Source organism: Quercus lobata, unplaced genomic scaffold (assembly GCF_001633185.2).
Source record: "Quercus lobata isolate SW786 unplaced genomic scaffold, ValleyOak3.0 Primary Assembly Scq3eQI_140, whole genome shotgun sequence".
Classification (NCBI taxonomy): domain Eukaryota; kingdom Viridiplantae; phylum Streptophyta; class Magnoliopsida; order Fagales; family Fagaceae; genus Quercus; species Quercus lobata.
Window position 1 is genome coordinate 1 of NW_022154790.1, and position 66,453 is coordinate 66,453.

General features: G+C 34.1%; 4 protein-coding genes, 1 long non-coding RNA gene and 1 pseudogene across 6 annotated transcripts; 3 read left to right on the plus strand and 3 right to left on the minus strand.

Moving 5' to 3' along the window:
• Nucleotides 1–29: 29 nt before the first annotated feature.
• On the minus strand, nt 30–9,397 carry LOC115973382 (DNA repair protein recA homolog 2, mitochondrial-like). Its single transcript, XM_031093644.1, has 8 exons — nt 9,168–9,397; nt 7,793–7,853; nt 7,409–7,626; nt 5,618–5,705; nt 3,111–3,283; nt 2,373–2,519; nt 2,125–2,259; nt 30–512 (listed from the first exon to the last, which is right to left on the minus strand). The coding sequence occupies exons 1-8, from the start codon at nt 9,261–9,263 to the stop codon at nt 198–200; spliced, it is 1,233 nt and encodes a 410-aa protein (XP_030949504.1). The 5' UTR covers nt 9,264–9,397; the 3' UTR covers nt 30–197.
• A 2,228-nt stretch (nt 9,398–11,625) lies between these two features.
• Nucleotides 11,626–16,522, minus strand: LOC115973383. Its single transcript, XR_004087705.1, has 7 exons — nt 16,384–16,522; nt 16,218–16,287; nt 15,121–15,214; nt 14,127–14,211; nt 13,209–13,351; nt 12,955–13,089; nt 11,626–12,011 (listed from the first exon to the last, which is right to left on the minus strand). It is a non-coding gene; the product is annotated as an uncharacterized LOC115973383 (long non-coding RNA).
• Nucleotides 16,523–16,808: 286 nt separating this feature from the next.
• Nucleotides 16,809–20,760, minus strand: LOC115973381 (putative disease resistance protein RGA3). Of its 2 annotated transcripts, none has more exons than XM_031093643.1 (3): nt 17,960–20,760; nt 17,081–17,140; nt 16,809–16,942 (listed from the first exon to the last, which is right to left on the minus strand). In XM_031093643.1, the coding sequence occupies exons 1-3, from the start codon at nt 20,514–20,516 to the stop codon at nt 16,884–16,886; spliced, it is 2,676 nt and encodes an 891-aa protein (XP_030949503.1). In that variant the 5' UTR covers nt 20,517–20,760; the 3' UTR covers nt 16,809–16,883. The 2 variants fall into 2 exon arrangements, 1 of the variants encoding a protein (XP_030949503.1); XR_004087704.1 differs by having other exon boundaries at nt 16,924–16,942; nt 17,945–20,760.
• A 33,587-nt stretch (nt 20,761–54,347) lies between these two features.
• LOC115973385 lies at nt 54,348–54,458 on the plus strand (annotated as a pseudogene).
• A 2,412-nt stretch (nt 54,459–56,870) lies between these two features.
• LOC115973380 lies at nt 56,871–59,729 on the plus strand. Its single transcript, XM_031093642.1, has 4 exons — nt 56,871–57,275; nt 58,416–59,100; nt 59,201–59,285; nt 59,367–59,729. Exons 1-3 carry the CDS (start codon nt 56,871–56,873, stop codon nt 59,248–59,250), a joined length of 1,140 nt encoding a protein of 379 aa, XP_030949502.1. The 3' UTR covers nt 59,251–59,285; nt 59,367–59,729.
• A 4,822-nt stretch (nt 59,730–64,551) lies between these two features.
• On the plus strand, nt 64,552–66,390 carry LOC115973384 (the record flags this gene model as incomplete). Its single annotated transcript, XM_031093645.1, has 1 exon — nt 64,552–66,390. A coding segment is annotated over exon 1 (1,839 nt), but the record flags the coding sequence as incomplete, so codon positions are not given.
• Nucleotides 66,391–66,453: the final 63 nt, after the last annotated feature.

The window sequence follows — 66,453 nt, forward strand, 5'->3', positions numbered from 1 at the left end:
TCTTTCTTCTGAAATAACAGAAGGGAACTGCAGATTAAATCAATTCAATTAGTGTTGTTGTCGAATGCTTAATTCACATCAAGAGCAATACTTGTACCTGAAGAGGAAGACACTGTTGTAATCTCAAGTTCTAGGATCCTACAGGTTAGAAAAGTGGCTGGGTCCTTTGACATCTAACTACTATATCTGAGTAAAACTCATCCATTCAAGGATCTAACGTGATGCTCTTTTCTCTTTTCAAACAACAGTCTCCTTAATATCAAGACTATCTTATTGAGAATTCCATCATTTTCGACTAGAAAGTGCTCAGCTTCATGTTTACCACTGAAAAGTTTCCCATCTATTAGGTAGTTGCTTCCTTCTTTGACAATGACTCCATGTTCACAAGCTAACTCCAATACCTCAGCTTCACAGCAAAAGCCTCTCCCAAATTGTATCCCCAATTCGGCCTTTTTCATTGAAGGCGCCAGATTGTTTTTCACCACTTGGACGCAAACCCCAAGGCCAGTTACCTGGAACGTAAGTTATTATTAAAAATACTAATAAAAAATATAAACAAAAACAAGTAAAATATGATCAAGTAAACACAATAAATCAAAAGAAAAATGCTCACAATAGTAAAAAGAAAGAGCAGAAAAAAAATGAAAATCCCTACATAATCCTAGATGCAATAGGCTGCAACCACCTTTCTTGTCCATGGCTAATTTAATTCCTTTATTCACCCATCAAATTTAGGACCTTCCACCATCAAATTTTAAGCCAAGATAAAATTATTGTTCACAAAACAACAGCTTTCTCAGTATTTTGACACATTTTTCAAGAAAATAGATCTAGGTAGAACATCTACTGCTTATTCATCTGACCAGAATACTTGACTCTACTGCAAGTGTCAATCTGCACAAGCTGCTGACAGTGGAATGTTGCGGTTATATATATCCTTCAATTGATAAATTAATCTTTATTTATTTATTTATTTATTTATTTATTTATTTAACATTTTCCTTTATCTTTCCACTCAACTTAAGATCTGACTTTATGTTGTTACTTTGAAGACAACAAAATTTGAGACAATGACACCATCAATCAAAAACCGACACCATATACTTGAAACACAGATCCATAACTCCAAAAGAGAGTGAGGGGGGGTGCCCTTGTCATTATTTGGTATAATAGAAAGTCTATACAGACACATAAATACAATTTAATGCCAAAGTACCCAATAAAGCCAGTTATTATTAATACTAACTTTCTCTAGAAAGATTAATAGGAAGAGGGAAGCCACCATTTTTATTTATTTATTTAGGTGAACAACAATGTTACAACAACAAAGCCTTAGTCCCAAATCTTTTAGGGTGGGCTATAGATCCACAACAAATTAATTAGGGTCGGCTACATGTATTCTTTTCCTCCATTTTATGCTATTCAAAGTCATAATCATTGTAACTTCCTTAATTGACATGTCTTTTTTTACTACTAATACAACTACTACTAATATTATTTTTTGTCCTCATCTACCATTTTTTGTTCCCTCAACTTAAATTAACTCACTCTTTCTTACCTGTGCATTAATCGCTTTCCTCTGAGTATGATAAAAAAATATGGGGGAAATTACACTTTACCACCCTAAACTATACCCCATATTACACTTTTCATCCTAAACTTTTCAAATGCACATTTTGCACCCTAAACAATAACCCTTGTTACACTTTGCACCCCGACATTAATTTAATGTTAACTTGGATGGAAATTCAAAGTTTAGGGTGCAAAGTGTAATCAAGAGTATAGTATAAGGTGGTAAAATGTAATTTCTCTAAATTAATAGCAAACTTGATGTCAATGTGCAAAGTGAACAAAGATTATAATTTAGGGTGTAAAACGTGCATTCGAAAAGTTTTCAATGAAAAGTATAATCGAGGGTATAGTTTTAAGATGGTAATGTGTAATTTTCCCAAAAATATGAGGTAGAGGAGATGCAGATATTTATTCAAAAAGCTAAATCCAAACTCCTAAAAAGGTTGGTAGCATGAGATTTTGAAAAATATAATCAAATAATATCTGCAAGCAATAACAAAAACACTATTGCTCATTAATGCTTCTTATTATCAAAAGTCACAAAAGATAAACCTTTTCCTCAGCCTTGAGTAATCCTGTCCTTATCATCTTCATTCGTACAGCTGCATAGAATTTCAAGGCATTTCCGCCACAGGTGACCTCATCCACAAGTCCAAAACCTTGCCCTGATTTTGGACTTGATCGAACCTGGAAATAAAAGGTAATACGAGAAGGTAAATGGATTTCATCATCACTACAACTGATAAAATAATAACATATAAACAAAGAGGTTAAAAATGACCAAATATATCGTCTTCAACCTGATTAAGGAAAACAATAAGAGTTTGAGATTGACATAATGAGTAATTGATTTTTCTAAGTGCTTGGGTCATTATCCGGGATTGCATATCTTGAAAGGTGCTACCAATCATATGATCAAGTTCACATTGGGGGACAAGGGCAGCTACCTGAAAAGGCCAACATGCAGGACATTATTAGAGCATGATAATACTGATAAAGAAAATAAAACAATGAGTCCAATTGACTGATCTCTAGTCATCTACAATAACAAAAAAATAACCCAAGGAAAAAGTTTTTTTTTTTTGGAAATATAAAGAGTAGGTTGCAATAATAAGGCTCCAATGACCATAAAACAAAAACTGCATAACCCATATAATTTAGGCTCCAATGACCATAAAACAAAAACTGCATAACCCATATAATTTAGGTTAACTGATGGAGATATTGCCACCTAGAACTATTGGTGTATTTTCTTTAATTGATAAAGATTATGATGATATTAACAATAATAATAACAGCTTCACAAAATGTCCCACATTTTATTTTTCTGTACAAACTAGAATACATCATCCATGAGGAGAACGACTTTACTGAAAACAAACTGGTAAAGACTGGCCAAAGCACCACAGTTGAACAACACCCACCTGTGGGTGTGAGCCAAAAAAAAAAAAAAAACCAAGGCAAGGCACCCCCTTTTACTCCCCCAGAGGAAGATTTATGGATAACACCAGAATCGTGTATGAGAATTAATCACTTACACTATCAACCACAATAATATCTACAGCTCCACTTCTGGTCAGAGTGTTAACCACACATAGCAAATTTTCAGCAGAACTTGGACGGGAGATAAGAAGATTTTCTGTGTTTATACCCATCGATTCTACAAGTGAAGGGTCCATCGCATTTTCTACATCAAGATATGCACAATACCCTGCCAAAAGGACAATTCTATGAGGCAAAGAAAGCATTGATCTTTTAAAAAAAGCAAGATAAAGAACAATAATAAATTGGGTAGAAGGAAGATGTCATATAACAAATGTAATTAATTAAGGCTAAATCTATTAAAGGACAAGTAAACCAACTAGTCCATTTAAAAAATAATAGTAATCCATGCTGCCAAAATAAACAACCAATTACTCAGTGAAGCACTAAGATGTCTGCCTTCCTTACATGTTTGTAATATGCCATCATCAATGATTAAAAAAGAACTGCTTACTTTTTTACTCATGTCAAACTTATGTCAATAAGCAGCACACAACCAAATATGTGATCTCAGATCCTTGCAGGGGTATATATTTTCACACACCAAAAAAAATCTTTTGAAAAAGGGAACTGTTTAGATTTTTTTGTTCGCATTCAAAGGAAACTTAGGAAACAATGAAGCAACTACTTATCAAAAAACAAAAAAACAATGAAGCAACTACCTGGAAGAACTACAATGCATTTATATAGCAAGACAGAAGCACACATTTAAAGCTCAGATATTCTTGACTTACAACCAAAAGCACTCCAGGGCAACAACTGCCATATTAAATCTAATGTACACCCAAAAGTAGAAAAAGGCAATCCTAACATGCTGAGAACTTGGTGTGATCTTACAAATTTGTGCCTATAAACACAGAATTCACTAGTGATCATTTTGTCAAGCTCACTGTCATGACCATCATCACTGACAAGACAGCACCAGTAGATCACCATAAGGTTGTTCATGTTAGCACTGTTCTGGTGATGCTAGCAGTTTTAATATTCACAATTACATGTTGCTATGTACAAAGCATTGATAACAGTCAATTAATAGCTGTAATAGGACCGTTCATAATGAAAATAGTGACTATACAGAGAAACCATACAGAAAGAACAAAGCAATAGGGACTCCTATTCACTACCAAAAAGCATCAAGCAACGTGAAATGGCTTAGTCTTGCATTCTTGAGCAGAAATTTTGGATGCAGTTGTATCTCGCATATGAGGATTAATTGCAAGATGGGCTTCATTTAAGAGATTATCAGGTATGATAAGATATTAGTCATCTAAAATACAGATTAACAGCAATTGAATTATAAATATATTTCTGATCAGTAGCCAGAAAAGTGGGAAATTTCCAAAAAAATAGTTCACCAAAAGGGTGGTCATTTTGAAAAATTAGCCTCGACGGAATTATTTTTTTAATAAATAATAAAGATCTGAATAAATAAAGCCACTTTGTGCAAAGGAGCACAAAATAGTCAAAAATTACAAAGAAAGAAAGTAAAATAAGCAAAAAAGAAAACTTAAATACAAAAGAGAAAGAGAACTAATAAACAATGGGAGGGATTCACTAGATGTTAGGTTCCAAGCCTGTGAGTTGTGACCAATCAAACAGAGAACCACTGAAAGAAGCAAGCAACTGGTCATCCGAACTATCCACATCCTCAAACATCCACCTGTTACGCTCCCTCCATGTACACCACATCAACCACAACAGAACTAAATTCCAAATGTTTGACGAGTGCTTCCCCAACCAATTCCACCAACCAAAAGAAGATCAAGTACCATTTTTGGTAAAACCCACGGATTCCCAAAGGATCGAAAAAACAAAACACCACAACCTATGAGCCTTCTCACAATGAAGCTGTAAATGATCCACAATCCCCTCACAAAAATTGCATATAACACACCAGTCAACAAAAGCGAAACCCCTAATTTTCAAATTGTCACCCGTGACTATCTTATCCCAAGCCACAGCCCAAACAAAAAAAAGGAACTCAATGAGGGGCCTTAACTTTCCAAATACCTTTCCAGGGAAAGACAATGGAGAGGGGACCTTGCAACTCAATATAAAGTAAACAGATATCAAAATCCCCATTCTTCTTCAACTTCCATTTCATGCAATCCCCATTTTCAGCTGAAGGGATATTGGATTCCAAGATATGAAGTAAATTCACCACTAAATCCAACTCCCAATCATTCAGATCCCAAGTAATTATGCTAAACATAAGTGATGAAATAATAATCTACTCATTAAGGTCCAACATCCCTTGATAGAACGATAATTACTTAAATATGCATGAAAGTTTGCAGAAGGATCTATAATTAGCTTTGATTAATGTAATTACTGTAAATAAGAAAAATCAAGGGTTAGGGGATCTATGTAAACTAACTGATTGGATTTCATTCACAATGATGGGTTAAAAATAAGTCTCTTGTTTTCCTTGGCAAACCAAACTAATTCAAGTCATACCTAAAACATCAATCACAAAGTGGAAGATGAAAAAATAAGTACGCACCTCCAAGCTTTTGAGCTTCCTTGATGATATGAAGGGCAAGTGTTGTTTTTCCAGATGCCTCTCGCCCATAAATTTCAACAATTCTTCCCTGCAAAGTATAGAGTAAATCTCTAACCACATTAGTAATGACACTACTCCATTTCTTTGTAGCTAAACATAAACTTTGAGATCAAAATCATTAACATACATTCATCAAGAAGTAACTGATTCATAACATAAGTAGTACGTTTTTAAGCTCTTTTAGTTTTTATATGTTCACAAACTGCAGTTCCAAATTTTCATGAAACAACATTCATCAGTTGAGAATCATAATCATGGCATACAAAGACCCCTCTTTATATATATATATATATATATATATATATATAATTTTATTTTATTTTTGATAAGTAACCCCTCTTTATATAATGAATTAATATATTTTTTTTTGATACTTTAATAATTACAATAGGGGAGGAGGGATTTGAAACCTGGATTTCTTGGAGACACCAGGAGATGCCAACCAATTGAGCTACAAGGCTCTTGGCTATAATGAATTAATAGTAAAGAGACTCAAAATAAAATGGTCAAACATGAATGCAACACTATTTTTTACTCCACATCCCACCTCAAAAAGCTACTAATGAATTCCTAAAATTTGAGCACAATGTTAAGAACCTATATGGAGATGCATAACAGAACTATAGTATGTACCCAAAACCTAAATCTAGAAGCCAAAAGAGTTCATTTCTTGAACATAATGCTAATGACTGACAGAGAATACTGTTTCTTTTTTAGATAAGTAAAATTAAAGGGACTATGATGTATTCCATCATAGTTTCCAACTTGTGTCCTAGATGATATGTTTAAGCATAAGATGAAATCCCAAGTTTGGGCATCAACAACAGAAAACACACTCTTTTTTTGGTGTGTGCGTGTGGGGGGGGGGGGGGTGGGGTGGGGGGTGATTGTTTAGTGGATTTAGCCTAAACCATGTCAAAGCACAATCCAGGTCTAACCATGAAGTGAGATCCCACTAAAAAAAATAGGCTTCACACCAAAGACTATAAAATCTCTCTCTAGTGTTCACTTTGCACAAATAACTAAAATCCATTTTTCTTTTTCTTTTTTTTTGATAATTAACGAAAATTTTATTAAACAAAGAAAAACAGCCAACCCGAGTACTTTGGGAATGTACAATGGGGGCACAAATCAAGAACCAAGATTACAACGATCAAGTAAACAGGAAGGGAAGAACAAGAAAAATGACAAAAGACCACACTCCAATCAAGGAGAGTGTAAAAAAAAAAAGACTTAATCTCTAACATAGAGCATTCACATCCCTAAAATCCATCTTTTTGGTTCATAACAACTATGGAATTAATACTTAAGGGTTTAAAATTCCATTTCGCAGAAAAATTAAACAAAACCACCATTCTTAATTCGATGAGCCTAATACCCAACAACATTAGAGTATGTATAGTCAGATATGTAATAAAAGGTAATTATAACATGTATGCTCTGCGCCAATATTTTTTAATTCATATTGAAAATTAACATAGTGAAGATCTAGGTAGCAGAAACTACAAAGGAATAATTGCTATGGTCAACTAACCTAGCTAACTGTATCAAAAAACAATATTAGGATAGCTGACCGTACAGGGTCATACACGTATGTCCCACACATCTCTTTTGGTATAATGCACCAGGTAACTGCCTGTCTCTAGCATATATGTGGGGTGTACACTTATGCATATGCTCACACAGAATATGTGACGAGAAAAATTTTGCTTTTCGTTTTCAAATAATCACCTTCGGTAATCCTCCAACCCCAAGAGCTATATCAAGCTTCAATGAGCCAGTAGATATCACAGGTGCACGTCGTGAGCTAAAAAACCGTTGTAATGACAACATAGATTCTCTACCAAAATCACTAGCAAGTCTTGAGAGAGCTAGACGTAATGCAGTGTCTTTCTTTGTTGCTTTGATATCATCAAGGAGTTCGTCACATTCAAATTCTGAAACTTCAGCTGAAAAAATGAATATCATTAGAATTTACAAATTAGAGCAGACCAATCATATACATTTACGAATTTCAAGAAGAAAATAATTTTAAAAATGGCATTAGTAGTAGGAAAGTTTTGTCTGAAAAATGACCAAAATATACATAAAATTGCATCATGAGCTGCTCTCTACCTACAGTGGAAAGATGGCAAATGTTCATGGCAATAGAGGTTACCTCGTCTCTTCTTCCACTCTGGAAGGAAAAAGAAAATTGGTTATAGGATAACAAGGAAGGCAATATTGCAATACTCATCTAGAATTTAAATAAAATATATAAAATTGAGAACAGAAGGAATCAAACAATTAATATGTGGAAATGAAGAAATAAAGAATTAATCAATTGACTTGAGAACAAGAAAGACCATGAGAAGGCACACATACATTGACGGTAGTACAGGTGTTGCCTATAGTGGTATTTACCATAACTACAACAACAACACTATAGATCCTGAAAATCTTGAAGGAAGTTAAAGACAGAAAAAGAGCTCTTCAGCAATCATCTTAGTCATAATAAAGATCAACGAGCAGCCTAAAAGGCATAGAAATGCTATCTGACAACTATTAAGGATGTTCCTTCAGTGCATAAAAAGTTAAAAATAAATAAATAAAAGAGAGGGAGAGATTCTTGAGCAGTGTACCTCCTATCAAACTAACATACATGCCATGCACCTCTAGCCCTATAGTCTTTCTCCTTCCCAAACTTCACCAAATGATTCAAGACCTAAAGTGAAAGAGGCTTTGAAAACAAATTAAAGAACCAAACACCTCTACCTCAAGCAATAATTTATGACCAGTGAAAGCCACAAAACAAGGATTCCTCCTCCGTGATGCAGCTCTCTCCTTTTATTAGGATCATATTGCTGGCTGTCAAGTAGGTTTGTGCCACCCTCATCGTCTTTTTCAAACAAAAATCTGAGACACATTGTTGAGATCATTATTTATTTTCTCTCTGACCTACTCAACTCCTCATGTTTATGCAATTCCAAGACCTAGCCTCTTTCCACATATCAATTTCACAAATTCTTCCTATCTTTCTTCTTTCCATTATACCATCACAAGCTCCAGCATTCCAGCAATAAAATCCCTTATTCCCTCTTTAGTTTCAATCAACAACAGCAAAACTCTGGCTTCCCTTCGCAATTTATAGTTTCTCTTCTCTTCCTCTTTGCAATTTATACATGGGCCTTTGTTTCTTCATTCACATATACATTAAGCAAAGAAAAAGCAAAAGCTCTATATATTATTTAAATCTTTTCAATTTCATATTCATAAAAGCATGCATTGGAATCAGTGCAAAATACCCAGAAACAAAAAAGCAGGAAACTTTGCAAAATCTAGGAACCCAGTTCAGAAAAATTAAGATATAACACAAAGGCATTGAAATTTGAAATAAAACAACACCCAAAACTTCTGCAGCTACAGAAACCAAGAAAATCACAATGTCCCAGCAAGTTTACCACAAAAAACCGTGAAATAAAATTGAAGAGAGAGAGAGAGAGAGAGATACCTGGTGGAGAGAGAAGAGTAGAGTGGAAAGGCGAGGTCTTCTGCTGAAGGCATTGAGACAAAGATGGTTCATTAGTGAAGGTGTAAAGATACCCATTTTTGTAAGGAATTCCTGTGAAGATTTCGGCTTCGGGGTTTAAGGTAGAGAAAGTGAGAAACCCATTTCAGTTTTCTGATAATTTCACTGTTTGTGTTTTGTATTTCTGTTTGCCGGCGTCATTGTTGTGATGTTCATGGGTTTTCTTCATGTTCTTCTTCGGTCCTTGCTAGTGTTCATTGGCCCAAGCCCAAGATGAACGGGCCATATGGTTTGATCTATTTCTTATGCCTTTTTTGTCCTAATTATAAATTTATAATCAGCACAAATGCACAAGTATGTTTCAACCCACTAATCTAACCTAACAAATCTGCGTCTTGGGTTGAGTTGGGTTAGATTAGGTTGGATTTTATTAATATTTTTATTCTAAGCTTAGGTCGGGTTGAGTTTGACTTGGCGAAATTATCAACTCAAGTAAACCAACCTAATCCACACTATCAATCATTTAAAAATTATATTTTTTAATTTGTTAGTTTTATTATTTAGGATCAAAGACTTAATTGGAATATTATGCTTAATTATGAACATTGCAATTGTATATTGAACAACTGGTCTAAATAGTTTTTCTTTTTTTCTTTTTTCTTTTTAAAGTGGATCTATATATAATTTTAAAAGGTTGTAAATGTGTATCTCTAATAACTTAGCTATTCTACCAAGAGTCATGTACATCAATTGGCAGTCTAACACCTCATTGTATTTCAAATGAAAACATATAAAGTTCAAATTCCCCTTTGTTGTATCAATCAAACTATCCTAAAATAATAATAAATAAATAAAGGCTAACTATCCCAACATTTCAGCTATTTTGGTATTTACAACAATCACATTGTTGCGACCTAACTTGATGTATCACATGAAATCTAGACAATGGAACATGCTAGACTAAGTCTAATGATATCCTTTGGTGCAATGTTTTTGTCATTATTACTTGTAAGTAAAGGGTAGATTGAAAAATTATTTTTATTTGATAAGAGTATAGCAAAATAGTATCAGTGTTGATAATAGTTCTTGCCTAATTATAGTGGTTGGTACTTGGTGTTCACTTGTTCTCGACTGATATCAATTGCAGGATTATGTTGTCACTGCATCTAATATACTATGGTTTACAGATTGTCAAAAAAAGATGAGATTGTTCGGTTCTATAGGTTAAGTGTTTGTAAATTGACAAATTGTAAATCTTGATAAGTTGTAATGTGCATTTTTCAGTTCAACACGAAGACCTAAGTTTAGCTTAAGGAAAGAGAAGTTGCATTTTTGACACAGCTTAACACCTCTTAACACACTTGTTGATCGATCGAGAATCAAGAGCCTATTTTACACAAAATTGTTATTTATTGCCAAAATTGTAATAAATTGCAAAATACTAAGTTGTTGCCATCATTGCAATTATTTTTGTTTTGTGGAATTTTAAGTTGTTGTCATCATTGTGATCCTACACCTATTAGGTTTTCTTTATGACCATACACTTTGCCATAACTTGCACATTTGTCAATTTGTGATTCAATTACATCTCTTACACATAGGACCAGCACTAGTACTTGGTGAAAAGTAATTCAATCACTACTTAAAACATGCACAAGTTGTTGCAAAGTTTGTGTTCATACTTTTTTGTGCTCTTCTTTAGTCCTTGGTTGTGTTCATCAATCCAAGTTCCTAGCCCAAAGCCCAAGATGAACGGCATTATGGGTTCGATTTGTTTGTTATACCTTAAATTCTTGGTGACGTTAACTCACTTGCCTGGAGTATTTTACTATTTTTGGTGTTAGTTATAAATAAATTTATAATAACCGGCACAAGTATACATTTTTTGTGATTATGGTAATTAGAGGTTTGCATTCAACTCATCAAATATGATGAAGCTCACCCAATTCAACCTAACCCAAACCTTATTTTGGATTTTCATGGATTCACAAACTAAAATGAGAATTAATTATTATTATTATTATTTTAAGCTTGATGAGACAACTTTCGATTAGCAAAATTTTCACAGCAAGTGACCCAATTCATAATTTTAAGTTTTTTCATTTAATTTATTTTGGATTTTGATATCTAGTTTAATTTATTTTGGTATTTTGAGACTTTGAATATTTTGTACAATTATATAAAATGCAATTTTGTACTGAATTATAAGCCTAAATAGTTAAATGAAAATCTAATTTTTTTAATTTGACTAGACAAAATTTTTCCAACCCGTTGACCTAACCCAAGACAAACCAATGAAACCCAACCACATAAGAGCTGTGATGTTTGTCTTCTGAAATAATGAAAAGGCTTTTTCAATTAAAACAACTTTAAATGTTTCAGTTGTCAATTGGTTAATTCATATTAGGAGCAATGCATGAAGAGAAAGACACTTTTGAAATCTCAAGTTCAAAGATCCTTCAGCTCACTTTAGGTGTTGTAAAGTAGCTAGGTAATTTTACATCTAACATATTTGATTATAACTCAACCATTCAAGAATCTAATATGATTCTCTCTCTATCAAACAACTTCCTTCTTAAGATCATGGCTAACTTATCAAGGATTCTATCATTTTCAAACATATACCATTTGACTTCATGTTTGTCATTGGATATAAGAGGTAGTTTCTTTCTTATTTGATGATGACTCCATGTTAACAAGCCAAATCCAAGACCTCAGAGTTGTAGCCAAAGCCTTCGCCTAATTGTATCCCTCCATTCAACCTTTTTATTGAATGTGTAAGATTATTTTTCAACCAACTTGCATGCATACCCCAAGAGCAGTTACCTAAATAAAATGGAACAAAATTTATGAAAGTATGAAAATCCATAATTAATATTAGACACACAAGATTTCAATCACTTTTCTTGTCCATGAAAAAATTTATTTATCCATCTATAATTTATTCAAGAGCTTCCACAACCAAAATTTATGCAAAGATCAAATTATTTTCAACAAAAACAATAGCCTTCTCAGTATTTTAACATAATTTTCAAGGAAAAGCATCTAGGGAGATTTAAAGTGCTCAATCATCTTACCCAAATACTTGGCTATATTGGCACTGTCAGTTTGTGTGCGCTGCTAGCTATGGAATGTCTCATTTATATTTATGCTCCAATTGCTACATGAATCTTTTTTTTTTTCCCTTAGCTACCTTTTGTCTTAATCTTGCCACTCAGTTTATGATCTATTTTCATGTTGTTAAGAAGACCAGAAAAAATTGAGACATTGATACCATCAATCTCAAAGTGACACCATGCACCTGAAACCCCATATGCACAAATCCACCAAGAAAAGTGGATGCCCTTCTCATTATATGACAAAATATAAAGTCTGTATAGATATAAATGAGACAATATATTTCAAGGATACCACTAATCTAATAGAAATATGGCCCTTTATGATTGAAACTGTAACTTTCTCAAGAAAGATCAATAGGAAAGAGGGTAGCAACCAAAAATTTGGTTCATTATTTTAAGTTGTAGATACTTAGTTGTGAAGTTTTCTCAAATTTCCTTATACACGCAATGAGAGTACAACTAATAGAATACAATGCACATAGAACTATCTCCATGAAAAGGTGAGGTAGAAGTGAGGCGAACAATTATTCAAAAAGTTAAATGTTTACTCCTAAAGTGACTGGTAGCATGACTTTTAAAAAATAATATTTCTCTAAGAACCTTGCAAGCTTATTAATGCTCCTTATTATCAAAAGTGACAGAAGGTTGACCTTATCCTCAATCTGGAGTAGTCATGTTCTTATCATCCTCAGTCATACAACTGCATAGAATTTCAAGGCATTCTCACCACAAGTGACCTCATCCATATGTCCAAAACGTTGCCATGATTTTGGACGTGATTGGACCTGGAAATAAAAGGTAATATGGGCAGGTAAATGGATTTCTTCAATGCTACAACTGATAAAATACAGTTTATAACATATAAACAAGGAGGTTAAAAATGACTAGATATATTGTCTTCAACCTAGTGAAGAAAATTTATGAATGAGATTGGTAGAATGAGGAATGAGTTCTTGTAAGTTCTTGTGTTATTATTCATGATTTACATCTTGGAAGGTGCCACCTATCATATGATCTAAGTTCACATTGGAGGAGAAGGGCAACTACCTGAAAATTCCAAACATGCAAGATGGTATTAAAGCATAAGAATATTGAGAAAGAAAATAACAGAGTGCAAATAACTTAACACTCTTTTCTGGTCTACATTGAGTAAGTTGTAATAATATAGGCTCCAATGATGAAACAAACTGCAAATTCGATCAATATAGGTTAGCATATGGAGATTTGGCCACCTATAGTTGTTGGGTAAATTGTCTTTAAGTGGCAGAAAATGATGATGACAATGACAACTCTACAGTTGCAATTCTAGTGAATGGGTTAATGAAACTTGAACAACTAATACCAAAACCATTTAAAGTGCAAATATTCTGGACTCAAAACCAAAAACATTACTCCAAGGCAACAACAATCGTATTAAATCTAATGTACACCCAAGAAAGGGGAAAAAGAATAAAGAAAAAGAAAAAGAAAATGGAAAATCCTAACATGCCAATCACTAAGTGTGATCTTACAAATTTGTGCTTATAGTATACACACAAGGTTCATTAGTACTCATTTTTTCAAATTTACTGTCATTAACATCTATGGACTAAATTGGTAGCAAGATTCTCCATCATTGACAAACAACACCAGCAAATATCTATGCTGCTATCTATATTCACTAGATGCCTAATTCTAAATTGCAATCACTGCTATGGTGATGCAAGCGGTTTTAATATTCACTATTACATGTTGCTATGTACAAAGTATTTATAATTTTAGCTTAATAGTTGTAAAATAAATAGAAAACATTTATATAGAAAAAGTGAGTATCTGGAAAAACCTTACAGCAAGAACTAAAAGATAGTAGGAGCTCCTTTCCATGACAAAGCAACATCAAACAATGTGATATGGCTCGATCCTGCATTCTTGAGCATAAGATCGGAGACAGTCATATCTAGTGTGTCACGATTAATTGCAAAAAGGGCTTCATCTAAGATACTATCAGGATATCAAACAATGGACTAACAACAATTCCATTATAAAAATATCTTATGAACAACTAGAAAAGTAAGAAATTTAGAATAAAAAGTTCACCAAAAGAGTGGTCTAACCAAAATATTAGCCTTAACAAAAGCTACGCTGAACATAGCTGATAAGATAATCTTAAAAGGCTAAACAACTGACAATTTCCAAAACCAATGGGATATCTCTATGAAAAGCTATTGCTCAAACCACCAATTTAAGCACAATAAAATGTAAATTTAACTACTTATTGTTCAAGTAAATGTTTTCAAAATCTTCTGATACTTCCTTCTTTTCATGGGAACTGTTGGTCGAGCCTTTACACCTCATAGCATATAAGATGTAATGACTTACAATATTATTATAGCAGTTCTCAAACTTTCTTCAAATAAAAAACAGGAGCGTCATCTTTCTCTTTTTTCTTTTAAAAGTGCCACCATAAATGAAGAATACAAATAAAAGTTATAAATTGTGCAAAACTAAATATGACAAATCCATTGGTCATGGAACTCTCACATGGGAAGAGAGACATGAGAGAGGGATGTGCTTAAGGTTCAACAGCCTTTGACAAAATGATAATAGCTAAAATAGGCATGAAAGTTTTGCAAAAGGATCTATAATTAGCTTTGATTATTGTGAAATCTATATATTAGAACAATCAAGGGCTTTGGCATCTATGTAAATTGACTATCAGATTTCACAATAACAGGTTAGAAAGAAGTTCCTTGTTTACCTAAGTAAACCAAGCTAATTCCAATTATACCTTAAACACTTCTGATCAAAAAGTTTAAGAGGATAAAATTAGGACATACCTCAGAACTTTTGATTTGAACTTCCTTGATGACGTGAAGGGCTAAGTGTTGTTTTTCCAGATGCCTCTCGCCCATAAAGTTCATAGATTCTATCCTGTACAGTGCAGAGTAAACCTTTTACCAAAGCTATAATGATTCCAGACTAACCTAAAATTGAGATCAAACCAATAAACAAAGGATCATTAGTAAAATATAAAACTCTTTATATATACTGATAGGCTGTAATTCCAAATTTTCATCAAGAAACACATATGAGTTGAGTACTCATAAGCGTATCAAGTGTCAACAATGAAAACCCAAGCCTTGAAAGACATAAATAATGTTAATTTTTTCCCCACATCCCACATTACACAGCTCCAAAGGAATTTCTAAACCTTGAGCATGATAGTAATAACCTAGAAAGAGGACCATATTATAGATAAGAAACTTGAAAGTTATATTAATAATCTACAGAAAGTACCAAAAATTAAAAACCTGTAGGAAGTATCCAAAGCCTTCAAAATGAAAGTAAAAAGTACCTAAATCTAGAAGTCAATAGTGTTCATTTAGTGGATTTAGCCTAATTAATATCCAAGAAGAATCAAGGTTTTTAAGTGTAAAATGAGATTAAAAAGTACAGCCTTCACAAACAAAACTACATATATCTTCTCTGGTGTTCACTAAGTAAAAAAATTGAAGTTTGTTTTTTTTTTTTAGGATTACAATAACTATGGATTTAATAGTTAAGGGTTTGGAAATTTTTGAAGAAGCTATGCATATGCTCACCACCAAACATGTGGCAAGCAGGAAATTTTTGCTTCATCAAATATTCACCTTTGGTAATCCTCCAAATCTCAAAGCTATAGCAAGTTTTCATGAGTTAGTAGATATCACAAGTGCATGTCGTGAGCTAAAAAACCATTGCAATGACAACATAGATTCTCTACCAAAATCAACAGCAAGTTTTGAGAGAGCCATGTATGACCTACAAGAAAGACCAATTCAATCAAGTACACATAGGTGAGACACTAAGCTACTTTAATGGCTAATTCAATGTCTTTCTTTGTTGCTTTCACATCATCATGGATGTTTTTTACATTCAAACTCTGAAATCTCACCTGGAAAAGAAATTTTAAGCTAAAGGAATCCCTTTTCCTTAGAAGAATCTTCCACGAAAACCTGACAAAACTTCAAAAACAAGAGGCATGAATTATAGTCAAAATTGTGTGAAACTCAGCAAACAATGGAGGCTAAATTTACAAGCAACTTATACACAATACTCACCAATATCTCCTTGGCATTGTCATCTTGATTTAGAACAATCTTCAGTCTTTAGTCCTCTTTGGGCATTAAGGCCACTCAGTAGATATGAGAACTTTGGGTGTTTAAAATACCAAATGTTCAAAACAGATTGACATTTGGAACCAACAATTGATGGCTGAAGCAAACTTCTAGGTAGTATTCCACTTCCATAAAATTACAATTTTCACATTGTTGGCTTACCAAATATTCTAATGCTATTAGTTATTTTACATCACATGAAAATAATTTCAAACTTCAATTTTTTTTCAATTAATGATAAAGCACAACAAATAATTTCATTTGAATAACTCCAATAACCAAGAAGCAGAGACAAACAATCAATAACACACACGACTCAAGTTACTAAAACATTGTGCAAATTAGATAACACATGAATTACAATTGAAATCATAAAATAAACACACATCACTCCATTAATCATTACAAAAACTAAATGAACACCACAATATTATTAAAATTATTTACAATACAAGAGAAGGCTGAGACTTTCTGTGCTGCATCTTATGGCTGAATTGATAAGCTGCAATGTTTTGAAGCATGGAATCATTAGATGAGTATAAATTGAAGAAAATCCACTGGTACTAAGAAATGTAAATCCAATGCAATCATTCACTAGATTGAACACTGAAAATTAAATAATTAAAAAAATATATCTTACCAGTGGCAATTTTAAGCACAAGGAACATCCTTTTCTGAGAGAACAATCTTCCAAGATCATCTGTCAATTTAGAAACAAGAAGAATCAAATATATTTAAAATAATGCCAATTTCACAAAAATATAGATTTCGTACATCCTTGATAATATGACTTTATATTTTTGCATTGCATCTACTCCTAGTCAGAAAATACAGGCCAAATAAGCTCATTAACACCATGTTCAGTTCACTTTTAGAGAGAGGAAATGAAAAGATTACAAGATTTTAAAATTTTCTCCCATCAAAGACAAGAATAGAGTTCATAATTTGTCTACTCTTTTATTCTCCATAGACTCAATCTTTAAAACCAAAAAACAATTATCTTTTTCATTCCATAACATACTTTTTTTTTTCAATTTATTTCTATCTTAAATGATTATTGCCCTTTTGCTTAAAAAAAACAAAAACAAAAAATCCGTCTTGGTTAGTTGTTTTTTTATTGTGAATTAATTCAATAAATACAACCAAAAAAACAGAGAGACAAGAATAGAGTTCATAATTTGTCTACTCTTTTATTCTCCATAGACTCAAATCTTTATAACAAAAAAATGACAAATTATCTTTTACTTTTCATAACTTTTTTTTTTTTCCAATTTGTTTCTATCTTAAATTAAGAACCAAAGAAAAGTAGAAAAAAAATCATATTATTGCTATAATATGTATTACCCTTTTATTTTTAAAAAAGAAAAAGAAAAGTAGAAATGATTTCTGGGTTAGTTGTTGTTTATTGTGATTTAATTCCACAAACATTCAGACTTTTAGGTTAGTAAGATAGAAAAACAGAGCATACGTAGAAGAGAAGAGGAAGAAAGATTTTAGCCCTTACCTACTCAGTACTCACCAAAACTGAATTTGACCATCTTGCCCCAATCTTTGCCGACCTCTCGCTCATAATCTCTCCTTAACTCAGGACAACGAACAATCTCCAGTTCTCTTAGGGCAGTGAGGCGATCCATCCCTTCTGGCAGAGACGATAATTTTTGGCATCTCCAAATCTCAAGCTTTCGAAGAGAACTAAGATCGGGAAGCCACTCTGGCAATACCCCCAAGTACTTACAATCAAAAATAGATAAAAATTGTAGAGTGTCGGCAGATCCTTTAAGCCCTTGGGGCAAACTCACTAATTGTGGTAATCCCCCAATATGGAGTGTTTGAAGACTTGTCGGGTAGTCATCCCTTTCCATTAAGTTAAGTTCTTCACAATATGTAATATCCAGATATTCCAACGCGGTTAGGTGTTTCATACCTTGCGGCAAAGATATCAGGCTTTCACAAAATTCGAAGCTCAAGCAGCGAAGGGTGGTGAGGCGTTGGATTCCTTCATTAAAACACTCTAGTCTATGACAGTTGTAAAAGGACAAATATCGAAGCGAAGACATGCACTCTACTCCGTTGGCAGGTAAACGCGTTTGTTTTGTGGTTATCACAAAATATCTGAGGCTAACCATCTTTCTTATATCCCTTGGCAACTCTTCCAGAGCTGTACAGGCCCGTAATATCAAAGTTTCCAAATTTTGTAGATCGCAAATGGAGTCAGGCAATTTCTTTATTATCTTATTTCCACATAAGTTGAGATATCTCAAATGCTTCAAAGTACTAATGGAGCTTGACATCGTTTCCAACGTTGAATTACTTAAATTTAGCAAGCGCAGGTGCTTAAACCTTGAGATGCATGTTTCCACCAAAGATTCATTAATATTAATAGAATCAATTTGGCCCCGATCATCAGTTGAGAAATTAATAGTCCGCATGTTGTTACTCAACTTGTGTAAAAAAGTTACTGTTGCATCAACACCACATTCACGGTCCAAAATTGAAACGTGTCTAGCCTTTTCAAACTTGTTGGTGTTATTAGTGTCTTCAATTAAGCAATAATCATTTTGTGCAACATATAATGAAAGATCATGTAACAGATCATGCATTTTAAATGACCACCGAATAGTGTCATAGATTTCAACTTCTTGAAAGAAAGATCTTGATAACAACTCTTTTAAATATTGTTCTCCAATATCTTCCATCTCTTCAGTACTTTCGTTGGACTTTTTGAGGAGCCCATTTGCCATCCAGCACTGAATTAAATCCTGATTACGATATCTAAAATCCTTTGGATACAATGAGCAATAAGCAAAACATTGTTTCAAGTACGATGGCAATTTATTGTAACTCAGTCTTAATGCCGGTAAAATGTCATTTTCCTTTTGCTCCAGTTTCCATATCTCATTATCCCTTATAGAGATCCAATCACGCACCTCGGTTTTAGAATAAAGTAAGCTCCCTAAAGTCTTCACAGCCAAAGGAACGCCTTTGCATTTTTCCACTATTTGTTTTCCAATCTCTACTAGTTTTGGATACTGTTCATGCTCCCCTTCAATGAATGCGCATCTTTTGAACAAGGACAAACAATCCTCGTCTGGAAGACCTCCTATGTCATGGATTGGTCCAGGAGCCATCGCTAAGGCAACTTTGTGGCTACGTGTAGTGACAAGAATTTTACTTCCTTGTGCTCCTATTAACAAATTCTTAAGGTCAATCCATTTGTTACGATCCTCGTTCCAAACATCATCCAAAACGATAAAGAATCTTTTTTCATTTAAAATTCTTCGTAATCTAGCTTGCACTTCATTCAGACTCATGCTTTCACTAATCTCACCACCTGCCAATTTAAGCAATTCTTTTGCCAATTTTAAAACGTCAAAATTTTCTGATACACACACCCATATTCTGGGGTCAAAGCTATTAGCTACCCTTACATCATTATACACCCACTGAGCAAGTGTAGTCTTGCCCAGACCTCCGATTCCCACGACAGAAATCACAGAAATGTTATCATTATCATTTGGGAGCATCAAAAGATCTATGATCTTTTGCTTGTCATCAGCCCTCCCAATAACATCACGATCACGAACAAAGGAGTGGGTCTCCCTGTGCACAATACGATTATCATCGAGTCGCATCTCAAGATGAAATTGATCTCTATCATTTGCTATCAAATCTAGCCTCTTTCTGATCCCCTTGACTCTATGACCCATTTTATTACGGAAGGCAAGCGAGTTCGAAGATGAAAAGAAACAGCATACCTTTCTGCCACTGCCACTGCCACTGCCAGTGCTTCCATATTTTTTCACCACTTGCCTCCGTAGATCTTCACACTCGAATTCATCCAGCACATCCATGGCATCATGAAAGACAACTTTGAGTCGCTCCAGCCAAACGCTCAGCTGGTGGTTTGTTGCTTGCTTCTCCTCAGCATCCAGCAGCACGGCTTGGACGGTGGACATGGTATCCTGAAGCTTTTTCAGATCGCTTTCAATGCTCCATGTCAAGGAAATCTCTTGGTAAGCAAGGGAGCCTAGCTTCTCGATAACTTTCTCTGCAACGGAAAATGCCAACTCCGTCATTTCTCTTTGTTTTGGGAGGTGGAGGAAGGGAGGAGTTGCGGTTGCTGTGAGTTTGGTAAATGAGAATGTTGGTTGGTTTTGCAGTGGTGTGGTACTACTACTGGTGTGAGTGTGAACAAATATTTTGTTGCATAGGAAAACTGGAGATGAACAGAGAGGACAATAATAAGAGAGGAAAGTGCAACGTTTCTTCTTCACTGTTTCTTTGCCTGCTCTAATTGTTTTCTTTCTTTTCGGTCAAAATCATCAGTCCTTCAAATTTCAAAAAGGTAAGCCTTTTAGTCATTTGGTTTTTGACAAATGAAACCCAAATGAAATCAAATGCGGACTAACTTGAAATGTGATTTTCTTTATGTGGGCCACTTGTGAATTTTGATTGTACTTCACAATCTCTCCGTTTGGGAAGTTTTACTACTTTGTCTTTTCTTTATGGTCAGAGTATAATTTGATGATATTTTATTTATAATTTCTCATGACTATAGAATACGTTTTCAAAAGAATTTTTACGATTTTATGAGGTTTTGACCAGTACGTCAAGTCGTCAACTTGTCACCTATATATTATATTGAGTTTATCATCAGAGTATGTACTTATTGTACACTTTCAATTTTTATTTTTTTTCCCCAACCCATTCCGAAGATGATTTTATATATATATATATATATATATATGTATGTTTTTTTTTTTTTTTTTGCATCAAAGCTGAACTTAAAATCATGATAATGACAATAACTTGAACCAAAAACTTGCATAGAATTTCAAAGACATTTTGAGGTGACCTCATTCACATGTCCACACTCTGAGTTTGGACTTCATCGAAACTAGAAATAAATGGTAATTTGGGAAATTAAATGACTTTCGAACTTGGTATAACTGAGAAAATAATAACATATACACACAGATGTTAAAAATGACTAAATATATTTGTTTGCAACCTGATTAAGAAAAACAATAAGAGCTTAAGATTGGAATTTAATGAGTAATGAGGGGTCGTTTGGTATGGTAGTTTAAACAATACTTTTTAGTTTTTAAACAACATTACATGTATTTTCACACAATTTCTTTCCTATATTTTCAAAAAATACAAACAACATTACCAAACGGTCCATTAATTTTTCTAAAATGAGTTATACTATAAAGAACACACTTTTTTAAGCAATGTGAGATAATTTCTTTTTATTTTTTTAGAAACAAATACAAAAAAGGGAAAATGTAGGAGTAACCAATATAATTAATTGAGGCCGAACCAATTATAGGACAACAAAGTGAACCCAAAGCACTTCAGGACAACAATTGTCATATTAAAATCACCAACTGCTTAGAAACCATGAGACCCATCCACAATCTTATTTATTTTTTATGAATTATGTTAGGTATATCATATATTTTATTGTATAATATCTTTTTAAAAAAATACTTGTATAAAAAAAATCAGAATAATTTTTTTATGAGTTTTGTTAGGTATATCATATATTTTACTATATAATTTCTTTTAAAAAAAAGTACTTGTACCCGGTCCCCACCTCTCTCTCTCTCAAATAATTGAACTCAAAGATGGACTACCGTTATTCACAAAGGCTAATAAAAAGCAATTAAAAAAAAACTTTTCTAGCTTTGTCAAAAGCAAATAAAAAATAATTTATAGTTTGTCTGTTTGTCCTCTTTTTGAAACACGGGAAGTGTCAGCGTGTATTATCAAATTTTCAACCAAATCACCCGGTTATCTTTTTATTTTGGTTAAAACCACCAAGTTATTCATAAAGGGTCAGGGTAAATGTGTTAATGGGAAAGTTTTTATAAAAAATTAAAAAAATTATTAAAATAGTGAATTATTTTTTCATTTTTCTATAAAAAGTTTTCTGAAATAGATTATTAATATATACCTTAAGGACAAATATTAGTAAATCTCATCTAAAAAAGTGTTTCCACTAGAAAAAAGTTATAAAGTGAGGCGCATTATCTTAAAAAATAGCTACTATAAAGCTTTATTTTATCTCCTACTATTTAACCAAAAATTCATTGAAATAATATATATTAAAGTTTTATTACAACTCCTACTAATTGAAAATCTAACCATTAGATAAATTACATATTTAAGTTGAAGCCAAACGCACACTAAATAAGGTAGAATTTAAGACCTCACTCCATGATAATGACCCTTTCATGTTTTATGTTTCTTTACACTTTCTATTGCAAATAATTAAAGTTATAAAACGAAAGGCCAATAATTTAGGTGGTTTGGTTGTTCTTTTTTGGCTGCTTATGAGAAATGAAAATTATGAAACCCAATTGAAATTTAAATGCGCGTTAAAATAACATTTTGGAAGTTTTAAAAATGAAAATTTCGATGTACCAACTATATTATAATTAATCCAATTAGTTCATGAAGTTGTTAATACCCGCAATAATAAATAAATAAAATACTTTAATTTGTGGAGAAAACAATAAACAAAGACTTGACTCATACCTCTCTCTCTCCCTCTCTCAAATTATTGAACTCGAAGATGAACCAACGTTGTTCACAAAGACTAAAATATATAAATAAAAACAACTTTTGAAGATTATTAAAAAGCAAATAAAAAATAAATTACAATTTGTCGGTTTGACATCTTTTTAAAAGCAGAAAGTGACAGCGTGTATTATTAAAATTTTCAACCAAACCACTCAGTTGCCTTTTTATATTTTTTTTTTTTGGTTAAAACCACGTAGTTATCTACAAAGGTGTTTCCACTAGAAAAAGCTATAAAGTGACTGGCATTAGGATCCGAATTTCTTAAAAAAAGAAAATTACAATAATTTTCACCACCGATGCACAATATTATGATTCACTTTGTTAAATGAGAACGTTGGTTTTGCAGTGGAACTGGTGTGATTGTGAACACATTTTTCGTTGCGTAGGAAAACTTAAGACGAACAGAGAGAGACGTATAATGAGAAAGTGCAACCTTCCTTCTTCGCTGTTTCTTTTGGTCAAAATCAGTGCTTCAAATTAAAAATAAAAAATAAAAAATAAAAAAGGTAGGCTTTAATAATTTGACTTTTGACGAATGAAATCAAATGTGATTTTCTTTTTGTCGGCCACTTGTGAATTGTTTTTTATTTTTTAGATTATAATGAATAGTAGTTTGGAAAGTTTGCTCGTGAATTGTGAATGTCCTTCAATCTTTACGTTTGTAAAGTAGGTGGTACTTTTTTATTTCTTTATGATCAGGCTATAATTTGATGAATTTGTTTTTATGGAAAATGTTGAATTAAAGTGGGCTACTTCTCAAAAACAAAATTTAAGTGGGCTCTACCTAATAAACAATTGGGATAAACCTACTCAAAAAAAAAAAAAAGGGATAAACGGAGTTTACCAAAAAAAGAAATTGGGATAAACGAATGAGAAATATTATAATGAACGGTAGTTTTGTAAATAAGAAAGTAAGTGGTGGCATTTGTAAAAAAAAAAAAAAAAAAAAAAAAGGCATCTTCCTAGAAATTTCCAGGAAAATATCTTCTATTTTTTCTTTTTTTCTCTTTCCCTTTTCTCTTCTCGGTCACAACCCCTCACACTTCTCAAACCTTGGGAGGCTTAGGGTTGATTTGAATACCGGTTATTGTTGAAAATTAAAATTTAAAAACTAAAAACTGAAATCACTGTAACAAAATAATTTTTAAATATGTGAATAGTATCGTGAGACCCAGTTTTAAAGTTGATTTTGTTGAAAAAAATAGTTTACAGATCTCGTAAACAGTATACGGAATCCACTAAAAAAATCGCATTACTAGGAAACGTAAAACGCACTTCCTAAACAGAGGCTTAATGCATCTGGGGTTGAGGCAAAAACTAAAATTGAAATTTTTTATATATTTAAATGTGACTTGAAAAATTTTAATTTTATTATCTTATTTTAGATACAAAATTATTATTAATTAACATAAATCATGTATAATTTTTTTTAGAAAGCCTATAGATACAAAAAATTTGACAAAATTCTTTACACCTATTGATTGATGTGGTAGTTTGATGGTGGTAGGTAAAACAATGATCAGAGTGATGTTAATGGTAAATCTAAGTGAGAATTAGTAAAAATTTATAAACTCAACTATTGTGAAAAAATGTTGTGAATTTTTATGTGTGTTGCTATTTATTTTTTTTTTTTTAAGTGCTGCATTCATAATATTTTTTAACAACAAATCAAATTCTAGATGTTAAGTTGTTACTGGTTTTAATTTGAACCTATTACTTAAATTATTTTTTTGCTATCAATAACAGCTTGTAACAACCTGCTACTTTTATTACAAAAGCATTATGAAAATGTTGTGAATGTCATTTATTTCTCTTTTATTTCTTGTTTTTAATTTGTTGAAAAAATATTATTTTATTTGTTGGCTAATATTTGGGCTTAATTAAATTAAAATTTGGTGCATTTTTTCGACTTGGGGCCTTGAGTGACCCCATCAATTGCTTATAGTGTAGAGTCGACATTGCCCATGCATATGTATGGAATACTAGCCCGACATATTTATTAAATGGATCAGGATTTCTCAACTCTAACACGACTTGTTTAACAAATTTTACCAGAGTAATACACACACATACACAAATTTTAGTATTAGCCTAATTGATTTGAATTATGAAAAACAAAATAAATAGATTTTTTATTATAAAATTTGGAATTAACGAGTAACTACATCACAAATAATCATTCAAAAACTAAAACATATCTTAGTATTACAAATAATAAATCACAATATGTCAAACAAAATAAACCACAACAACAAATAAGTTTCTATACCTAGAATTTTGAAGGGTATATTGGTAAAATGACATTTAGCTAAATACGTTATGCAAGTCAAACGGATTCTATGAATTGAATTCATGTCAACTTGAATATGACATGAACTCGTTAAATCTCAACCCATAACCTACTATTTTCATGTTGTATTTATGGATTGTGCTAGATTTTGCCACTCCTATAGTTCATTCACAAATAAGCATAATTGAATGTGTATTAAATTTTACAAATTTGTATATAATATATAATGTTTGTATATTTGAAAATATAAAATAGCTACTAATAAAAATAAAAATAAAAATAAGTTTATTTAAAAATGAGAAAAAAAATCATTTAAACTATTATCCATGAAATTCTCAAATTTAATTTGTCCAATCACTATAATAATAATAATAATAATAGTAGGAAAAAATTTAGTTACAAAATCGGTCGTAACCTTATGCTACAACTTTACTTAATAAAATAAATATTACTTGATATTTTGAAAATCTAACCGTTAAATTGCATGCATGTTCTTTACACTTTTAACACACAAGTCAAATTTTGTGTCAATCGGATATTATTTACTATATAATCTATAAACTTATATTTTATGCATAATTTTAAACTACAAAAACTTGTAATTTGAACAATTTATTGATGACATAACTATTGATTTTTAAATTTTTAGAAATTTTACAAGTATTGAGAATATAAAAGAAGATGTAATTCAATGATGAATTTGTCAAAATTCAACTCTAAGAAAAAAATATTAATTAAAGTTGTAGCCTAGCTAAACTTTGTGTTTTTTTTTTTTTATAAAAGTTTGTGCTAATAATAATATTAATAATTATAAATTTTTAAAAAATTTTAATTTTGTAATTTTTTCACATAATAACTAATTTATTTTTTTGATCAGAATTTATAACTAATTTAGATTTTTTTTTTTAAGGAATGTTGGTTTTGCAGCAGGGATACCGGTGTGAAGTGTGAACAAATATTTTGTGGCAAAAGAAATAATAAGCCGAACAGAGGCCAATAATAAGAGAGACGAAGGTGCAACGTTTCTTCTACGCTGTCTCCTTTTCTTTTCAGTCAACATCAGTGCTTCAAAATTTCATAAAGGTAGGCCCTTTGCTTGTTTGCTTCTTTAACAATAAAACCCAAATGAAATTCAAATGCGGCTTAAATTCAACCGTGGTTTTTGTTGCAAAGGAAAACTTAACGTAGCAGGCCAATAGGCCCAATACTGATGAGAGAGGAAAGTGCAACGTTTCTTCTTGGGATCACCGTTTCTTTGCAGTTTGCACGCTTTGTTTATTTTCGGTCAAATCAGTGCTTCAAATTTCAAAAAGATAGGCCTTTAATTATTTTATTTTTGACAAATGAATTCAAAATGCGGACTAAACTCAAACGTGATTTTATTTTTGTCGGCCACTTTTGAATTGTGGTTGTCCTTCAATCTTTAAGTTTGGCAAGGTTTTTGTTTTTTTTTTTTTTAATGCAAAACTGCACTTTAAGTTTATTCAGATTTTATTTCAAATTTTCAACTTTATTTTTGTCCATTTTAGTTTTCTAATTTTTAAATTTATTTAATTAATATTTTTTCATAAACTTTTGTTATATATTGTGGTTAATTTTTAAATTTTATAAATTTTTCTTCAATTTTTTTAAATTTTAAAAATTCAATTAATGATTGAAAAATATTTTCAAGATCTTTTTTTTCAAAAAATATTAACAAAAATTAACGAAAAGGATTTAATTGAATAAATTTGAAATTTAGAAGATTGAAGTAAACGAAAATAAAGTTAAAATACTGAAATGAAATCTGAAAAAAATTAGAAAATTAGTTTTGTACTCTAACTTCTTCTTTTTTCCCTTTATGATTAGGGTATAATTTTATGATTTTTTTTAGCAAATTACAACCTATCTACTCATGATTTAGTTTGGTTAAAATTTAAGTTACCTACATGTAATTTAAAATTTGACATTTTATCCACATGAAATTTGACTGAAATTTAAGTTATCTACTTATAATTTGAAATCTTATTATGCAAGTATTCTATTAGATTCTTTTTTATCTTATTTAATCTTGTATTTTTTTATGTTTTTGGAGGGGTGAGACATAAAAATCGAACAAAATTATATATTTAGCCTTATTTTTATTGGAGGTAGGTTACATTGTTACAAAAATCTAACCTCAAGTACATAAAGTGTCAAATTTCATACCACAAATAGACAACTTAAATTTTGGCCAAATTTTGTAATTTGCACCCCTTTTTTTTTTTTATAATAAATTTCTCATGAATATGGAATGTCAACCGTCACCTATCATATCGAGTTTATCATTGGAGTAAGTCCTTATAGTTCAATTTCAATTTTTTATCCTATATTTAATACAACATCAAGAAATGATTTTTTTTTTTTTTTTTTTTTTGGCATCAAGCTTAACTTAAAATCATAACAATTAACAATTACAATAACTTGAACCAAAAACTTGCATAGAACTTCAAAGCAAAAGCATTCCCCGGAGACCTCATCCACATGCCCACACACTTGCCTTGATTTTGGACTTGGAAAGTTTACTACTTCCTTATTTCTTTATGATCAAGCTATAATTTGAGGAATTTATTCATGAATATGGACTACAGAATACGTTTCCAAAAGAATTGTTACGATTTTATGAGGTTTTAATTTTGACAAATACGTCGACTTTCGTCTATCATATTGAGTTTATCATTGGAGTATGTCCTTAGTGTTCACTTTCAAATTTTTTTCCCACTCATTTGAAAGGTGATTTGATAAAATTTGATCTTATATTTAGGTTGAGCTTGACATTATTTTAAAAAGTCAGTTTTTTTAAATTATTTAGCTTTTTTTTTTTTGCTATTCAGCTTATTTTTGCTACTATTAATGTGTTCTATTATACTTGTTTATACTATTTATAGGTCTCATTCTACTATTTTAGCTTCCTTTTTAACTTTATCTACAGTATTTTTAGTAAAAAATTTTCAATTTCAACTAAATAAGTTGTTCTCAAATTGACTATTTTTGTTTGCATCAAAGCTTAGTTTAAAACCATGATAATTACAATAACTAGAACCAAAAACTTGCATAAAATTTCAAAAGACATCAGGTGACCTCATCCACATGTCCACACATCCATTAGAGTGGAGGTTTCTTGGAAATTTCTCGCATAAAATGCCAAAGGCATATCATGCGTAAAAGTAACCAAGCCCCACATCTGCATTCAGCTCTAGAAAATTTGAAGCTTTGTCCACCGTTCCCATCCACCACTTTCTCTCTCTCTCAAATTATTGAGCGCCAAGAAGAAGATGAACCAAAACAGTTGACAAAGACTAATAAGAAGCAATATACAAAGGTCCTCTTTTCGAAACGCGGGAAGTGTTGGCATGTATTATCAAATTTTCAACCAAACCATTTATTTGTTTTTCGGTTTTTGCTGCACTATTATTATTATTGGTGGGAAAGTTTCGTTTAAAATCAGTTTATTTTGCTATAATTTAAAAAAAATTATTAAAAAATTTTGAGATAAAAATTAACTGAAATGATATAATAGAAGTCATAAATATTACTAAAAAAAACTCATAAATAATAAAAATAAACTAAATAATAAAATAAATTAACAAAAATAGTTTTTGCCAAAAATAAGCGTGAACTCCTATTTTCTTTTTTCCGCATAGATAAGATAAACCAACATGAACACCACCTGCAACAGAGGCCAATAATCAGAAGATGAGGACATACCTTGCTTCTTTTTTTTTTTAAATGATAGAATTTAAACCTTGCTCCATGATAATTGACCTTTCATGTTTCTTTACACTTCTATTGCAATGAATCAGAATCACTAGCATTTTTCATTTTGTGCATTTTTAATTTACATCTTTTTTATTATTTTAAAAATAAAAAGTAAATTATCTATATTCATCTTAGAGCATTCACATCAGTTCGTGTAAATTTATCATCTATTTTACACCGAAAAAGCTACATTTTCTATTTTATACATCCAATTTTACAAAACACCCACATCAGTTCATCTATTATACACTATATTTTATATAAATAATATTTTTATATTCTTTTTTTAATATTATTTTACCTACCGTTTCTTTTTCCAATATATCCTTTTCTTTCTTCTTTCTTTCTTTTTCTTTTACCTCTATCGCTTCCTCTTTCTTTTCTTCCTATTCTTTCTTCTTCTTTCTCTCACGGTCAAAACCCAGAGAAACCCAGAGGCACCAGAGCTTTTCTTTCTTTTTCTTTTATCTCTGCCGTTTCCTCTTTCTTTTATTCCTCTTCTTTCTTTCACGGTCAAAACCGATCTCCATCAACACCGATCTCACCGATCTCCGTCAACCCATCACCGATCTTCATCAACGCCGATCTCCATTAAAACCGATCTCCATCAACATCGATCTCACCGATCTCCATCAACGCCGATCTCCATTAAAACCGATCTCACCGATCTCCGTCAACCCATCACCGATCTCCATCAACGCCGATCTCCATTAAAACCGATCTCCATCAACACCGATCTCCGTCAACCCATCACCGATCTCCATCAACACCGATTCACATCACCGATCCAAATCGCCTCTCCAATCCACGATCCACAATCACCGATCACCGATCAAACGATTTTGTTCTAGTGGTTGATTTTGTTGTTGATTTTGTGGTTGATTTTTTATGTTTGTAGTTGATTTTTGATTTTGTGTCTGTGGGAGTGTGTCTCAGAGGAAGAAAGAACATGACGAGGGATGGTTTGTTGTGCAGATGGAGAAGAGAGAGAAAAAAATGAGCGAACCAGAAATTATTAAAATATTGTATACACAAGCTACAGTAACCGTGTATATATCCACGGTTACTGTAGCTCATGGAAAAATATACACGATTATACAAGACTTTGGAAGCACTGATGTAGAGCAATTTTGCTTCAAAATGTGTAAAAATAGTAGTTTTTTCTATTATACAAGAGTTTCCACCCACTGATGTGAATGCTCTTACGTTACATAAATTACTCATAACAGTAGCACTAAAAATAATACAATAACATTAATAGCCAATATACAACAAGCATTGGAACACTATTTTGCAGATTTAGTACATCAAAGGAATAAAATAATGAATCCAAATGACAGATCACTCACTAGTCATCTAGAATCACCAAAAAAAAAATCTTTTTTAAATAATATAAATAGTAAGTGGTAATAATAAAAGCTCCATTGACCCATTAAAAAAAAATCCTGCATAACCCAAACAATATAGGTTTGACTGATGGAAATATTTCCATCTAGAAATGTTGGTGTATTTTCTTTACAGGATAATAATAATAATAGGATTTTATTAATGTGTGTCCTAAGGAGCACACTTAATAGGATTTTATTAATGTGTGCCTTAAGGGCACACAATAATATATCAATTTTGAAAAAAATTTAGTAAAAATTGAAAAAATTTTGACAATTTTTTCAATTTTCAATAAAACTTTTTTAAAAAAGGATTTGTTAATGTGTATTAGGACAAACATTAACCAGACCCAATAATAATAATAGGTTTGCTACAACACATCCCCCTTGTAATTTTTCTGTACAAAGTAGAAAACTACATCATTGAGGTGAGAAGAAAGGCTTTACTAAAGAAGGAAAAAGGATAACACCAGAATTGTGTATGAGAATAATATCTTACACTATCAAGTACAATTACATCAGTAAGTTATGTCATGATTCAACGCACTTTTTCAAACAACGTGAGACAATTATTATTATTATTATTATTATTTTTTTGAATCAAACACACAAAAAGGAACAGGAAAAATGGTTTAAGAGCATTTTCAGCAGTGGAGCTAAAAAACTATAATACTATTTTAGCTCCATTAATATAGCAAAAGAGGCTTCCAGCAGTGGAGCCAAACCCAAAAAATTTGGCTGATTTGCTACAGTGCACATTTATATCTATAAATGTGCACTGTAGCACTCATATATATAAAAAAAAAAAAAAAAAAAAAAATTTAGTTCAACACCAGATTAAAATAATAAAAACACACTTTACTTTTTTCATTCTTTCATCCTCTCTCCGCACTCTGTTTTTCATTCTCTCTCCGTGCACTCTGTTCTCTCAAGCTCTCATCTCCCAGCCAACTCCACGCCGTCGCCATCGCCGTCTTAGTCGAGCCTACGCCGTCGCCGTCTCATCCCACGCCGTCGCCGTCGCTCCTTACCACCATTCTTCCTTTGCTCAACCTCACTAAATGCCTGTCCTCCTTCACCAGCCTATCGTTCACGTCCTCACCTCCGGCGAATGACACCAAAGGGCACCGCAGGAACACAAACCGGCTAAACGGCGTCGGACTGGTGAAGAAAATCCACTCCTCGACATCGGAATCGCCTCGATGTCTCAGCCGATCCTTGGAGTGGCGGTGGAGAGCGAAACCGCCGGCGAAACCGAGCGCCAGAGCGATGAATCCAAGGAATTGACGGAAGGGAACCAAGAAACTAGGGATTGGAAGAGGTCTTCGAACTCGAATTGGGAACAATGGAGGAGCGAACTACCGTCGTTTGCTTGAGCCTTGATTTGGGTTTTTTTTTTTTTTTTTTATCCGCTGTGGACTGGTGGTGGTGGTGATGATGGTGGTGGTGGTTGAGGATGTTTGTGCTGAGTGGTGGTGGTGGATGATGTTTGTGCTGTGTGGTGGTAGTGATATATTATTTTATCATTGTAAAAATATTATTATTTTATTAGAGTAGAAATATTATTTTATTGTGATGAATATATTATTTTATTGTGTTGAAAGCTAAAATAGATCTACTGCTGTAGCATGTATGTAGGTAAAATAGATAAAGTAACTTTTGGTGAAACTAAATTGCTAAAAATTTAGCTTCACTGCTGTGGATGCTCTAACAAGAAAACAAATATAGTGTAAGGGTCTATTTAAAGATCTGTCTATTTTGTTAAAATTGAAATTTTTTATTAAAATTACAATAAATAAAAATAAAAATTAATTGAAATAGTACAGTAAAACTTATAAATAGTACTAAAAAATATAATAAATTTTATAAATAATTATAAAATAAATTAAATAGTAAAATAAATGAACAAAAATCATTTTTAACAAACACACCTAAGTATAACCAATATAATTAATTAAGGTCAAATCAATTAAAGGACAACCCAGTGAAACCAAAGCACTCCGGGCCAACAATTGTCCTATTAGACCATAATATCCATCAACATGCAAATATTATGATTTACTTTTCCTTGCACTAATGCACAATATTTTATGATTTACCTTTCCTTACACTAGACTGGAAGTTTATTACTCAAAAAAAAAAAAAAAAAAGACTGGAAGTTTATTGGACATTTCTTAGATAAAAAGCCGAAGCCAAATTACGCACTCTGCTCCTGAAAATCTTTGTACCCAGACTCCACCCCTCACTCTATCTCTCTCTCAAATTATTGAACTCCAAGAAGAAGCAGAAGATGAACCAAAGCTGTTCACAAAGACTGATAAAAAGCAGTGTATAAAAACAACTTTTCTATCTTGTCAAAATGCATATAAAAAGTAAATTACAATTTGTTGGTTTGTCCTTTTTTGTAACGCGGGAAATGTGGCGTGGCGTGTATTATCAAATTTTCAACCAAACCACCCAGTTACCTACAAAGTTGTTTCCATTATTAAAGTGAGGCTCATTTCTTAAAAAAATAGCTAGTTCAACACTTTACCTTATCTCCTATCTATTTTAACCGAAAATTTATTAAAATAATATAAATAATCCATTGAAATAATATAGGATAAGTTTGGCTAGAACCTTACAACTCTGGCTAAAAAAATTAATATAATTATATATTTTGAAAATTTAAATATTAGATTGAATTTATTTTTTTTACATTTCAAAAGAATAGGTACTTTACTTGTTTCCTTGAAAAATGAAGCCCCAAAGAACTTCAAATATAGATTAAATTCAATTGTTTTTTTTTTGTCAATGAATTGTGATTTTTCTTCAATTTTAAGTTTGGATTTAATTTTTTTTCTACAACTTATTTAAAATATTTGTAGCTATTAACTTTTATGTACAATTTTTTAAAACCTCATTTTTTCGTACGTTTTCGAAGTACAAATATAGTTTATCATACTTTCAAAAAAAAAAAAACTAAATAAATTGATGCCAAATGCACTAGCAACAAAATATAATTTGGTTAGTTTGTTGTATTCCTTAATGTAAATTTGTTCCATTCATTTAATTCAAATTTTATGTCTTTCATCTAATAAAACTAGTATAATTTGTGCTTACGCACAAAAATGATGAATTGTAATGGTACTATTGATGTTAGCTTGAGTTATAAAACATATAAGATATTAGTTTGACCAGAACATTTGAAGGTACTAAAATAATTTTTTTTCCCAATTTTCATTATATACATTGGTTATACCAAGTTTCTCATTACACTGTTATTATATATATATATATATAATTTTGAAAATCATTATTGGATTCTACATATATAATATCAATTTGTAATCACTATCAATGAAATTCTACAAAATACAATACAAAATAAAAAAATAAATTGGTCTAATAGTAGCTCCTAAATTAAATATGGAAGGTGTATAAGATTGTTCAGCTCAATTACAATTTGTTACATTCAAGATTCTAACATACAAAATATTCGAATAAAAACAATATAAAAATATGCACATTAGTTCAGAGAAAAAATATCAGCAAAAATCTTAATAATTTAATTCAATAATTTTCTTATCTTTCGCTTGGCTCCCTCGTATAAAAAATTTATGGTTCCGTTACTGACTCTAGGCCAACAATTGTTATATTAAAATCACCAATCACTTAAAAACCATGATACCCATCAACAATCTTATTTATTTTTTATGAGTTATGTTAGGTATATCATATATTTTATTATATAATACTTAAAAAATATACTTATATAAAAAAAATCATAATAATTTCACTTATGCACAATAATTCGATTTAATTTTCATAGAATTCACATGGACCTACAGCTACAAGGAAAAATTGTGGGGTTAATGCTATTTATGTTTTTTTAATGGGTCCGGTTAATATATACCTTCATTTTTTAAAACAATTTTTCAAAATTTGAATAAATTTTCAATATTTTTTCAATTTTTAAAAACATTTTTTTTAACAATAAAAATTATCATAGTCATACATCAGTAAAATCCTTTTTTAATCAATGTACAATATTTATGATTTACTTTTCCAACACAGTGCACGAGCAATGTTGCACAATATTTTATGACTTACGTACTTTTCCTTACACTACTGATTAGATTAGGGGTTTCTTGGAAATTTTATTCTCTCTCTCCCTCTCAAATTATTGAATCAGAAGAGGATGAACCAAAACCATTCACAAAGAGCAAATAAAAAGAAGTTATAATTTGTCCGTTTGTCCTCTTTTTGCGGGAAGTGTCGGCATGTGTGATCAATTTTTCCCCAAACCACTTATTCCCAATTATCTAAAAAGGTGTTTATATGATTGATACCGTAAATTTGTAAATTTCTATACGGAAATGTTAACAAATACTTTAATGATATTTGTTACTGAACAATTTTTTTAAAAAAAAAATTTACGAGACAAAAAAAAATTTGATAATATTTTTTATTTTTTTAAAAAGTGATGTAAAAATTTTACTAAAATGAGCATTTAATATTTGTTCCAGTAACAATCGTTAACAAGACTTATTTATAAATTTAATGTTAATTATAAATTTAAAAGCAGCACAAATATGCTTGGTTTTGTTTTTGTGACTATGGTTAAGTGCTAGGGGTGTCTGTTCAACCCATTAGTCTAAGAGCACCAGTATTGGAGGCCCTGTTGTTATTTTACAAGCTAAGAGAGCAAAAACCCACTCCTTCTAGGTTTGTATACCTAAAATAATTTGCAACCTATGAATGGTAAAGTTACATATAATCTTGTGATTGTGTGTGAAGAGAAAAATATAGCGGGAAGAAAGAAAGAGATAATAATACTTTTTATTATTTTATTAAGTTATTTATATCATTTTATTGGGTTGTATATAAAAATAAAAACTAAGATAGGTGGGTTGGTAAAATAAATAAAGTAGTGTTTGAAGATACAAAATAGTTTTTTTTTTTTTTTTGCATCCTCAAATGCTAGTGTTTTTCATGGATTGAGTTTTTATTTTTTATTATTTTTTTAATTTTAAAATTAGGAAAGGTCAAGTTTGGGTTAGCAGAATTTTCAACCCAACTAACTCAACTAAATCCACACTATTAGTAGTCTAAAAAATACAAGCCGATCTTTGAAGTTCTAGGGGTGTGCATGGGTCGGGTTTAAGAGATTTTTTGACCCAACCCAACCTAACTCATATGGGTCGGGTTGAACCCATGGGTTTGACAAATTATTATTATTATTATTAAATTGAGTAAAAAAATATCAATATTCTAAAAAAACCTAAAGATTAATATCAATGTAACTCCTTAAAGGCAAACAATGCTCAACTAAACAATAATAGTAATTTATTAGGATTTGTGTGAACTAATTGGCTTTTATAGAGGATAGGAAGAACTGGCTATTTAAAAAAATTTATTAATTATATAATGTAAGGACTCGATTTCGTGGCGAACTTAAACAGTATTGGGTTCGCACGTAAAAGGCCCAGACAATATGATTTGTAGAGCGTGGGTTTGAAAGGCTAGGCCCTGGTCACCAGGCGGTGGGTTTTTTGTGGTGTTCATACATGGTGGAGTCGTCGTCACCCCTGGAGAATTTCTCCTGGAGGTGGGCTGGGAGGCTCTGATTTTTGGCCATTTTTTCCAGCCTCCCTTTTTGGCGCACCTTCCTTTTTATTATATAGTCCTTCTTGGTTAATCCCAGCCCTCCACTTGTTGGTCAGGCAGGGGCTTATTTTTGCATCCATCCCATTAACCGCCCCCTCTAACTTTCTATTAGTTGCGAAGATCGAAGTTTACACCGTCCAAACATCTTTTCTCATTAATCGGATCCGGGCGTTGGCAGATGCATTTAATGTGAAGGGGACGCATTTTCCTTGAGTCAATCCTACACCCTGCTTCCCTATGGGCCCCCCTTCCACTCACATCCCTTTCAGGGGACTGTTTGGGGATAGCCCCCACCAAGAGGTAGGTCTTCCCATTGACGCTCTGGAATGCCGAGGACAAGGTAGTTTCTCAACCGTTTCCCTTGGCACCCCGGCCATTGATTACTCGTTTTCGGCAAAATACATCATCGGCATGAGCCCTGGGTCCAGACAGAGCTTGAGCCGGATTGTAGACCTCTCGGACCCACATATAATATTATATATATATATTTATATTAAATTAGTATTAGTAGAAGGAACTGAGGAAATGCTGCTTTATAGCTAGTTTTTTTTTTTTAAATTATTAAATATATAATATATATTTAAATATATATATATAATATATATTTATATATATATATATATATATAAAAGTGCCCTACAATTGATTTTTAAAAAATTATTAAATATAAAATATATTTTAAATATATGTTAAATATCGGTGGGTCGGGTCGGGTTTGATGGGTTTGTAATTTTATGACCCAAACTCAACCCGACCCACTATAAATTTTTTTTTTGTAACCCAACCCAACCCACCAAGCCTTAAAAACCAACCCAACCCGACGGGTCGGGTCGGGTCGGATTTGGCGGGTCAGTGGGTTTTCTGCACACCTCTACTTTGAACTTTTATAGTGCACAAATATATGCAAGATGAATTCCTTAAAAGAGTACAAATGAGAAAAATAAAGAAAGAAAGAAAGGAAAACTTAGAAAGTAAATTCAATTATCTAATTATGATGACAGGTACAAGAAAAAACACACAAATAAAATCCTTTGTAGATCCCATTTCATGGTTAGTTTTTTTTTTTTTTTTTTAATAATTTTATTTTGAGTTAACATAGTTAGTTGATTATGATTAACTTGTGACTTATTAAATCTTTTTCCCCTAAAAAAAAGCAGAGCTTAAAGAGGGGAAATAATTTGCACATAACTAAACATCTTCTATGCCTTTGTCAATATTAATCACTTCAATAAGAGGTTATATTTGGCATGACCTTACTATGTATCTCCCAAGAATTTTTAATACAATTTATGTGAATTTCAATCTTCAATCCTCTAGTGTAACCAATATAATTAATTAAGGCCAAATCAATTAAAGGATAACCCAGTGAACCCAAAGCACCCCAGGCCAACAATTGTCATATTAAAATGACCAATACCACTTAGAAACCATGATACCCATCAATGATCTTATTTACTTTTATGATTTATGTTAGGTTTATCATATATTTTACAATTACATCAGTAAGTTATGTCATGATTCAACGCACTTTTTCAAACAACGTGAGACAATTATTATTATTATTATTATTTTTTTAATCAAACACACAAAAAGGAACGAGAAAAATGGTCTAACAAGAGAACAAATATAGTGTAAGGGTCTATTTAAAGATCTGTCTATTTTGTTAAAATTGAAATTTTTTTATTAAAATTAAAATAAATAAAAGTAAAAATTAATTGAAATAGTACAGTAAAACTTATAAATAGTACTAAAAAATATAATAAATTTTATAAATAATTATAAAATAAATTAAATAGTAAAATAAATGAACAAAAATCATTTTTACCAAACACACCTAAGTATAACCAATATAATTAATTAAGGTCAAATCAATTAAAGGACAACCCAGTGAAACCAAAGCACTCCGGGCCAACAATTGTCCTATTAGACCATAATACCCATCAACATGCAAATATTATGATTTACTTTTCCTTGCACTAATGCACAATATTTTATGATTTACCTTTCCTTACACTAGACTGGAAGTTTATTACTCTCAAAAAAAAAAAAAAAAGACTGGAAGTTTATTGGACATTTCTTAGATAAAAAGCCGAAGCCAAATTACGCACTTTGCTCCTGAAAATCTTTGTACCCAGACTCCACCCCTCACTCTATCTCTCTCTCAAATTATTGAACTCCAAGAAGAAGCAGAAGATGAACCAAAGCTGTTCACAAAGACTGATAAAAAGCAGTGTATAAAAACAACTTTTCTATCTTGTCAAAAAGCATATAAAAAGTAAATTACAATTTGTTGGTTTGTCCTTTTTTGTAACGTGGGAAATGTGGCGTGGTGTGTATTATCAAATTTTCAACCAAACCACCCAGTTACCTACAAAGCCGTTTCCATTATTAAAGTGAGGCTCATTTCTTAAAAAAATAGCTAGTTCAACACTTTACCTTCTCTCCTATCTATTTTAACCGAAAATTTATTAAAATAATATAAATAATCCATTGAAATAATATAGGATAAGTTTGGCTACAACCTTACAACTTTGGCTAAAAAAATTAATATAATTATATATGTGGGGCCCAATAATTCGGGGGCCAGGCCCATTTATTCGTCGGGGCCCAAAGGCCCAAGTCGAGGAAGGTTATGGCCCAGGCTCGGCAATACAAGTACAAAATAGCCTTGGGATACAGCCGAGGACGATTCAATCCTCGGCATGTCCGAGGTCTCACCGGAAGGAAGGGCAAAAACGGTATAGGACCAACTTGGAAGAAAATCTAAAATATCTGGGTCAATAGAAAAGGATACGCTGGAAAGTATAACGACCAGGGAAAGCTGCCCTTACTGCCATTCAATACTCTGCACCTGACAGAGCCATACTCTTCAGCTTTTACAACCACCCCCAACCACTTTGGGTATGGGCTAATGGGACAAATATCAGTCTGGAAAAAGTCGATCCTACACGTGGACGAAGGATAAGGAACGCATGCAAGTATAAAAGGAAAAGATAGGAATCCAGAAAGGAGGCTGGGAAAAATGGCCAAAAACCAGAGCCTCTCAGCCCGCCTCCGTGAGAAAGACTCCTAGGGCGAAGATGACTTAACCATGTATGGGTATCATGAAAAACCCATCGCCTGATAACTAAGGCCTAGCCTTTCAAACCCACGCTCTACAAATGATATTGTTTGGGCCTTTTTACGTGCGAACCCAACACTGTTACGGTTCGTTACGAATCGCGTCCTTACAATTATTGTAGGGCCGGGGAGCTTATGATCCGGCCCACGCTCTATCCGGGCTCAGGGCCCGTGTCGAGGAGGTAGTGTGCCGAGGACAAGTGATCAAAGGCCGAGGTGTTAAGGTGAACAGCTGAGGACGACCCTATCCTCGGCACTCCAGGACTTCGATGAAAAGAGCAACGTCTTGGTGAAGGCTATCCCCAAATAGCCTCCTGAAGGGGATGTGAATGGAATAGGGCCCACGTGGAGGTACGATCCACAATTGGTTCAAGGAAAATATGTCCCCTCCGCATTAAATGCACCTGTCAGCATCCTGATCAGATTAATGAGAAAAGACTCTTGGACGGTGTAATTTCGACCATCGCAACTAACAGAAAGTAAGAGGGGACAGCTGATGGGACGGGCGCAGAAGTAAACACCTGCCTGACCAACAAGTGGAGGGCTAGGGTCAACCGAAAAGGACTATATAATGTAAAAGTTAGTGTGCCAAGAAGGGGCTGGGAAAAATGGCCAAAAACCAGAGCCTCCCAGCCCGCCTCCAGGAGAAAGACTCCTAGGACGAAGATGACTTAACCATGTATGGATATCACGAAAAACCCATCGCCTCGTGACTAAGGCCTAGCCTTTCAAATCCACGCTCTACAAATGATATTGTTTGGGCCTTTTTACGTGCGAACCCAACACTGTTACGGTTCGTTACGAATCGCGTCCTTACAATTGGCGCCGTTGTGGGGAAGGGCTTGTGTCTTGGCATAGGCGATAGGTCGAAACAGTTCCCTTGTTATTCTAACAGCCGGTTATGGTGTTCTAGCGTAAAGTTCCGCTAGGAGCTATGCTTTTTGACTTGGGGCTACGCTTTGTAACGTCAGCCTCGCAGATGGTTCTAGGGGCTTGGCCGAGGAGCTAATTTCCCTAAAGCCAAGGTCCCATGGAAGGAAAATTGAGTTTTAGACAGAATCAAGGTATTGTATGGTCCTCGGACTCAAACCTATGGGGAAACCAACTACTTAGACGAGAAAACTGAGTTTTGGACAGAACCAAGGTATTGTATGGTCCTCGGACTCAAACCTATGGGGAAACCAATTACTTAGATGAGAAAATTGAGTTTTGGACAGACTCAAACCTATAGGGAAACCAACTACTTAGATGAGAAAAACTGAGTTTTGGACAGAACCAAGGGATTGTATGGTCCTCGGACTCAAACCTATGGGGAAACCAACTACTTGGAAGAAAAACTGAGTTTTGGACAGAACCAAGGTATTGTATGGTCCTTGGGCTCAAACCTATGGAAAGGTCAGCTACTTAATAAAAATTCTAACTTGCTCAACCCTCGGATCAAGTACCAGAGAAGGTTAAAGCTATGAGGGTTATTAGGAAGATGGTGAAACGCCTTCTACTCAGCAACCTGTAGAGGCTGTTCATTCTCGGGTTATATGTCCTCGGATGACTACCTCCTACACCTCCCCGAGCATTCAACTGTCATCTCGGTCATTTTGGGGTAAGTATTGTTTTCTCAGGTCGGCATTATAGTGCCGATTAACTCTATTAAGTTCATAATAGTATGTTTTCCTTAGCAAGGGTTTCGACCCTAAGTGTCATTTGTTCAAGTTGGCATTATTGTGCCGAACGTCTTTTATAAGTTCATAATAGTATCTTTTATCTTGGTAAGGGATTTTGGTCCTATGTATTTCTTTTCCAGGTCGGCATTACTGTGACGAACAATTTTATTAAATTCATTATAAACATTATTATCTCAGTAGTGGTTTCTGCCCTAAGTACCATTTGCTCAAGTCGGCACTATTATGCTAGATAATTCCAATAAGCACAGAGCAAGATCCTTTTACTAACACGGATTTTGGCCCTAAGCATCATTTATAGTATAAAAACAAAAAAGAGGTCCCAGGATAGTACATCTATTCACGGCACAACCATTTCGAAAAAGAAGAGATAGGGTATATGAAATAAAGCAAAGACGTCTTTTATTAATATGAAGATGTATTACAGCGTACAATGAAGGGCTTAAACAAGCCTACATAGAAAACGAGCTACAAAAAAAAAAAAAAAAAAAAAAAAAAAAAAAAACAACAACAACAACAACAACAATATGACAAATAAACAGTCAGATGTCCTTTTAAACTCGTCTCCGAAACCCTTCCTAACTCTGCCCCAATGGCGCCCATATTGATAGGAGGACCTTCTTCAGAAGAAGAAGGAGGAGATGAAGAGAAAGAAGGAGGAGAAGAAGAGAAAGAAGGAGGAGAAGAAGAGGAAGAAGGAAAAGCGCCAGGATGGATCTGACGGTGGAAAGAAGAAGAAAGAGAGAAAAAAGGAGGCACCAGTGAAGGAAGAAAGGAAGAAGCAGGGATACTTTGTCCCTGTGTCAGTCCTGGCTCCTAACACGCTGGTGTCATGTTAGCTATACTCGTAAGAGAGCGGCTGGTACTGATAATGGGTGAACCCAGCTCAGTCGCGCCAAAAGTTTGACACGACGAGCCCCTGCTTCGGATTTTGGCTGAAAGGAAGGTAAGAAGGATCTTAAGTCTCTGTCATCCTTGCCCTGACCGAGCCATTTTTAGCTTCATAAGAACATGGTATTTCTGAGAAGTGTATGGCTCCTTCATTACTTACTCTAATTTCGAACAAATTACAAGTTAAAGTATAACTAGCGGGTAAAGTAAACTCTGGAGGAGTCTAAGGGTTTCAGATTTCAGAGGGATTAAAAGGGTTTCTGTACAGGAGAAATAACCTCTTACTTTTTCTTTTTATATGAAGGGCGAAGCGGAAGATATTTAATCTGTTCAGATTTCCAAGAAAATCTGTAAACGAGAATATACCCGTTCCACTTCCCCTTACCATCAATAACCGTTGAAATTAAGTGGTCTCGTAAAGGGAAATCATTAAAGGCACGTTTTGGATAACCAAACGGCAGGAACGCGTTATGAAAAAATTCAGAGGAATGTCTCGTAGACCGGTACGTTTCCTGGGCAGATGAAGAAACGCCAACGTTAATAAAAGGCTGAGTTAAACGAGCCGTGATAAAGGCTTGGTATTACCAAAACCCTTCTCTCCAACCAAGAGGTTGGACAGCAGGGTTTTGAGGGGCTATTGTGGGGCCCAATAATTCGGGGACCAGGCCCATTTATTCATCGGGGCCCAAAGGCCCAAGCCGAGGAAGGTTATGGCTCAGACTCGGCAATACAAGTACAAAATAGCCTTGGGATACAGCTGAGGACGATTCAATCCTCGACATGTCCGAGGTCTTACCGGAAGGAAGGGCAAAAACGGTATAAAACCAACTTGGAAGAAAATCTAAAATATCTGGGTCAATAGAGAAGGATATGCTGGAAAGTATAACGATCAGGGAAAGTTGCCCTTATTGCCATTCAATACTCTGTACCTGACAGAGCCATACTCTTCAGTTTTTACAAGCACCCCCAACCACTCTGGGTATGGGCTGATGGGACAAGTATCAGTCTGGGAAAAGTCGATCCTACACGTGGACGAAGGATAAGGAACGCATGCGAGTATAAAAGGAAAAGATAGGAATCTAGAAAGGAGGCTGGAAAAAATGGCCAAAAACCAGAGCCTCCCAGCCCGTCTCCAGGAGAAAGACTCCTAGGGCGAAGATGACTTAACCATGTATGGGTATCACGAAAAACCCATCGCCTGGTGACTAAGGCCTAGCCTTTCAAACCCACGCTCTACAAATGATATTGTTTGGGTATTTTTATGTGCGAACCCAACACTGTTACGGTTCGTTACGAATCGCGTCCTTACAATTATTGTAGGGCCGGGGAGCTTAAGATCTGGCCCACGCTCTATCTGGGCTTAGGGCCCGTGCCGAGGAGGTAGTGTGCCGAGGACAAGTGATCAAAGGCCGAGGTGTTAAGGTGAACAGCTGAGGACGACCCTATCCTCGGCACTTCAGGACTTTGATGAAAATAGCAACGTCTTGGTGAAGGCTATCCCCAAACAGCCCCCTGAAGGGAATGTGAATGGAATAGGGCCCATGTGAAGGTACGATCCAAAATTGGTTCAAGGAAAATACGTCCCCTCCGCATTAAATGCACCTGCCAGCATCCTGATCAGATTAATGAGAAAAGACGCTTGGACGGTGTAACTTCGATCATCGCAATTAACAGAAAGTAAGAGAGGACAGCTGATGGGACGGGCGCAGAAGTAAACACCTGCCTGACCAACAAGTGGAGCGCTAGGATCAACCGAAAAGGACAATATAATGTAAAAGTTAGTGTGCCAAGAAGGGGCTAGGAAAAATAGCCAAAAACCAGAGCCTCCCAGCCCGCCTCCAGGAGAAAGACTCCTACGGCGAAGATGACTTAACCATGTATGGATATCACGAAAAACCCATCGCTTGGTGACTAAGGCCTAGCCTTTCAAACCCACGCTCTACAAATGATATTGTTTGGGCCTTTTTACGTGCGAACCCAACACTGTTACGGTTCGTTACGAATCGCGTTCTTACAATTGGCGCCGTCTGTGGAGAAGGGCTTGTGTCTTGGCATAGGCAATAGGTCGAGACAGTTCCCTTGTCATTTCTAACAGCCGGTTATGGTGTTCTAGCGTAAAGTTCCGCTAGGGGCTATGCTTTTTTACTAGGGGCGACGCTTTTTAGCATCAGCCGCGCAGATGGTTCTAGGGGCTCGACCGAGGAGCTAATTCCCTTAAGTGCTAGGGGTGTCTGTTCAACCCATTAGTCTAAGAGCACCAGTATTGGAGGCCCTGTTGTTATTTTACAAGCTAAGAGAGCAAAAACCCACTCCTTCTAGGTTTGTATACCTAAAATAATTTGCAACCTATGAATGGTAAAGTTACATATAATCTTGTGATTGTGTGTGAAGAGAAAAATATAGCGGGAAGAAAGAAAGAGATAATAATACTTTTTATTATTTTATTAAGTTATTTATATCATTTTATTGGGTTGTATATAAAAATAAAAACTAAGATAGGTGGATTGGTAAAATAAATAAAGTAGTGTTTGAAGATGCAAAATAGTTTTTTTTTTTTTTTTTGCATCCTCAAATGCTAGTGTTTTTCATGGATTGAGTTTTTATTTTTTATTATTTTTTTAATTTTAAAATTAGGATAGGTCAAGTTTGGGTTAGTAGAATTTCAACCCAACTAACTCAACTAAATCTACACTATTAGTAGTCTAAAAAATACAAGCCGATCTTTGAAGTTCTAGGTGTGTGCATGGGTCGGGTTTAAGAGATTTTTTGACCCAACCCATCATGGTGGGTCAAAAAAATTCAACCCAACCCAACCCATCACATAAGTTCAACCCAACCCAACTCATATGGGTCGGGTTAAACCCATGGGTTTGACAAATTATTATTATTATTATTAAATTGAGTAAAAAAATATTAATATTCTAAAAAAACCTAAAGATTAATATCAATGTAACTCCTTAAAGGCAAACAATGCTCAACTAAACAATAATAGTAATTTATTAGGATTTGTGTGAACTAATTGGCTTTTATAGAGGATAGGAAGAACTGGCTATTTAAAAAAAATTATTAATTATATAATATTATATATATATATATATATTTATATTAAATTAGTATTAGTAGAAGGAATTGAGGAAATGCTGCTTTATAGCTAGTTTTTTTTTTTAAATTATTAAATGTATAATATATATTTAAATATATATATATACAAGTGCCCTACAATTGATTTTTAAAAAATTATTAAATATAAAATATATTTTAAATATATATTAAATATCGGTGGGTCGGGTCGGGTCGGGTTTGACGGGTTTGTAATTTTATGACCCAAACTCAACCCGACCCGCTATAAATTTTTTTTTTTTTTTGTAACCCAACCCAATCCACCAAGCCTTAAAAACCGACCCAACCCGACGGGTCGGGTTTGACGGGTCAGTGGGTTTTCTGCACACCTCTACTTTGAACTTTTATAGTGCACAAATATATGCAAGATGAATTCCTTAAAAGAGTACAAATGAGAAAAATAAAGAAAGAAAGAAAGGAAAACTTAGAAAGTAAATTCAATTATCTAATTATGATGACAGGTACAAGAAAAAACACACAAATAAAATCCTTTGTAGATCCCATTTCATGGTTAGTTTTTTTTTTTTTTTTTTTTTTAATAATTTTATTTTGAGTTAACATAGTTAGTTGATTATGATTAACTTATGACTTATTAAATCTTTTTCCCCTAAAAAAAAGCAGAGCTTAAAGAGGGGAAATAATTTGCACATAACTAAACATCTTCTATGCCTTTGTCAATATTAATCACTTCAATAAGAGGTTATATTTGGCATGACCTTACTAAGTATCTCCCAAGAATTTTTAATACAATTTATGTGAATTTCAATCTTCAATCCTCTAGTGTAACCAATATAATTAATTAAGGCCAAATCAATTAAAGGACAACCCAGTGAACCCAAAGCACCCCGGACCAACAATTGTCATATTAAAATGACCAATACCACTTAGAAACCATGATACCCATCAATGATCTTATTTACTTTTATGATTTATGTTAGGTTTATCATATATTTTACTATATAGTGCTTACCAAAAAAAAAAAACTTGTATTTAAAAGAAAATCACAATATCCACCTATGCACAATATTATGATTTACTTTTCCTTTCACCAATGCACAATATCTTATGATTTACTGTTCCTTACGAAAATCTCTTAGTTATATTAAACCCGTTAGTACGCTAGGTTCTCCCTGTTTTTTCTAACTTCTAACTTCTCCTCTCAAAAAAAAAAAAAAAAAAATGCCAAAGCCAAATTGCGTACTTTGCTCCTAAAAATCTTTGCTCCCGAACCCCACCCCTCACTCTATCTCTCGCTCAAATTATTGAACTCGAAGAAGAAGCAGAAGATGAACCAAAGTTGTTCATAAGTACTAATAAAAAGTGGTTAATATATGTTCTTAGGGCATACATTAACAAATCCAAATCCATTTTTGAAAAATTTTTATTGAGAATTAAAAAAATTGTTTAAACTTTTTCAATTCTCAATAAAACTTTTTTCCAAAAATGATATATAATTGTATACCTTTAAGACACTCGTTAGTAAAATTCATGTAAAAAACAACTTTTCTTGCTTGTCAAAAAGCGTATGTAAAATAAATTTTAGTTTGCCGGTTTGTCCTTTTTTGGAACATGGGAAATGTGGCGTGTGTTATATCAAATTTTCAACCAAACCACCCTATTATCTACAAAGGTGTTTCCATTAGAAGTGAGGCTCATCTCATTAGCATCATTTCTTTAAAAAAAAAAATAGCTACTTTTAACGCTTTATCTTATCTCCTATTTTAACCGAAAATTTATTAAAATAATATAAATAATTCATTGAAATAATATAAGATAAGTTTAGCTAAAAGTCTACAGCTCCTACTAAAAAAATTAACATGATTACATATTTTGAAGATTTTATTGTGTTAGATTGCATAATCTTTTGGGATGTTTCAAAAGGTTAAACACTTTGCTTGTTGACTTGAAAAATGAAGCCCAAATGAACTTCAAACATAGATTAAATCAATTGTGGTTCTTCAAATTTTAAGTTTGGATTTAATTTGTTTGCCTACAACTTATTTGACAAATTTTTAGCTATTACGAGTAATTTTTATGTACAATTTTTTAAAATCTTGTTTTTGCTCACATTTTCAAAGTACAAATATAATTTATCATATTTTAGCCAAAAATAAATAAATTGATGTCAAATGCACTTGCAACAAGATATAAGTTGGTTAATTTGTTGTATTCCTTAATGTAAATTTTTTCCATTCATTTAATTCAAAATTTATGCCTCAGTCTAATAAAATTAGCACATTGCCCATAACCGAAATAATGAGTGCAATGAGATAATTTTTTTTTTTTTTGAAATATCATTTAAGTCATCATTCATGCATGGGTGTAGCCGTGCAGGTGTACGTGTATTCATTATTTGTCACTAGGTCTCAACTCGGTTATGTTTATTTTGGTAATTGACAATACATAAATCTCATTGGACTAAGACATAAACCTTGAACTAAATATATCTGTAGGGGCCGATCAGTTATCAAAATTGTTAAGGTCAAGTTAATTGGGCATGTAACCCATCCGAGAATGCAAATTTGTCCGAGGAGGCCCATGTCAGATTGTAAGGGTAACCAAACGAAAGGTAGAGTGGATATCACGAAGGGTAAGTTCAATATTCGTCCGAGGACAAAATCCTTCTCGGTAGTATGAGTTTGGGGACGATTAAAACGTCATCTTGTTACAAACATACTTCGGAGTTGCGTCACCACTAAAGGTGGGATAGGGGACCAAGAGTAAGAAAGAGAAGGCAAACAAATATCTATAACAACAGCTGCCTCCGCATTAATTGCCTCTCAACCAACTCTTTGGCCGCATTAATATGGAGGTGATGCCTAAACAGTGATGAAGCAGTCTTATAGCTACTAGTAGGAGGTTCCAAAAGGTGTTAGATGGGACAGAAAGAGATCTCCTAAACCCAACCTACACGTGTGTGGTGAAGATGGTACGAAGGGGGCAGTATATAACATGAAAGAATAGCATGCAGAAGGGGGGGCGGAACATAAAGAAAGATAAAAAAAATACTCAGAAAAAAAGACTGAGAAACCTTAGAATTTTACTTGTTTCAAAGAAAAATCAATTGTGACATCGGTTCTAATCTATCTATAAACGTGAGGTTGAATCGTTTTATTTTAAAAAGTTAATCTAGTTCTTGAACACCCATGCTCTACAAATTTTATTGTTTGAGCCTTTGACTTACAAATCCAATACCAGTTTGGGATCGTTACAAATTAAGTCTATACAATATTAATGAAGTTAGTAATCTAATTATTAATTATTAGCTTTTTCAGATGGCTGGAAAATTGGAAATGCCCCATACTGAATGACCATTTCTAAATTTCTACAATTGAAAACGCCAAACTCTATAATTTGAATAATACTCGTATCACAAATAATTTACAATATTTATCCAAAACTACACTTATAATCAAGGTATAATTTGATGAATTTGTTTTATTTCTCGTGAATATAGAATACGTTTTCAAAAACTTTTGTCACGATTTTATGAGATTTCAACAAATACGTCAACTGTTGCCTTTTTATCGAGTTTATCATTTTGTCAAATTCTCTGTCATCACTATCTATCACTGACAGACTAGCAAAAAAGTAGATGATCTCCAATTCTCCATGCTGTTGCTTTAATGGAAGAGTAATGGAATGGAGTAACCACTTAAAATCACCAACCACTTAGAAACCATGCCCATCAATGATATTGTTTATTTTTTATGAGTTATGTTAGGGATACGTATATCATATATTTTACTATATAATACCTAAAAAAATACTAATTCTCAAAAAAAAAAAAATTACATAAAAAAGAAAAGATTTGGTTAATGTGTACTTTTAAAATACACATTAAACATCCATTTTAAAATTTTTTTATAGAAAATTAAAAAAATTATTAAAACAATGAATCACCATTTCGTTTTTTAATAAAAAGTTTACTAAAATTATTTATTAATATGAGTCAGGTTAATGTATGCTCTAAAAGCATACACTAATAAACCCATTTTTTAAAGAAATTTATCTGAAATTCAATTCTTAATAAAATTTTTTCTAAAAATAATATACTATCATATATTTTAAGGACACGTATTAATAAAATTCTACTAATATATACCTAAAGTAACACGCTAGTAAATCCAAAAAGAAAATCGCAATAATTTCACCGATGCACGATATTATAATTTACTTTTCCTTGCACCGAGCAATGAATGATGCGCAATATTTTATGACTTACTTTTCCTTACACTAGAGTGGAGGTTTCTTGTCTCACTGTGTCAGGAAGAAGAAAAAAAAGAAAAAAAAGTAAGTAGAGGAGGTTTCTTGAAAATCTTTTATACAAAACACCCGTGGTCCATGACACAGACAATCACCAAAGCCAAAATATGTCAAGCCCATATCTGCATTCTGCTCCTGACATTGATAAGTTTTGTCCCCCACTTCTTTTCTCTTTCTCTCTCTCAAATTATTGAACTCGAAGAAGATGAACCAAAGCTATTCACAAAGACTATTCAGCAGAGAGAGAAAAAAAAAAAAAAAAAAAAAGCTGTTCACAAAGACTAATAAAAATCAATATATAAAAACAATTTTTCTAGCTCATCAAAAAGCATATAAAAATATTCATCAAAAATTCATAAAAAATATATTCATAAAAAAAGCATATAAAAAGAAATAAAATCTAATTAATGTATGTTCTTAGAGCATATATTAACAAATCTATTTTTAAAAAGTTTTTATTAGAAATTGAAAAAATTATCAAAAAATTTGATAACTTTTTTAATTTTTTATAAAATTTTTTCTAAAATGATTTAACCATAAGAACATACATCAATAAAATCCAAAGAAATAAATCAAATTGTGGTTTGCTCGGTTTACACCTTTTTGAAAACGTGGAGAGTGTCCGCCTTTGTTATTAAATTTTTACCAAACCATTTATTACCCGGTTTCCACTTAAAAAAAAAAAAAAAAAAGGGAATGTTGAAGTGAAGGGTATTTAGTATCTGTTTGGATTTATTTATTTTACTAAAAATTATAAATTTTTTGTTAAAAATATTAAAAATAAAGATAAAAATGAGATAAAATAATACTGTGTTAAAAAAAAAAAAATAGTTGGACCCTGGTGGAAATGGTGAGATCAGGCTTTTTCGTGTCTTCGAAAATGACAAATCTCTCGGTAAGCATGAAACCCTATCTTGTCAATGACGTTTGATGCAACAGAATAGACCAACTCCGTCATTCTGTGAGGTGGAGGAAAGGAGGAGTTACAGTTGCTTGTGACTTCGTTAAATGAGAATATTGGTGTTGCAGTAGTGATACTGGTGAGTGAATGAGTGTGAACAAATATTTTGTTGCAAAAGAAAACATAAGATGAACAGATCGAGGCCAATAATAAGAGAGGAAAAGAATTTCATAAAGGTAGGCCCTTTGCTTGTTTGCTACTTTAAAAATTAAGCCCAAATGAGATTCAAATACCGATTAATTTCCAACTTTGACAAGTTTTATGTACATTTTTTTTAAATCTTTTTCTTTTAATACAAGTATATTTTAACATACTTTTAACAAAAAGTTAAATAAATTGATGCAAAATATACTAATAACATGATATAATTTGGAGAATTTGTTTTATTCCTTAATGTAAATTTTTTTCATTCAACTAATTCGAATGATTTTTCTAAATTTCTGCAATGAATAAGGCCAAATCCGTCATAGGCCAATAATTAGAAGATAAAGAAATGAAAGTTTAATTTTGTATATATATATATTTTTTAAATTATGATAGAATTTAAACCTCACTCCATAATAATTGCCCTTTCACGTTTCTCTTGCAAAGAATCAAAGATATAAAATGAAAGGCCAATAATAGTTCAAGTGGTTTGGTTGGTCTTTTTTGGCTGCTTATGAGAAATGAAAATAATGAAACCCAATTGAAACTCAAGGATTTGGAATGTTTGGTTTTTGTGGATAACGTATGTGTGATTTATAAGAGAAATGCAAATTCCCCTCAGTGTCTATATCTTAATTTAGATATTTTTTATTGGTCCCCTCAGTGACATGAGAAATAATTCCAAGGTGATGCTTTCAAAATGGAGCCATAGTCCTGCTCCTTCACTACTGCGTATTCTGATTTTAATTTTTGTCTTGACTCTTTAGACTTGGACATTGGCTTCTTGACTTGGACTTAGTCGTACAGCTCATGCTTAAAAAATCAGTATCGCTTTCATGGCCAAAATGGGCAATTACCCTTTTTTGGGAAATTAAACATACGTTTGCCCTCTTTCTGAAACTAAATAGGGAAGTGTCCCTGTTTTGTAACTCGACAATAGAGAAATCGAGTTTTAATGAATAACTCGATATTTGTATAGTCGAGTTAGTCTGACACTTCGAATTTTTCCCAATAAAAAAATGTTTGTGTAGACGGTAATAACTCGAGAAACTAGAAATCGAGTTCTTCTCAGCGGTTTGAATCAATAGGACCCTAACGTCTCACAACGCTATTCAGTCACTCGCTCTCCCTGTACACTCTCTTTCCCTCGCTCTCTGCCATCACTCTCTCTCCACACTCTGTCTCTCTCGCTCTGCGATCAGGCTTCCCCACTCTTCCTCGAGTCTCCATCAGTCGTCGTTGGTTCCCGCCACCGCTGATTACAGGTACGATCCTCTCCCTCTGAAATATTTTCTGATGTTGGTTAATGTTAGGTTGCGTTTTGTGTGGGATTTTGATTATTTTGTTGAAAATTAAGGAAGTAGTAAATTTACTAATGAAGATGAGAATTTTGTTGCAATGATGATTTTCTCATTAATGAGTTTAAATGTGCTTGGGGTTTTGATGAGGGGTTTTGGCAAATCGAGTGGTGTTATAACTTATATTTTCATAAATAGTTAATTAATAATTATCCTAAGCTTTAAGAAGTGATTTAAATAGTTCTGAAATAATTTTTTTTATGGCAAGTTCTTATTTATTTAAGAAGTGATGTTGAAAATCTTGTGCTCTTGTGCTCAAAATATAATGTCTTACTGAATCTATGCTTTTATTTTATATTAAATGTGGTTTACTTGTTAGAAAATTGCTAACAATGTATTTGCTGCCATGTCAGATATGCAGGCACTAGATAGAGTGCGGCCTGGACCCGATGTGGATACCCAGTTGGCCCAGTAGCCGAATCATCGGTCAAGTCCGCTTTGGAGTTGCGCCGCTGACGAGGTATGTAGTAGTATTATTAATACATGTTTGTTTTATAATTACCTCGTGTTTAATCTCCTAACACAATACTCGTCCGTGTGCAGGAGGTGCCTGGCATGATAAAGGTTCGATGCCGTAAATGTGTATTGCCACAGGGTGGGTTAGATCCACGTATCATGCAACACATAGATGCAGCAGGGTTGACTGGTTTATTCAAGGTTCCTGATATGGAGGTCGACCACGCCTTGATCACGGCGTTGGTTGAGCGGTGGCGTCCGGAGACGCACACGTTCCACTTACCCCATGGAGAAATGGGTATCACCTTGCAAGATATGGAGGTGATGCTGGGGCTTCCAGTGGATGGGTTGCCTGTCACTGGGAAGACAGACTACATTTGGAGTGAGCTGTGCGAATAGTTGTTGGGCCATAAACCTCCACCCCCGATACCAAACTCAAACAAGTCTACCCTTGCTGGGGCGAGGATAAGATACACCTGGCTTGATGCACAGTTTGCTGATCCCTTAGTTGTGGACGCTGCTGACGAAGTCGTGCAGCAACATGCCCGCTACCACCTACTTGTACGGATGGGGGCCCTCTTGTTCATGGACAGGTCTGCGGACCGGGTCTCACTGCTGCCTCTGCAGTTGCTCAACCCAGTCAGCAATGCAAGACGGTATAGCTGGGGTAGTGCAGCATTGGCCTGGCTGTATAGGCAACTTTGTGGTGCATCGAAGAAGGATGCGATGCAGATTGGAGGAGCACTGTTGTTGGTGCAGCTATGGGCCTATTCAAGGTTCACACAATTATGCCCTGTTGTGAGGCCGCCTCTACCGCCAGTGCACTCAGGGCCCCTTGCCATTAGGTACGTTCATTGAGTTCTCGTTATTTGTCTCTTTCATATAATTAAAAATATGCCAAACTAACAAACGAAAGAAACTTATCAATGCTTAGTATATGGATGAGAAATATAAAAGCAAAGTTTGTTAAATGTAAGGTTCAGTAATGAGCATTTGTCGACACCTCATGTTTGGTAGGTGGAGCGGGCCAAAATGCACCGCAGAGCATGCCACACACGTCCTTGCTGCGTACCGAGCGTCACTGGCTACAGTACGGGCCAAGCAGGTATTCGGTTAATTTAGTTTGAATTCTTATGACCACGTTTCCCTCAATTCTTATGACTACGGGCCGAGCACGTTTCCCTCAAATGCACCGCACATGCTTTTATTTTCGTTTCCCTCAATTTTTATTTTATTTTGAATTCTTGGATTGTTGTAGGAATGAGTTGATTTCATAATACCATCCAATCATTTTGTTTGATACTTGGATTTCCATCCCATCATTTAACTCAATTGGAATGTCCATCGTGAAGTACTTCACATTAGAACTTCCATTTGTAGCACCTGCATGAATACTTGCTCGTCCTTACATAAAGTAAAACAAAAGTAAAAAATTCTTGAATGTTAAATCAAAGGGTTTTTTCCAAATTGGGTTGGATTGAAGGGTTTTTTCCAATGCAACCCAACTCACATGACTCAGGTTAAGTTGGGTTAAATCAATGGGTTATATATAAATTTAGTCATATATATATAAAGTAGAATTTGGCTATATTCTTCATTATGTACGGAAACGTTTGTGATTTACACCGAAAAAAAAAAAAAAAAACACAGAATAAATTGTCCCTTTTCCAAGATGTTTGAAGCATGTGCAACATGCGCAAAAGATTGAGCATGAAGTCTTGGTTTAGTGCAAGACAGTGAGTTCAAACTTGTGTTGCAACCAAAAAACAAAAACTCCACCAATTGTTACAAATGTCATTAAGCTGATGCAATGAAGAGAAGACGCACATATTGGATTATGTAATTGGTTATAATTCAATGAGAAATGAATTTACCTAATAGTATACCAAAGATAATTAGATTTGTCTTTGGTTGTATTTGTGTGCTCAAGTAATTCATTTGATTTTAATGATGTATCTTCGAAACTGACGATGACATCTTTAAATTCTTTCCAGCTACTAACTGAATCAAAAGTTTGTGTTCATTTTCTGATTATGTCATTATACACCGTTTCAACCTATTTAACATGAGAAAATAGAACTTTTAGCCTGCTATGAAAATGAACTAAAAAATTTCAAAACAATATTTCTTAAGACTTTATATAAGGCGAATGATTGTAAACGCAGAAGATATCAATTAAATTCTAAACAACAAATTTCCTACTATAAACTTGACAAATATGGGTCTTTTCAGAACAAGGGAATCAAGGCATATTAGAATACAAATGATATTTTCAAAACGCATGGCCCCTGGGCAAGGATGACACGCATAAATCGAGAAATGGTCCAAATTTTTTTCTTTCCCTAATCCTTGCGTGAATTCTGCTTCACTGTCTTCTTCGTTGTTTTTGCACTTTCTGCCTCTTTACATGCGTTTTGGAGTCTTGCTCAACAGGTTAGCCCAGACTTGTGCTCATAATTCTTTTAGAGAGAGTTTGAATCTTTGATAGTTGTTATACTTCAATATATTAAAGCTTTAAAATAGAAATTTTTTTTAGAACTGTTGAAGCTTATTAATATTTCACACCTTCTGGATTCGCTATAGTTTTGGTGGTTGACTTAGATATCACCACAATTATATTCCAGATTTTCGTTGAATTAAATTTGCTGAGTTAGAGCTTCTCTTCACTGTTGTAATATAGTTGGCTGTTAAATCTCATAAAATGATAAAATTCTTTAAATTTAGAACGTTGGGAAAGCTGCAAATGTCAAACTACGAAAATTTTATCTAATTATTGTGTAATCATGACATGAGAGCAAAAATATAACCCCAATTTGCATTTTTGGCCTAAGTACAGAAACAGAGGGAATGATGACATTATTGATCATTGGCCCGTAAAACACATGATCACTTCTCTGGCTTTCATTGAAATTTGAAATTAAGCAAACTAAAGGATGGAGTTACTCTGCCTTGAATGTCATAGAGTGACCATAGGCTACGCCATTGCCATAGCTTGTCCTTGTCCAATGCTGGATGGTTGTCATTGCTTGGGTCCACACTGTGAAATTTCCAAAATACAAAGCCGTTAGTGCCCCCCCACTAGGAACTCGAGAGTCCAGGGTATAGGTTAAACCCTTTGTGAGATTTGGGGTTGTTTAGGATGCCAGAGTGAGCACCGAAGATAGTCTTAATTGTTGCTTTGCCTTCAAAAACTTACTAATGTTTGGAGTTTATGCATTTCACTACCCCGTTTGGGATGTTCTAGTTGATGGTGTTTTCATAGGTAGTCAATGTGAATCTAAGCTCTTTACATTGACTACAAGGTGCCACTGGTGCTGCAGGTGGTTTTAGTGTGTGAGCTCCATTTGGGCATAGATATAAGTTTCATAGGTACGATCGAACTCTCTTCGCTAGAAGTTTCATATGTACAATTGCACCAGATTACTATCACGCTCTACTTTAGTCGGTTGTTTTTGCATATAGTCTCAATATATGCTACAAATTTGATTAAACAAATAAAATTTAAGCTTGTACGGTTTGTAATTAAGCTTGTGAAATCACTTGTAATTAATTAATAAAATGTTATGAGCTTAAAACCATAGTTATTGCTTTGCCTAATAAGTAGACAATTTAGTATTTCTTCTTCTAACATAGGGGTATCCAGGATTACAAACATTGTTATTGTGATGCAAAAAACATTGATACATTGTAAGTTATAAATTACCTTTGCTGAATTGAAGGTTATATTTTTACAGTCTAGTAGAATACTGTTTGACTTCGATTTACGTATTCAAGTGGTATATTTTGAATATGCACAGCCTCGATTGTCTTCTTGGAAAACAATGGCCTAAGTTTAAAGAAACAAATAATTGTTAATCAGTGATATATGAGAAAACATAAAGACGCTTGACACATTACCTCTTGTTGTTGACGTAAATGAAAAGTTAGTTCGTGCTCCTTGCACCAAAGTTGGAGAGCACAATTTAATTGCAGCATGCAACTCCTTAAGTTGTCCCCACTTTAGCTGCCTTAATAGTCCTAAAATTATTAAAAGCTATGGATTATTAACGAGTACTTTATTCATATAATTTTAGAAGCGTGCAAAATATGCTGCTCACCATATTCTTCAAGAGGAATGTAATTTTAGACATTGACATGATTAGTTTGAAAAGGCTTACGTAATTTCCAACACAAAAATTTATAAGAAATATATATTTACATAGAAATATAATAACAGTATTTGATGAGGATCATACCATGTAATAATTTACATAGCTTCCATATCTTGCAATATAAAGTGCTACTTGAAATGCAATGTCTGCAGTAGACCTTATATTAGTCATTTTGTTCTCATTCATTGAAACATTGTTAATGACTAATGCAATTAATGTAGCACAATATTTCTATTACGATAAAAAGATTTTGTGAAATCATCAACTTGGATTCATCTTACAGCCATAAGGATGCTCTAGTACCCTCCTCTTAAGTTTGGTTCAGATTGAAAACCCTAGTATTTGATGGTGTCAGTTAGCTTTGAACCCTGTCCAGCATATGAACATGGGGCTGAAAATGGAAATAGACTAGAACAACCTAGATCTTTTAATATTTTTTGCAGGTCAATTTTGTTGTTCTTTTACTTTCTGCCCAATAATCCCTGAAGATTTTGTGTACGACTAGAAGCAAGAAATTCCATGCTTTGCATATTACATATCACAAACATAATGTTAAATTAGTATGATGTCTCACTATCACAAACATAATCTACTTATGCAGATTGTATGGGAGCCGTACACGCATACGCTAGGCTCCCTACCTGCGTATTGCACTGCTGGGCAGCATATTTGGAGGGCCGAGGTGCCGTTGATATTCTTTTGGATAGTGGAGTGGCATCATCCTGAGCGAGTCCTCCGTCAGTTTGGGATGAAGCAACCAGTTCCAAGTGTCGTGGATACGTCAACTACCCTTCACAAGATATCCCTTCAGGGTAAATGGGAGAAGAACTGGGAGGTAGAACATGATCCCTTTATTCGGCAATGGGCCAACCGAGTGAATGTAGTTCGTGGGTCCGATCTCCTAGACGATGATGATACGTATCTCGTTGAGTACATGATGTGGTACAATCGCCACACAAGGCGGTACATAACACCAGATTCCGCATATTGGGAACTCATGGTGAGGCAACAATTCCTATTTTATGGATGAAACCATTGTTGGATTAAATATCCTCAGCAGCTTCATCATGCATGCAAAAGTCCACAATAATTATCGTTGTTACATCTCTATAAGTTTCTCTGTCATTTTGTTTTAAAGTCAAAAAATACTGCATGACATGTCATTATGTTTTAAAGTCAAAATACTGCATGATTTAAGTTCATAACAAACTGAATTTGTCTTGATCCAATTTGTTTGCACGAGGAATGGTTAATGGGCAATGACGAATGATGACCACACCTTTGTTCATATAATTACATTCAACTTTTACAAAGGGTGGGTTGGGTTGGGTTTTATTGTATTTTATTTTATTTTTTGTTTATTTCTTTTTGTTTTTGGTTGGCTTGTACTTTAAAATGGACGGTGCAACTCTGTGTAGTAGTGATAAATTCACATTTCATGATAGTTTAGATAGCCTTTCCTCCAGGACTGATTAATGTATTACATATTCCTTGATAGATATGACCTCTAGGATTGGGAAGTCCCTTACTAAACTGTTGGTAGAATGCAATTCCCAACAGAAAGGTCATTTAAAATCTTGCAAGTATGCAGCAAGGAGATGTGCATTTATACTAGATTCAAGTATGATATATGTGTGCATGATTTTCGTACTTCCCTTGATTGAAACTCGAAGCTTGCGTTTGATATTTTCAATTCATTTGATTTGGGCGTGTACGTTAGGAAATAATAACTTCTAAATATGTGTCCTGGTTGCAATGTGATATTAATGGAGTTGTAAATCTGGTGAAGCCTAGATACAGAAGTGAAATTATGATATTTTCACTTATGCTAAGATTGAACTTATGTACAACCAACTATACGTGTTTTTTAGAAGTATTATCTCAATGTTTAGATTGCATAGCGATAAACATAACAGGAAACTGAAAATTCCTGAGTGTTGGGTTGGAACTATAAATTTTTGCACAGGGGGGGCCAACCCCTACTTTTATACACTGTCTTTTTAAAGATGCTTCATAATTATAAGTAATATAAGGATTTCATTAGCTATGTTTGCTACTTTTTCTTTTGATTTTGGAACAGATTTATCCAAGTTTTGCATCATACTTGCGTTCTTGCTTTTATGACGCCCTTGTTTTGTAGGTTCGGACGATGATTAGGTCTATACAGAGGTGCGATGAAGGTTCTGACATGCACACTGACCTTACATTTACACTAGAGCTTGTGGAGGAGCTAGGCCGACTTAAATTGGCGAATGCGCTTGCAGAAGCAGTTGACATTGATACACAGGCCGCAGTTCGTGGCGGGCAACGTGGTGGGTCTCGTGGGGGTGGACATCGTGGAGGTGGTCAAGCTGGTCGCAGCCGTACGACCGAGTCGGCTCCCATCTACGAGGAAGGGAATGAGGAGGGTGTAGAAGAGGCATGGCTTGGCACTGATTGGGTACTGTCTGATGACGACGGCAGGACACCGCGATGTACGCCTGGTGATGGTGCTGGGCCATCCCATACCGTCGATCATCAGGGCACTGTTCCAGCCCACACTACATCCCATGGTGCTAGCACGGACTTTGAGGGCCCTCCTCGTATGTCGCCCCCAGTTTTCAGTGGATCTGCCCATGATGGTGGATGCATATTTGTCCCCACACCAGGCATGCCCACCCCACCTCTAGTGCATGTGGACCCCACCATGTCAGCTCCATCTCAAACCCCCCACGGAGAGGCTGTACAGATTGAGCAGATACCGGCTGAGGACATTGAGCCGGTGGAGGCTTTGCGGAGATCGCGACGCCCGCGTGCGCATGCTCCCGATTGCGGGACCGGTGATGGTATGTACTTCGTCTACACTTCCCATCTTCTTGAGCTACTTGTACTGTGCATTTGATTGATTATGTTAATTTAATTATGCTGTTGTGTCTGATGAAACAGGTAAGATTAGACCTGTCAGGGCATATGGGCGGAAACGAAAAGATCATTAAATGCCTTAGTGTATGCTTATACTTCCTGCCTATAGGTGACTGCATAGTTACGTTTCACTTTTCTTCGAAAGTCGTATTTTTTTTTTAGACCTAACTGCAATGGTGGACACGAAAAGGCCATTGAGCTGGATTGTCCTTGTGTGCTTATTCTTCATGTGTATAGGTGACTGGAATAAGCATGCAAAATGTTCTACTAATTGGGGAGAATCTTGGTGGCTGTGCATCTATTTCTGGATCATTGCTTGGGGAGAATACTGGCTGTCAATGTGTTTGTTGTCAAGAAATTGATATTTTGGAGAAAACCCATAAGGCATATTGTATTTATTGATGTATTAGGAAGTTTTTCTGCACTTGGAGTTTTGATTGCAATTTGACAAATGTCTGGATTGGTATTCATTTGAAGCCAAACTTTCTTGTGTTTTTGTATGTTGTTAGCTACAGTAAAGTGGGTTGTAAGAGAGTAATTTGTTTTTTTATTTTTGTTATTTTTGTGAGAAACAAATGTGTGGTATTGTTGATAAGCAAGAAGAAGTAATTTGATACTTTCTGTAAAAGAGTTCGATGACGAAGTTTATGCGGATCAATGGTAGAACCAACTCCTTTGTAGCAAATCATTTATCCGAGTCTCTACAATGCTTGGCTAGGTATGTGTCTCTCTCCTAATTTTCTGATTCTCCTTCCCTACAATTCCTAGATTGGTACATCCTCCTTCCCATTTTCTTATTTTTAATCTCCTTTAAATTCCCTCCTCTCTAGAATGATTAGATCTGTGTACATTTGATTACAAGTTCGTTAGTAGGAACAAATAAAAATAGAATTTATATTTTTTTTTTCTGAGTTCTAGAGCAGCTCACAATATAACTTACCCAAAGCTGAAAACGGCAAAAATCTTAGTTATGTGTGCATGTTTTGTTCCTTTCGCTTCTTGGGGTTTGTAATTGTTATTTATCATTGTATATATTACCTTTTCATTTTGGTAGCAAATTGGGAACCCAATGAGAAACATTTAATTGATTATTGATTTTTTCATCGATTAGCCTTCTTATTTTATGATTTTCAGTATATATATATATATATATATGTTGTGTGTGTCATTGGCCAATGAATCAAATCTTGTCCATCATTTGCTTTAATGAAATGATGGAGGCGTTAATGAAAAATTTGCATACTGTTTGAATGTTACTTTTATTGTTTGTGTATTGCCGTTTTTTGGGTTTGAATTATTATCTATGCTTACAAAGGTATATGCATTTTTCTCAATAATTTTCGGTTAGTATCTAATGTCTCCTTCACCACAGCACATTATGACGTTGGAGAAGTGGCCAACCTTCAGAATCCTGGGAGGCTCATAAGGCAGCAATCCAAGCACTCATAAAGCTGCCTTCAGGCGAGCTTGTTACAGGTATAATATGATTAGAGTATTACTGTTCTGCTAGATATTGTTTTAGATTTTGTTGGTAGTTGGAACTGGTTACATCAGATTGGAATGCATAGATCCAACTATGTCTTTCACTATGAACTTATGGGGTTCATTTTTATGCTACCACGATTTTAGGTTCAAGTGATACAACTTTAAAACTTTGGAGAGGAAGCAAATGTACACATACTTTTGTTGGGCATACAGGTATTTTTTCCATTTATTTGCCTTCATTGTGCTTTATATATATATATATATATATATATCCTTATCTGCAATGTGTTGAAATCATGTGGGAATGAAAATAATTGTAGATTTTGCAAACTAACGATGCTGTAAAATTTTCTTCTTACATGTCTGTTTGGTGATCATCAAACATATTTTCTTTGAGCTTCCTGTAAGTTAGAAGTGGAAGAAGCATTTAATAAGACTTCTGATCTATAAGTTGGCATTAATTGACCAAACTGTTGACATGGGTAATCCTCATATGTTTAGTGCTTTACATGGTTTGATTGCTAAAAAATTTAGACATGATGATCCCTCTTTGTCTCCTGTGGAGTATTTGATGGGAAAGGAGTGCTTGCACTTTTGACGGAAGTGAGATTGATTCTTGATTTGAAGTTGCTCTTCCGGACATTGTGATAGTGACATTGTATACATATTGTTCCTAAATATGTCGAGTTTTATATAGTAATGTATATAATAATTATTTTTGAGAATTCTTTTGGGAAATATGTATATAATCATTCTAAATAAGCGGACTAATGCTTTGGCATTCATTACCAATCTGACTGGTTTTGTATTTATCTTCACATGATTGAGAGTTGTGTTATTTGCTTCAAACTTGGCTTTATAATATGGCTTTATATATCATTGATAAAACAGATCAAATATAGGCTGATGCACTTGTTCTGAGGGGGATCAGTTGCACATTTGAGGAAGGGCACAAAATACGTATTGTTGGCAGAATTGGCAGTGGCAAGACCACTCTCATAGGTGCTCTATTTCGTCCAGTGGAGTTAGCTAGAGGGAATATATAGTAATGTATCTATTGAAACCTGTAGTATTCCATGTAATGTTCACTTTTTACGTAACTTTGAAATTTTAAGTGCTCATTTTTTTTTCTAATTCAGAATAATATTACAAGGTACATCATAATTTTAGGGTTTTATTTACTGTGTTTGGGATTCAAGAACCTTTATATAGCTGTGTTATTTGTTTTTTTAGTTGGTTGGTGTCAATTTTTATTCATGGTCATTTTGTTCTGGACTTCCTATATTGTGGCTATTAAAATTTTCAGAATTGACTTGAAGAATTTAGATAATTTTCTAATGTTGGACGATTTATCATGTATGAATAATTCCAATCCTATCTTTTTTAAACTTTGAATTTTCTTTGATTGGTATGGATTGCAGTGAATCCTCCAACGAGGAGGATTTCCAAATCGTTCATGTAGAGGTTATGCAATTTATTGTTGTTTTTTACGTCATGTACATTCGTTAATCGTGGCTCATTGTGTATAGGCTGATCTAGTATTTTGTAACTACACAATAATGGACTGCAGTGAATCAAATAGACGGGGTACGACCAAAGTTGACTGAATAGGATCAAATAGAGTAAATAGAATGTAGTACACCGATTTTCCTAGAAACCACAGTGGACCGAATAAGACCAAAGTAGATATAATGGACCGAATAAGACCAAAGTAGTCCAAAAACAAAAATAATAAGGTTATTTTTCTATATATACATATCTGCCAGTGAAACAATTGGAAAACGATGACACTTCTACTTAAAGCACACATGACAACAGATGGTACTTGGAAGTATACACATATCTTACTAAATACCACAACAAGAAGTCGTACTTTTGCATTCATGCATCCGTACGTTGTCTCGTGGGTGCATCAACTTCATCATCCCCCACAACATGAGCCACCACTTCATTCAACATGTTTGCACTCAACGTTGCGATCCTCCTTGCGTGGTCACGCTCCTCAATGGCAACTTCCAACTGATACCTTAACAAAGTGTGCCTAATGTCTCCATTGCCATAGTTGGTTCCTTCGCTTTGAGAAGTGCTATGTGGAGTTGAGGTTGATATGTTTGGAGTTTCCGACGATGTAGACGCACCACCATGCACGCCCATACCATTACCATGCAAATACTCCATGTATGCAGCTTCGGCTTCCCTTCGATCTTTATATGATTTGTGATTGGCGTTTGGGAATTTATGAACTTGTCTACTCGCATCTAGCCAACTGTCGTATATGCCTGGAACACGACCGTTAAACACAACATAGGTTCGTCCCATCCTGCTCTACAAAAATGCAATGGTGGGAATTCTTTGCACTAGAATGTGGTTGCACCTTCTAACGTGTGAAGTGGGCTTTTGTAGAGGAAATGGGGCTAAAACTCGATTCTATAGAAATCGAGTTATAGCATGCGGAGTTACATGTAACTCGACTTCTTATTAACCGAGTTTCTGAAACTCCGTCATTTCAATATGTCTTGTCAACAGTAACTCGATTTATGTGGTATCGAGTTTTATATAAACTCGATTTCCTTAATATCGAGTCATGTTGTCCCCCTCCCCAAACTTCAGAATCCATGCACGTGTTTGGCTCTATCTATTCCTTGTACACCTTCATTGTCTGGTCTCTGAAAAAGAAAGCCTATGAGGTGAACAAAGTTTGCTAACTCTTCTGCCATTTTCCTTGTCATTATTGCATCCTCACCAGGCGTGCTGTTGTTGTGGTCCCCTTCTTCTTTGTTCTGGCATATTTTCCCTGACAGGTATATATTCACTTACATAACTACTTATAAATGGATTGACTTACATAACTACTTATAATTTGGATTGCTTTCTACAACAGTGTTATTCTGACATTATGTGTGTGTATATATATACATAAATGTATGTATGTATAGATATATGTATATATAGACAAACGTACTTACCCATATCATAAGATGTATATGTGGCATTTCCAAATATATGTCTATATACACACACACACACACACACACACACACACACATATATATATATATATATATACATGTATGTATGTATGTATATGCAAATATATGTAAATATAAACAAAGCTACCTACCCATATATGATCACATGTATATATATATATATATACACACACACATGTATAGGTATGTTTACATATAATGTATGTGCTTAGGGCACCAATTTTTTGAAACATTTTGTTAGGAATTGCAAAAACTGTTAATACATTGAAAATCCTGGAAAAAATTGTCCAAGAAACGATTAATTATTGTGTGCTCTTATGACTTATGTGAGAATAATCTTATGTGTGTGTGTGTGTGTGATAGTGACATTGTATACATATTGTTCCTAAATATGTCGAGTTTTATATAGTAATGTATATAATAATTATTTTTGAGAATTCTTTTGGGAAATATGTATATAATCATTCTAAATAAACATATATATAAACAAACATTGTACGGTGAATTCATATGATGACATATGCATTCATTCATACATATTAACAATGATGTGTAATGTATACTGAGGTTTAAATTGTATGGTTCTTTCAGTTCTGAAAGGCTTTACTGTGTGGGTTCTGAAAAAGAAAGCCTGCGAGGTGAACAAGTTTTGCTGACCATGTTTGCATTTTCCTACTCCATATTGCATCCTTACCAAGCGATATTACAAACACCCTGATTCTTTGTTGTGGCACGTCTCCCCTAAAAGGCCAATGTTTGTGTCCAAACAAATCAAGTGTGTACACCTATAATTAGGATAGCATCATAGTGCATCTGTAAAAGATTAATTACTGTTGCATTAACATAACCCCCTATCTTTTGCATGATAACCACAATTAATTGTCCTTATCCAAGTCTGGCATGGGTCGTCACTGCTTCTACGTTTACTATGATGGGGAACAGTATTTCCATGACTTGCATGGGCTGTCCTATAAAGGCGAGTCAGTGAAGCAGAAGTTCATTGAGTTGAAATGGGGAACACACTTGAGAAAAATGCACCGGAAGATAATGGAAGCTCTACGGTTGGACAAGGAGTCACATAAGATATCCATTGTGTACCGTGCCCCCCAGATACTTGTGAGTACTCAGGTTGTCTACAACTCAAATCCGTTGGGTTGCGATGCTGACGTGGACATGATGTGGGCAGTGATTAAGCGGAACCCCCAGTTCATAGCGTCCGACTTGTATGTAACTGTTGAGGCTGTTGGGTTCCATGGTAGTGCAAGTTCACAGCATGCCAGTGGGGTGGAAGAGCCACACTCATTGTCGGTTGACGTGCATCCTCCCTTTGCCTATGCCACGCCTTTCTCCTACAATAATCAACCATGTAGTGCGGTTGATCATTTGGACAACACCAAAGTGGTGGGCGCCACCAATACACATGATGTGGGAGGGTCTACTCACACATATGAGCATGTCCAAGCTGATATAGACGGGGAAATTGATATTGATGCCAGCCGAGATGTGTATGAAGAGTTCATTAATACTGATGGACCAGTGGACGACGCGGAGGTCTTAGATGTACCACTGATCGAAAATAACGAGGAGGATTGCCTTACAATAGTTCCTATCCCAGAATGGTTCACATCAAACACATGGGACAATATTAATGACCCATCACCTGCATTGGGTACAGGACATCTTACAAGTTGGCATAAAGGTGACCACCCAGCAAGGGGGATGCTATTTAAGAATAAAGCCTCTGTTCAATATGTGTTGACCCTCTACTCTGTGGAGCATAATAAGCAATACAAGGTCATCAAGTCTGACACCAATAGGCTGGTAGTGCGGTGTAAGAATGAGGCATGTCTGTGGTCAATTCGGGCCAATTGCAGCAAGAAGCACGGGATGTGGGTTATCAGTACATGTAAGGGTCCCCATAGTTGCTCATCCCTCCAGCTACCAACTGATGGGCGGATGATGGATTCAAAGTTCATCTCCATTGCACTTGAGAAGTATGTACGGGAAGACCTAACCCGAAAGGTAAGGGACTTGCGTAGTATGTTGCATGCAAGGCATGGGCATGATGTAACTATGTACAAGGTTTGGGAAGCCAAACAGAAGGCAGTTGCACGTATTTACGGGGATTTTGACAAGTCGTACGCAGAATTGCCACGATTTCTAGCTGCATTGTCTGATGCAAATCCGGATACTGTGACCACATTAAAGTGTGACCCCCATGTCCCGGGGACTTGTATATTCAACTCCGCGTTTTGGGCTTTCGGTCCGTGTATTAGAGGGTTCAGGCATTGCAAGCCAGTGATAAGCATAGATGCAACGCACCTCTATGGCAAGTACAAAGGAAAGCTGTTGATAGCAATGGCAATAGATGGTAACAACGAGGTTTATCCACTCGCATTTGCCGTTGTCGAAAGCGAGAGCACGGAGACATGGGGATGGTTCTTGGCATGCCTGTTGACCTATGTTACAGACCGCACCAATTTGTGTATAATATCCGACAGGCATCGTGGGATACAATCATGCTTCGATGACACCACTAGGGGCTACTTGCAACCGCCCTTAACACATCACCGGTATTGCCTCCGCCATTTAGTAAGCAATGTTAACACTAACTTCAATAGTGTGCCGTTGAAGAACTTGGTATGGAACGCAGCAACTGCGAATCAAGTTAGGAAGTTTGAGAACACCATGGATTGCATCAAGAATGTCAACCCGGCTGCGTACGACTATCTTAAGGAGGTAAATCAAGAAAAGTGGACACTTGTACATGACCATGGGCACCGATATGGGGCAATGACAACC

Excerpts from the sequence above, each read along its gene's own strand:
- LOC115973381 (XM_031093643.1), bottom strand. The coding sequence starts at position 20,516 with ATGACGGAGTTGGCATTTTCCGTTGCAGAGAAAGTTATCGAGAAGCTA. Across the intron at positions 17,141-17,959 it reads GATGGTCAAATTCAGTTTTG|ATGATCTTGGAAGATTGTTC; the intron begins GTGAGTACTGAG and ends CTAAATTGACAG. Across the intron at positions 16,943-17,080 it reads TGTGCTTAAAATTGCCACTG|CTTATCAATTCAGCCATAAG; the intron begins GTAAGATATATT and ends AAAACATTGCAG.
- LOC115973380 (XM_031093642.1), top strand. The coding sequence starts at position 56,871 with ATGCAGATTGTATGGGAGCCGTACACGCATACGCTAGGCTCCCTACCT. Across the intron at positions 57,276-58,415 it reads CCGCATATTGGGAACTCATG|GTTCGGACGATGATTAGGTC; the intron begins GTGAGGCAACAA and ends CTTGTTTTGTAG. Across the intron at positions 59,101-59,200 it reads CGATTGCGGGACCGGTGATG|GTAAGATTAGACCTGTCAGG; the intron begins GTATGTACTTCG and ends CTGATGAAACAG.
- LOC115973382 (XM_031093644.1), bottom strand. The coding sequence starts at position 9,263 with ATGGGTATCTTTACACCTTCACTAATGAACCATCTTTGTCTCAATGCC. Across the intron at positions 7,854-9,167 it reads TACTCTTCTCTCTCCACCAG|AGTGGAAGAAGAGACGAGGT; the intron begins GTATCTCTCTCT and ends TTTTCCTTCCAG. Across the intron at positions 2,260-2,372 it reads TTATTGTTTTCCTTAATCAG|GTTCGATCAAGTCCAAAATC; the intron begins GTTGAAGACGAT and ends TTTTATTTCCAG.